The following is a 68,959-nucleotide window of genomic DNA, read 5'->3' as shown; positions in this document are numbered from 1 at the left end:
TGTTGTGGGACTATGAGGTTGGAGGCGGTGGATGGGAGATCCCCTGAGGTGGTGAGGTTATGGATGATCTGGGAGATGACGGTTTGGTGGTGGGGGGTGGGGTCATGGTCAAGGGGGCAGTAGGAGGATGTGTACATGGATGACGTCGCCGTTTTCTGCTCGGATCCGCTGTCCGTGCACAGACTCATGTGCATTTGTGACCAGTTCGAACGGGCCTCGGGGGCCAAGGTAAACCGAGGCAAGAGCGAAGCCATGCTCTTCGGGAACTGGGCCGACCAACCCTCTATCCCCTTCACCGTCAGGACCGACCACCTGAAGGTGCTGGGTATTTGGTTCGGGGGGGCTGGGGCGTGCGCCAAGACCTGGGAGGAGCGGATCAGGAAGGTGAGACAGAAACTGGGCAGATGGGAGCAACGGTCGCTCTCCAACGCGGGTAAGAACCTGGTCATCAGGTGTGAGGTACTCTCAGTATTGTTATACGTGGCACAGGTCTGGCCTATCCCCAGAACCTGTGCCGCGGCAGTCACCCGGGCCATCTTCCACTTCGTGTGGAGATCAAAGATGGACCGGGTCCGAAGAGATGTAATGTACAAAGACCGGTGCAATGGGGGAAAAAACACACCCAATGCAACCCTCACCCTGATGGCCACCTTTGTGTGTGGCTGCATCAAGCTGTGCGTGGATCCCCGGTACGCAAACACCAAGTGTCATTACGTACTGAGGTTCTACCTGTCCCCGGTGTTGCGAAGGATGGGCCTGGCCTCGCTGCCGCGGAACGCTCCGAGTAGTTGGACCGTTCCGTATCACCTGTCCTTTGTGGAGAAGTTTATGAAGAAAAACACCTTTGACCACAAGTCCAACAGGAAGTGGTCAGCACGTAGTGTCCTTGAGACCCTTCGGGAAAAGGAGAGGGCGGATCCTGTCGAGCGGTTCCCTGAGCAGACTGTCAAAGCCATTTGGCAGAATGCCTCATCGCCAGAACTTTCCAACAAGCACCAAGACATGGCTTGGCTGGTGGTGAGAAGGGCTCTGCCTGTGAGATCCTTTATGCACGCCCGGACTCTCAGCCGCACCGCACGCTGCCCTCGAAGCGGCTGCGGGGGGGACGAGACTGTCACACACCTCCTTCTGGAATGTGCCTACGCAGAGGAAGTCTGGAGAGGAATGCAGTGGTGTCTGTCGAGGTTCGTCCCGAGCAGCGCCGTGATGCGGGACTCCGTGCTCTACGGTCTGTTCCCCGGGACGCACACCGAGACGAACATCAACTGTGCCTGGAGGATCATCAACTCGGTGAAGGACGCTCTCTGGGTGGTCCGAAACCTGTTGATCTTCCAGCTGAAGGAGTTGACCCCGACTGAGTGTTGCACACTGGCACATTCCATGGTCCAGGACTACGTGTTGAGGGACGCGCTGAAGCTTGGGGCAGCTGCCGCCAAGGCGCAGTGGGGAAAGACCACCGTCTAACATCTGCCTGCCTAATGAAGAACAGGGGGCCCACGCAGTCATTTGGGCTCCGCTGGCGTCTGAGCTCAATGTAATCGCACCAACCTGTGAATATGAATGATCACCCTGTTTCGATACGTAAAGAAATGGAATGTTTACAGAATGATGACATGTCCAATTGTATAGATTAAATATATATGAATAAAGTATATTTTTGAAATAAATAAAAAAAAAAATGCCAACCGGGTCAGGTCTGCTCTAGGGTCGGTGATTCACCCTGACCAAACCTGGGCTGTGCCGGGCAGGAAGATCGCTGAGAGTCTCGCGCTCCTCAGGGATACGATCGCCTACGTGCAGGACAGGGGTTTGGACATCTGCCTGATCAGCCTGGACCAGGAGAAAGCCTTTGACAGGATATCCCACACATATATGAGAGATGTTCTCTCCAAAATGGGCTTTGGGGAGGGAATCTGCAATTGGATCAGACTGCTCTACACCAACATTGTCAGTGCAGTCTCAATCAACGGGTGGGAACCAGATAGCTTCCCAGTCAGATCTGGGGTCAGGCAGGGCTGCCCCCTCTCTCCTGCCTTGTTTGTGTGCTGCATAGAGTCATTTGCCCAGTCCATCAGGAAGGATGCGAGCCTCAGAGGGGTGACTATTCCTGGCAGAGGGTGCCTGCAGGTTAAGGCCTCCCTGTGCATGGATGACGTCGCCATTTTCTGCTCGGATCCGCTGTCCGTGCGCAGACTCATATGCATTTGTGACCAGTTCGAACGGGCCTCGGGGGCCAAGGTAAACCGAGGCAAGAGCGAGGCCATGCTCTTCAGGAACTGGGCCGACCAATCCTCGATCCCCTTCACCGTCAGGACCGACCACCTGAAGGTGCTGGGTATTTGGTTCGGAGGGGCTGGGGCGTGCGCCAAGTCTTGGGAGGAACGTATCAGCAAAGTAAGGCAGAAACTGGGCAGATGGAAGCTACGGTCGCTCTCCATCGCGGGAAAAAACCTGGTCATCAGGTGTGAGGCACTGTCATTGCTATTATACGTGGCACAGGTCTGGCCTATTCCCAAAACCTGTGCCGCTGCAGTCACCTGGGCTATCTTCCAGTTTATATGGAGGTCAAAGATGGACCGGGTCCGAAGGGACTCACTGTATAAAGATCCGGGCAACGGGGGAAAAAATACACCCAATGCCACCCTCACCCTGATGGCCACCTTTGTGTGTGGCTGCATCAAGCTGTGCGTGGATCACCAATACGCAAACACCAAGTGTCACTACGTACTGAGGTTCTACCTGTCCCCGGTGTTGCGAAGGATGGGTCTGGCCTCGCTGCCTTGGAACGCTCCGAGTAGTTGGACCGTTCCGTATCACCTGTCCTTCGTGGAGAAGTTTATGAAGGAAAACACCTTTGACCACAAGTCCATCAGGAAGTGGTCAGCACGTAGTGTCCTTGAGACCCTTCAGGAAAAGGAGAGGGCGGATCCTGTCGAGCGGTTCCCTGAGCAGACTGTCAAAGCCATTTGGCAGAATGCCTCATCGCCAGAACTTTCCAACAAGCACCAAGACATGGCTTGGCTGGTGGTGAGAAGGGCTCTGCCTGTGAGATCCTTTATGCAAGCCCGGACTCTCAGCCGCACCACACGCTGCCCTCGAAGCGGCTGCGGGGGGGAGTGAGACTGTCACACACCTCCTTCTGGAATGTGCCTATGCAGAGGAAGTCTGGAGAGGAATGCAGTGGTGTTTGTCGAGGTTCGTCCCGAGCAGCGCCGTGACGCGGGATTCCGTGCTCTACGGTCTGTTCCCCGGGACGCACACCGAGACGAACATCAACTGTGCCTGGAGGATCATCAACTCGGTGAAGGACGCTCTCTGGGTGGTCCGAAACCTGCTGATCTTCCAGTTGAAGGAGTTGACCCCGACTGAGTGTTGCAGACTGGCACATTCCATGGTCCAGGACTAGGTGTTGAGGGACGAGCTGAAGCTTGGGGCAGCTGCCGCCAAGGCGTGGTGGGGAAAGACCACTGTGTAAAGTCTGCCTGCCGAAAGAAGAACAGGGGGCCCATGCAGTCATTTGGGCTCTGCTGACGCCTCAGCTAATTATATCGGCATATGATCAAAAAATGTACAGACCTGTATAAAAATGATAAGTTTTGATCTCTGTATGTAAATGTTTACATACGTATGGCATGACCAATTGTACAGACCATCAAATTATTTATGAATACAGTATATTTTTGGGAAAAAAAATCGCCAACAGGGTCAGGTCTGCTCTGGGGTCGGTGATTCACCCTGACCAAACCTGTGCTGTGTCGGGCAGGAAGATTGCTGAGAGTCTCGCGCTCCTCAGGGATACGATCGCCTATGTGCAGGACAGAGGGTTGGACACCTGCCTGATGAGCCTGGACCAGGAGAAAGCCTTTGACAGGATATCCCACACATTTTTGAGAGATGTTCTCTCCAAAATGGGCCTTGGGGAGGGAATCTGCAATTGGATCAGACTGCTCTACACCAACATTGTCAGTGCAGTCTCAATCAACGGGTGGGAATCAGATAGCTTCCCAGTCAGATCTGGAGTCAGGCAGGGCTGCCCCCTCTCTCCTGCCTTGTTTGTGTGCTGCATAGAGCCATTTGCCCAGTCCATCAGGAAGGATGCGAGCCTCAGAGGGGTGACTATTCCTGGCAGAGGGGGCCTGCAGGTTAAGGCCTCCCTGTACATGGATGACGTCGCCGTTTTCTGCTCGGATCCGCTGTCCATGCGCAGACTCATATGCATTTGTGACCAGTTCGAACAGGCCTCGGGGGCCAAGGTAAACCGAGGCAAGAGCGAGGCCATGCTCTTCGGGAACTGAGCCGACCAATCCTCGATCCCCTTCACCGTCAGGACCGACCACCTGAAGGTGCTGGGTATTTGGTTCGGAGGGGCTGGGGCGTGCGCCAAGTCTTGGGAGGAGCATATCAGCAAAGTGAGGCAGAAACTGGGCAGATGGAAGCTACGGTCGCTCTCCATCGTGGGGAAAAAACCTGGTCATCAGGTGTGAGGCACTGTCATTGCTGTTATACGTGGCACAGGTCTGGCCTATTCCCAAAACCTGTGCCGCTGCAGTCACCCGGGCCATCTTCCAGTTTATATGGAGGTCAAAGATGGACCGGGTCCGAAGGGACTCACTGTACAAAGATCTGGGCAACGGGGGAAAAAATACACCCAATGCCACCCTCACCCTGATGGCCACCTTTGTGTGTGGATGCATCAAGCTGTGCGTGGATCCCCAGTACGCAAATACCAAGTGTCACTACGTACTGAGGTCCTACCTCTCCCCGGTGTTGCGAAGAATGGGTCTGGCCTCGCTGCCGCGGAACACTCTGAGTAGTTGGACCGTTCCGTATCACCTGTCCTTCGTGGAGAAGTTTATGAAGAAAAACACCTTTGACCACAAGTCCATCAGGAAGTGGTCAGCACGTAGTGTCCTTGAGACCCTTCAGGAAAAGGAGAGGACGGATCCTGTCAAGCAGTTCCCTAAGCAGACTGTCAAAGCCATTTGGCAGAATTCCTCATCGCCAGAACTTTCCAACAAGCACCAAGACATGGCTGGTGGTGAGAAGGGCTCTGCCTGTGAGATCCTCTTTGCACGCCCGGACTCTCAGCCGCACCGCACCTGCCCTCGAAGCGGCTGCGGGGGGGACGAGACTGTCACACACCTCCTTCTGGAATGTGCCTACGCAGAAGAAGTCTGGAGAGGAATGCAGTGGTGTTTGTTGAGGTTCGTCCCGAGCAGTGCCGTGATGCAGGACTCCGTGCTCTACGGTCTGTTCCCCGGGATGCACACCGAGACGAACATCAACTGTGCCTGGAGGATCATCAACTCGGTGAAGGACGCTCTCTGGGTGGTCTGAAACCTGCTGATCTTCCAGCTGAAGGAGTTGACCCCGACTGAGTGTTGCAGGCTGGCACATTCCAATGTCCAGGACTAGGTGTTGAGGGACGCGCTGAAGCTTGGGGCAGCTGCCGCCAAGGCGCAGTGGGGAAAGACCACTGTGTAATGTCTGCCTGCCTAAAGAAGAACAGGGGGCCCATGCAGTCATTTGGGCTCTGCTGGCGCCTCAGCTCAATGTAATCGCACCAACCTGTAAATAAGAATGATTACTCTGTCTCGATACGCAAAGAAATGGAATGTGTACATGTGTATGACATGTCCAGTTGTATAGATCAAAGTATTTATGAATAAAGTATATTTTTGAAATAAAAAGAAAATCTGTACTGCCTGCAGGATTTCCCTGGGGCAGGCTACTTCGACGTCACCTTCAGGAGCGTAAAGCAATGTGAACAGCTCCTGAAGGTCTTCAAGGAAAAGAATGGTGAGCCGCTGTTCTCCATCTTGTCGGCGGTCCCGTTTTGTGTGCTTCCTGCACAGAGGAGTCAGGTTGTTACGATCCACATGTACAACCCCTACGTGCCAGCAACTGATGTCCTGACATTCCTGGGAAGATATGTGCAGGTCGAGGATCAAAGCACCGACGTAGTTGACCCTTTCGGGATTTGGACCAGCAAATGACAGGTCAAGGTAACCCTGAAGGTTGATGCCAGCGGGAATATCCTCCACCCACCCTCCAGCTTTGCTATCGGAGGGAGCAGAGGGTACCTGACTTATGCAGGGCAGCCGAAAGTGTGCCGAACCTGTGGGAGGTCAGGCCACATGGTGGCGGACTGCAAGGTCACGATCTGTCGGAACTGCAAGAAGGAGGGCCACCCGACCAAAGAATGCAAGGAGGAAAAGAACTGCAATCTGTGCGGGGAGGCGGGCCACGTGTACAGGGCCTGCCCAAGACGAGGGGCCGCCACCTACGCGCAGATGGCCGGAGGCGGGCCACAAAAGGACGGCAAGGCACCGCAAACTGGCAAGGGAACGGTGTCTGGGGGCACGCAAGAGGAAGGACAGGCCGGAGCAGAGCAGATGACAGCTACCGGAGAGGGACAGCTGCCGAGCGAAGCTCCGACAGGACAGGAGGAGGAGGAGGAGGCGGTGAAGGGAAAGAAGGAGGCAGCGGAATGGACCGTGGTGCAAAACAAGAGGAGGAAAACCCACCCGGCCACCAAGACCTCCCAGAAAAAGGCGAAAAGGCCGCTGCATGTGGAAGACACGGACAGCTCTTCGGAGGGTGAGGACGGGCGTAAGGAGGGTCGTCACCAAAAGAAGAGGCAGAGCGCTGCGAGGAGAAAGCAGAGCAGCAACTGCCAACCAAGGGACGAACCTCCTGAGGAAATGGGAAACAGACAGCGTGGACCCTGGTCGCGGCCCGATGACACCGAAGCAGGCAAATGGGCCGAGTGAGGAGTTGGACAGCTACCTCAGCCCTGCGAAGGTCCAGCAGTTTGCGTACTGCATGGGAATACAGACAGCTACCCCAGAGGGGCAGGACCAGCGACAATCGGACATGGGTAACCTTACAACTTGTTAACAAAATGGGGTTTAAAATTGCAACTATTAATGTGCGCAGTATAAAATCTGCTGCACGATGTGTTTCAACACTGGCCTTCCTGGCCAATGTGAAAGCCGATGTCCTGTTTCCGCAGGCGTGTGGGATACCGCACCTCAGCAGTTACAGGAGATGGTCGAGCTTGTGGGCCCATGGGCCGTCCGTGTGGTCAGGGCGCAACGATAACCGCTCCTCAGGCCTGGGTATTCTGTTACGGGGAGGCAAATTCACCATCTCCAAGGTTAAGGAGGTGGTGGGCACCTCCTTGCTGCTGATGTTACATACAGAAACGCTCCCGTGAGACTAATCAACTTTTACGCCCCAGCGGGTAAGAGTGAACTGTTGGCCGTCCTGCAACAGCTTCCACTGTTGCTGGCTACGTCCAGGCTGGTCATTCTGGCCAGAGACTTCAACTGTATCATTGATGCAGATGGACGATCCGGCGGAGGGGGGACAGTAAACTGGACGCCACATCCAGAGCCCTGATGGACACGGTCAAAGATGCCAAGCTGCACGACGTCTTCAGCACGCCTGCAGACGGAGCGCAGCGTAGATATACCTGGTCACAGGCAGATGGGTCTATCCGCTCAAGGATAGATTACCTGTTTGTGTCCCGAACGCTCTCGGTCAGATCCACTGACGTCAAGCCGGGGTTCTTCTCCGACCACTGCCTCCTGCTGGCCGACTGTCACCTACAGGACGAGGAGCGGGCTGGTAAGGGAACATGGAAACTGAACACCAAGATGTTGACCCCGGGAAACATTGAGGAGCTCAAGAGGGACTACGCAGGTTGGAGAACCGTGAAGCCCCTCTTTGAGTCCCCAGTGGACTGGTGGGAAACAGTAAAAGGGAACATCAAGAGGTTCTTCATCCTCAAAGGTGTTCAGGAGGCGAGAGAGAGGTGGGGAACCTACTCCTGCTGCAGACGTTGGGGGTCGATGTCACGGAGGACCTCCAGGAGGTGAAGGGCCAGCAAGACTCGCTCTTTGCCTCGGAGGCCTCCAAGATAATCTTCCGGTCCAGGGTCCGCTCGGTGGAGCAGGACGAGACGTGCTCACATTTCTTCTTCCAGGAGGTGCACAAAGAGAGCTCCGTGCTCAGCAGCCTGAAGGAAGAAGATGGCTCCATAACGTCATCTAAGGCTGACGTCATGAGGATCAGTAAATCCTTCTGTGCCAGTCTGTATGACTCGAAGCCAACCGACAGCACGGCCTCCCAGTCATTCCTGTCCTAGACGATGGAACACGAAAGGGGCTGGACCAGCCGCTATCTCTGGATGAGCTGACCAAGGCCCTCGAGTCCTTCGAAAAGAATAAAACTCCCGGAAGCGACAGCTTACCGGTCGAGCTCTATTCCGCTCTGTGGGACTTGATTGGCCAGGACCTGCTGGAGGTGTATGTCAGTATGCTTCGGGCAGGTACCATGAGTGAATCCATGAGGAAAGGCATCATCACCCTCATCTACAAGCAGAAGGGGGAGAGGGAGGAAATTAGAAATTGGAGACCAATCACACTGTTAAACACAGACTACAAAATCTTGCCAAAGGTCATCGCCAACCGGGTCAGGTCTGCTCTGGGATCAGTGATTCAGCCTGACCAAACGTGCGCTGTACCGGGCAGGAAGATCGCTGAGAGTCTCGCACTCCTCAGAGATACGATCGCCTACGTGCAGGACAGTGGGGTGGACACCTGCCTCATCAGCCTGGACCAGGAGAAAGCCTTTGACAGGATATCACACAGGTATATGAGGGATGTCCTCTCCAAAATGGGCTTCGGGGAGGGAATCGGTAATTGGGATCAGACTGCTCTACACCAACATTGTCAGTGCAGTCTCAATCAATGGGTGGGAATGAGATAGTCAGGCAGGGCTGCCCTCTCTCTCCAGTCTTGTTTGTGTGCTGCATAGAGCCATTTGCCGAATCCATCAGGAAGGATGCGAGCCTGAGAGGGGTGACTATTCCTGGCAGCGGGGGCCTGCAGGTTAAGGCCTCCCTGTACATGGATGACGTTGCCGTTTTCTGCTCGGATCCGCTGTCCGTGCACAGAATCATGTGCATCTGTGACCAGTTCGAACGGGCCTCGGGGGCCAGGGAAAACCGAGGCAAGAGTGAAGCCATGATCTTCGGGAACTGGGCTGTCCAATCGTCTATCCCATTCATCATCAGGACTGACCACCTGAAGGTGCTGGGTATTTGGTTCGCGGGTGCTGGGGCATGCGCCAAGACCTGGGAGGAGCGGATCAGGAAGGTGAGACAGAAACTAGGCAGATGGGAGCAACGGTCGCTCTCCATCGCGGGAAAAAACCTGGTCATCAGATGTGAGGTACTCTCAGTATTGTTATACGTGGCACAGGTCTGGCATATCCCCAGAACCTGTGCTGCTGCAGTCACCCGGTCCATCTTCCACTTCATGTGGAGATCAAAGATGGACCGGGTCCGCAGAGACATAATGTACAAAGACCGGTGAAATGGGGGAAAAAACACGCCCAACGCCACCCTCACCCTGATGGCCACCTTTGTGTGTGGCTGCATCAAGCTGTGTGTGGATCCCCAGTACACAAACACCAAGTGTCACTACGAACTGAGGTTCCTGCTGTCCCCGGTGTTGTGAAGGATGGGCCTGGCCGTCCCGTATCACCTGTCCTTCGTGGAGAAATTTATGAAGAAAAACACCTTTGACCACAAGTCCATCAGGAAGTGGTCAGCACGTAGTGTCCTTGAGACCCTTCGGGAAAAGGAGAGGACGGATCCTGTCGAGCGGTTCCCTGAGCAGACTGTCAAGCCATTTGGCAGAATGCCTCATCGTCAGAACTTTCCAATAAGCACCAAGACATGGCTTGGCTGGTGGTGAGAAGGGCTCTGCCTGTGAGATCCTTTATGCACGCACCGCACCTGCCCTCGAAGCGGCTGCGGGAGGGAGTGAGACTGTCACACACCTCCTTCTGGAATGTGCCTACGCAGAGGAAGTCTGGAGAGGAATGCAGTGGTGTTTGTTGAGGTTCGTCCCGAGCAGCGCCGTGACGTGGGACTCCGTGCTCTACGGTCTGTTCCCCGGGATGCACACCGAGACGATCATCAACTGTGCCTGGAGGATCATCAACTCGGTGAAGGACGCTCTCTGGGTGGTCCGAAACCTGTTGATCTTCCAGCTGAAGGAGTTGACCCCAACTGAATGTTGCAGACTGGCACATTCCATGGTCCAGGACTACGTGTTGAGGGACGCGCTGAAGCTTGGGGCAGCTGCTGTCAAGGCGCGGTGGGGAAAAGCCACCGTGTAACATCTGCCTGCCTAAGAAGAACAGGGGGCCCACGCAGTCTTTTGGGCTCTGCTGCCGCCTCAGCTAAATATGTGGATATATGATTGATAAATGTACAGACCTGTATATAAAAATGATAAATTCTGATCTCTATATGTAAATGTTTACGTATGTATGGTATGACCACCTGTATCTGCACATCTTTGGACTGTGGGAGAAAACCAGAACACCCAGAGGGAACCCACACAGACACGGGGAGAACGTGCAAACTCCACACAGACAGTCGCCTGAGGCGGGAATTGAACCCGGGTCTCTGGCGCTGTGAGGCAGCAGTGCTAACCACTGTGCCACCGTGCCACCCACAAATCATGGTTCAAGATCCTCTGATGATGCAGGCTCTCAGTTCAGTCCCGTCCTGGGAGACCCACCTTCTGGATCATGGCATCTCCCTGTGCCAGGCGATTTTCTTTCCCCACTGCACCTTGGCAGCAGCTGCCCTGAGCTATAGTGCGTCCCTCAGCACGTAGTCCTGGACCTTGGAATGTGCCAGTCTGTAACACTCGGTCAGGGTCATCTCCTTGTTCTGGACCAACAGGTTTCAGGCAGATCAAGGATTGTCTTTCACCGAGCAATATTTTGTCTTTAAATAGAAACCCCATTGGGTCATATTTAATCTCATGGCCCTCACTATGTTCTTCCTTTTCACTTCTGCTTCCCTTTCCAGTCTCTGTGTTTGACTCTGAGACTTTAATGTTGCAGATTGCCTCTCCCTGCTGTTCCCTTATACTGACAGGAGCCAGTTCCAGGCTCTGTTCAGCTGATCAGAGACATTGGAGAAAGTTCTCACCTTTTCCCTGGACGATGCCCAGCGGCTCCCCGTTCAACTCCTTGTGTTTGTTTGGGATCTTTCAGCGGGAATGATACCCACCCGAACCCACCGGGAATGACCTCTTCCTGACATTAAAGAGGATCTGGGACTCAGTTCTTACTGTCTGGTATTTTGTTGATTTGATTTTCCTCGTTTTCCAACAGATGTGTAAGGAATAAACATGATCACAGCAACAGCTCGACCCTGGACACTGACTTTTCAGTGAATTTACAAATTGATCGATGATCCTCGGAGCCTTTTCAGACACACGGTACAGGACCGTCCCCGCCTGGCGGGAGACGGTACCGCGGCCCAATATCATTCAGTACCAATTCCATCCAGCAGATGGCGGTGACACACAAACAAATCCTGGGGACGCTGGAAATCAGAAATAAAATCAGAAAATGCTTCAAATCCTCAGCAGGTCAGGCAGCATCTGTGCACAGAGAACCGGAGTTAACGGGCAGTTAAACACTGGGGATATTGCATATCCTGACAGAGATTCTGTGTAAATCTCCGCCCCAATGATACAAGCAGCTCAGTGGAGGATGCTGTGTAAATGCAGCTTTGTCACCCTTCAATGTTTGGATTTCTCCCTCAGGATTTCATGTTCCGGGTGCAGAGTGAGAAATGGAAACACAGAAATCCCAGCTCCAGACTGGGAAACAGGTGAAGAGATGGAGGATGGGACTGAAGCAGGGAATAAATGAAGAAAGGGGAGACACAAGATATTTAATTTACTTTTTATTTTCACCATCTGGCATTTATATTTGTATCTGATTTATTGACAGTTTGTTTGTGATGATTAGATTACTTACAGTGTGGAAACAGGCCCTTCGACCCACCAAGTCCACACCGCCCCGCCGAAGCGCAACCCACCCATACCCCTACATTTACCCCTTACCTAACACTACGGGAATTTAGCATGGCCAATTCACCTAACCTGCACATCTTTGTGACTGTGGGAGGAAACCGGAGCACCCGGAGGAAACCCACGCAGACACGGGGAGAACTTGCAAACTCCACACAGTCAGTCGCCTGACGCTGTGAGGCAGCAGTGCTAACCACTGTGCCACCGTGCCGCCCATGATATTACAAAGTATAATCTCAGAATTCAATAACACATTCAGTAACATCCTGTTGTCAATGGGAGGTTTCTGACCCCAATCCCTGACCCAGACCCTAAACCCGGGGGTCATTGTGAGGTCAGGGAGGCCCCGCCCCTTTAACAGCTGATTCTCAGAAACTGGTTAAAATCCCAAACCTCGAAGAAAGGATAAAGATTCCCAGTGAATTTAATCCCAGTGAAGGTGTGGAGATGGGACTTGGTGTCCGCGTTGTAAAATGAAACTGTCCCAGATTCATAACTGAGATAAACTCCCACCTTCCTGGGGATCTGACCGACACAAAGAGAGGATTGAGGAGAGGGGTTTATATAAAACTGATCCCCAACCCGCCCCATGATCCAGAATCCATTCTCTGGGATCAGACTGACCCATCTCTTCCTCTCCACAGACTCGGAGGCTACTCCCAGACTCCAGCCCTGATTCCCCCCCACCCCCACCTCCCAGTAATGTCTCCCCGATGTGAATCCCTCTGATCCCAGGGCACAGAGACAGTCTGTAAATCTCTTCTCGGTGTCAGGGAGACTCCTCCGGGTCCGGGTCTGGGTCCATCTCAAACTCTTCAGATCCTCAGAGACCTCGAGCCGGGGATTCGCTGTTTCCACATCCAGGGTCACAAAGACTGGGAGAGAAACACAGAGAGTTAGAGACAGTTCCTGGGTATGAATTGTGTGGTGGGGGTGGTGTGAGTGGGGGGGGGGGGGAAGGGGGGTGTGGGTGAGTGGGGGGGGGGGGGAAGGGGGGTGTGGGTGAGTGGGGGGGAAGGGGGTGTGGGTGAGTGGGGGGGAAGGGGGTGTGGGTGAGTGGGGGGGGAAGGGGGTGTGGGTGAGTGGGGGGGGAAGGGGGTGTGGGTGAGTGGGGGGGGAAGGGGGGTGTGGGTGAGTGGGGGGGAAGGGGGGTGTGGGTGAGTGGGGGGGAAGGGGGGTGTGGGTGAGTGGGGGGGAAGGGGGGTGTGGGTGAGTGGGGGGGGAGTGGGGTGTGGGGGGGAAGGGGGGTATGGGTGAGTGGGGGGGAAGGGGGCTGTGGGTGAGTGGGGGGGAAGGGGGTGTGGGTGAGTGGGGGGGGAAGGGGGGTGTGGGTGAGTGGGGGGGGAAGGGGGGTGTGGGTGAGTGTGGGGGGAAGGGGGTGTGGGTGAGTGTGGGGGGAAGGGGTGTGGGTGAGTGGGGGGGGAAGGGGGGTGTGGGTGAGTGGGGGGGGAAGGGGGGTGTGGGTGAGTGGGGGGGGAAGGGGGGTGTGGGTGAGTGGGGGGGGAAGGGGGGTGTGGGTGAGTGGGGGGGGAAGGGGGGTGTGGGTGAGTGGGGGGGAGTGGGGTGTGGGGGGGAAGTGGGGTGTGGGGGGGAAGGGGGGTATGGGTGAGTGGGGGGGGAAGGGGGATGTGGGTGAGTGGGGGGGAAGGGGGGTGTGGGTGAGTGGGGGGGAAGGGGGGTGTGGGTGAGTGGGGGGGGAGTGGGGTGTGGGGGGGAAGTGGGGTGTGGGGGGGAAGGGGGGTATGGGTGAGTGGGGGGGAAGGGGGGTGTGGGTGAGTGGGGGGGAAGGGGGTGTGGGTGAGTGGGGGGGAAGGGGGTGTGGGTGAGTGGGGGGGGGAAGGGGGTGTGGGTGAGTGGGGGGGGAAGGGGGTGTGGGTGAGTGGGGGGGGGAAGGGGGGTGTGGGTGAGTGGGGGGGAAGGGGGGTGTGGGTGAGTGGGGGGGAAGGGGGGTGTGGGTGAGTGGGGGGGAAGGGGGGTGTGGGTGAGTGGGGGGGGAGTGGGGTGTGGGGGGGAAGTGGGGTGTGGGGGGGAAGGGGGTATGGGTGAGTGGGGGGGAAGGGGGCTGTGGGTGAGTGGGGGGGAAGGGGGTGTGGGTGAGTGGGGGGGGAAGGGGGTGTGGGTGAGTGGGGGGGGAAGGGGGTGTGGGTGAGTGGGGGGGGAAGGGGGTGTGGGTGAGTGGGGGGGAAGGGGAGTGTGGGTGAGTGGGGAGGGAAAGGGGGGTGTGGGTGAGTGGGGAGGGAAGGGGGGGTGTGGGTGAGTGGGGAGGGAAGGGTGGGTGTGGGTGAGTGGGGAGGGAAGGGTGGGTGTGGGTGAGTGGGGGGAAGTGGGGTGTGGGTGAGTGGGGGGGGAAGTGGGGTGTGGGTGAGTGGGGGGAAGGGGGGTGTGGGTGAGTAGGGGGGAAGGGGACGTGGGTGAGTAGGGGGGAGTGTGTGTGTGTGTGGGAGAGGGGTGTGTGGGGGGGTGAGGGGTGTGTGGGGGGGTGAGGGGTGTGTGGGGGGGTGAGGGGTGTGTGGGGGGGTGAGGGGTGTGTGGGGGTGAGGGGTGTGTGGGGGTGAGGGGTGTGAGGGGTGTGTGTGAGGGGTGTGAGGGGTGTGTGTGTGGGGGGGAGGGGAGTGTGTGTGTGGGGGGAGGGGAGTGTGTGTGTGGGGGGAGGGGTGTGTGTGTGGGGGTGAGGGGGGTCTGTGTGGGGGTGAGGGGTGTGTGTGTGTGGGGGGAGGGGGGTCTGTGTGGGGGGGAGGGGTGTGTGTGTGTGGGGGGAGGGGTGTGTGTGTGGGGGGAGGGGTGTGTGTGGGGGGGGAGGGGTGTGTGTGTGTGTGTGGGGGGAGGGGTGTGTGTCTGTGTGGGGGAGGGTGTGTGTCTGTGGGGGGAGGGTGTATGTCTGTGGGTGGGGAGGGTGTGTGTGTGGGGGAGGGTGTGTGTTTGTGGGGGGGGAGGGTATGTGTGTGTGGGGGAGGGTGTGTGTGTGTGTGGGGGGGGAGGAGGTATGTGTGTGTGGGGGAGGGTGTGTGTGTGGGGGGGGAGGGTGTGTGTGTGTGTGGGGGAGGGTGTGTGGGGGGGAGGAGTGGGGGTGTGTGGGGGGGGAGTGGGGGTGTGTGGGGGTGGAGGAGTGGGGGTGTGTGGGGGTGGAGGAGTGGGGGTGTGTGGGGGTGGGAGGAGATGGTGTGTGTGTGAGGGGAGGAGACGGGTGTGTGTGGGTGGAGGAGAGGGTGTGTGGGGGGGAGAGTGTGTGTGGGGGGGTAGAGGGTGCGTGCGTGTTGGGGGGCGAGGGAGTGTGTGTGGGTGGGGGGGAGAGGGAGTGTGTGTGGGTGGGGGGGAGAGGGAGTGTGTGTGTGGGGGGGGAGAGGGAGTGTGTGGTGGGGAGGGAGTGTGTGTGGGGGGGAGAGGGAGTGTGTGTGTGGGGGGGGGAGAGGGAGTGTGTGTGTGGGGGGGAGAGGGAGTGTGTGTGTGGGGAGGAGAGGGAGTGTGTGTGTGGGGGGGAGAGGGAGTGTGTGTGTGGGGAGGAGAGGGAGTGTGTGTGTGGGGGGGAGAGGGAGTGTGTGTGTGGGGGGGGAGAGGGAGTGTGTGTGTGTGGTGGGGAGGGTGTGTGTGTGGGGGGGGAGGGTGTGTGTGTGTGTGTGGGGGGGGGAGGGTGTGTGTGTTTGGCGGGGGGGAGAGGGTATGTGTGGCGGGGGGGGAGAGGGTGTGTGTGGGGGGGAGGAGAGGGTGTGTGTGTGGGGGGGGAGGAGAGGGTGTGTGTGGGGGGGGGAGGAGAGGGTGTGTGTGTGTGGGGGGGGAGGAGAGGGTGTGTGTGTGTGGGGGGGGAGGAGAGGGTGTGTGTGTGTGGGGGGGAGGAGAGGGTGTGTGTGTGTGTGGGGGGGGGAGGAGAGGGTGTGTGTGTGGGGGGGGGAGGAGAGGGTGTGTGTAGGGGAGGAGAGGGTGTGTGTGGGGGAGGAGAGGGTATGTGTGGGGGGAGGAGAGGGGGTATGTGTGGGTGGAGGAGAGGGTGTGTGTGGGGGGGGAGAGGGTGTGTGGGGGGGGGAGAGGTAGTGTGTGTGTGGGGGGGAGAGGGTGTGTGTGTGTGGGGGGGTAGAGGGTGTGTGTGGGGGGGGTAGAGGGTGTGTGTGGGGGGGAGAGAGGGTGTGTGTGGGGGGGAGGGTGTGTGTGTGGGGGGGAGGGTGTGTGTGTGGGGGGAGAGAGTGTGTGTGTGTGGGGGGAGAGAGAGTGTGTGTGTGTGGGGGGGGAGAGGGAGTGTGTGTGTGGGGGGGGGGAGAGGGAGTGTGTGTGTGTGGGGGGGGGAGAGGGAGTGTGTGTGTGTGTGGGGGGGAGAGGGAGTGTGTGTGTGGGGGGGGAGAGGGTGTGTGTGTGTGGGGGGGGAGAGGGAGTGTGTGTGGGGGGGGAGAGGGAGTGTGTGTGTCGGGGGGGAGGGAGTGTGTGTGTGGGGGGGGAGGGAGTGTGTGTGTCGGGGGGAGAGGGTGTGTGTGCGTGGGGGGGGAGAGAGGGAGTGTGTGCGTGGGGGGGAGAGCGAGTGTGTGTGTTGGGGGGGAGAGGGAGTGTGTGTGTCGAGGGGAGAGGGTGTGTGTGTGGGGGGGGAGGAGAGGGTGTGTGTGTGGGGGGGGAGGAGAGGGTGTGTGTGGGGGAGGAGAGAGTATGTGTGGGGGGAGGAGAGGGGGTATGTGTGGGTGGAGGAGAGGGTGTGTGTGTGGGGGGAGAGGGTGTGTGGGGGGGGAGAGGGTGTGTGGGGGGCGAGAGGGTGTGTGAGGGGTAGAGGGTTGCGAGGGTGTGTGGGGGGGAGAGGGTTGCGTGTGTGTTGGGGGGGAGAGGGAGTGTGTGTGGGGGGGAGTGTGTGTTTTTGTTGGGGGGAGTGTGTGTGTGGGGGAGTGTGTGTGTGGGGGCAGGGTGTGTGTGTGTGGGGGGGAGGGTGTGTGTGTGGGGGGGGGGCAAGAGTTTGTCTGCGTGGGATTGGGGGTGTGTGGAGGAGTGGGGGTGTGTCCGGGGGGAGGCGAGGGGTTGTGTGAGGGGGGAGGAGAGGGGGTGTGTGGGGGTGGGAGGAGAGGGTGTGTGTGGGCGGGGGAGAAGAGGGTGTGTGTGGGGGGCGAGAGGGTGTGTGGGGGGCGAGAGGGTGTGTGGGGGGCGAGAGGACGTGTGTGTGTGGGGGGCAGAGGGAGTGTGTGTGGGGGAGAGGGAGTGTGTGTGTGTGGGGGGGAGAGGGTGTGTGTGTGGGGGGGGGAGGGTGTGTGTGGGGGGGAGGGTGTGTGTGGGTTGGGAGGGTGTGTGTGTGGGTTGGGGAGGGTGTGTGTGTGTGTGTGTGTGTGTGTGTGTGGGTGGAAGGGTGTGTGTGTGTGAGGGGGGGAGGGTGTGTGTGTGTGGGGGTGGAAGGGTGGGTGTGTGTGTGGCGGGGAGGGTGTGTATGTGGGGGGGAGGGTGTGTGTGTGTGGGGGGGAGGTTGTGTGTGTGTGTGTGGGGGGGGGTTGGAAGGGTGTGTGTGTGTGTGTGTGGCGGGGAGGGGGTGTGTGTGTGGCGGGGAGGGTGTGTGTGTGTGGCGGGGAGGGTGTGTGTGTGTGTGTGTGTGGGGGGGGCGGAGGGTGTGTGTGTGTGGCGGGGAGGGTGTGTGTGTTTGGCGGGGGGGGAGAGGGTGTGTGTGGCGGGGGGGGGAGAGGGTGTGTGTGTGTGTGGGGGGGAGGAGAGGGTGTGTGTGTGGGGGGGGAGGAGAGGGTGTGTGTGGGGGAGGAGAGGGTGTGTGTGGGGGGAGGAGAGGGGGTATGTGTGGGTGGAGGAGAGGGTGTGTGGTGGGGGGGAGAGGGTGTGTGGGGGGTAGAGGGTTGCGAGGGCGTGTGGGGGGGAGAGGGTTGCGTGTGTGTTGGGGGGGAGAGGGAGTGTGTGTGGGGGGGAGAGGGAGTGTGTGTGGGGGGGAGAGGGAGTGTGTGTGTGGGGGGGAGAGGGAGTGTGTGTGTGGGGGGGAGAGGGAGTGTGTGTGTGTGGGGGAGAGAGGGAGTGTGTGTGTGTGTGGGGGAGAGAGGGAGTGTGTGTGTGTGGGGGGGAGAGGGAGAGTGTCTGTGTGGGGGGGAGAGGGAGTGTGTGTATCGGGGGGTGAGTGTGTGTGTCGGGGGGAGAGGGTGTGTGTGTGTGGGGGGGGAGAGGTAGTGTGTGTGTGGGGGGGGGAGAGGGAGTGTGTGTGTGGGGCGGAGGGAGTGTGTGTGTCGGGGGAGAGGGTGTGTGTGTGTGGGGGGGGGTAGAGGGTGTGTGTGGGGGCGGGAGAGGGTGTGTGTGGGGAGGAGAGAGGGTGTGTGTGTGGGGGAGGGTGTGTGTGTGTGGGGGGGAGGGAGAGTGTGTGTGTGGGGGGAGAGGGAGTGTGTGTGAGGGGGGGGGAGAGGGAGTGTGTGTGTGGGGCGGAGGGAGTGTGTGTGTCGGGGGGAGAGGGTGTGTGTGTGTGGGGGGTATAGGGTGTGTGTGGGGGGTAGAGGGTGTGTGTGGGGGCGGGAGAGGGTGTGTGTGGGGGGGAGAGAGGGTGTCTGTGGGGGGGAGGGTGTGTGTGTGTGGGGTGGAGGGTGTGTGTGTGTGGGGGGGAGGGAGAGTGTGTGTGTGGGGGGGGAGGGAGAGTGTGTGTGTGGGGGGAGAGGGAGTGTGTGTGTGGGGGGGGGAGAGGGAGTGTGTGTGTGGGGCGGAGGGAGTGTGTGTGTCGGGGGAGAGGGTGTGTGTGTGTGTGGGGGGTAGAGGGTGTGTGGGGGGGTAGAGGGTGTGTGTGGGGGCGGGAGAGGGTGTGTGTGGGGAGGAGAGAGGGTGTGTGTGTGGGGGAGGGTGTGTGTGTGTGGGGGGGAGAGGGAGTGTGTGTGTGGGGGGGAGAGGGAGTGTGTGTGTGGGGGGGAGAGGGAGTGTGTGTGTCGGGGGGGAGAGGGAGTGTGTGTGTGGGGGGAGAGGAAGTGTGTGTCGGGGGGGAGGGAGTGTGTGTGTGGGGGGGGAGGGAGTGTGTGTGTCGGGGGGAGAGGGTGTGTGTGCGTGGGGGGGGGAGAGAGGGAGTGTGTGCGTGGGGGGGAGAGCGAGTGTGTGTGTTGGGGGGGGAGGGAGTGTGTGTGTCGGGGGGAGAGGGTGTGTGTGCGTGGGGGGGGGAGAGAGGGAGTGTGTGCGTGGGGGGGAGAGCGAGTGTGTGTGTTGTGGGGGGAGGGAGTGTGTGTGTCGAGGGGAGAGGGTGTGTGTGTGGGGGGGGAGAGCGAGTGTGTGTGTTGTGGGGGGAGGGAGTGTGTGTGTCGAGGGGAGAGGGTGTGTGTGTGGGGGGGGAGGAGAGGGTGTGTGTGGGGGAGGAGAGAGTATGTGTGGGGGGAGGAGAGGGGGTGTGTGTGGGGGGGGAGGAGAGGGTGTGTGTGGGGGAGGAGAGAGTATGTGTGGGGGGAGGAGAGGGGGTGTGTGTGGGGGGGGGAGAGGGTGTGTGGGGGGGGAGAGGGTGTGTGCGGGGCGAGAGGGTGTGTGAGGGGTAGAGGGTTGCGAGGGTGTGTGGGGGGGAGAGGGTTGCGTGTGTGTTGGGGGGGAGAGGGAGTGTGTGTGGGGGGGAGTGTGTGTGTTTGTTGGGGGGAGTGTGTGTGTGGGGGAGTGTGTGTGTGGGGGCAGGGTCCGTGTGTGTGGGGGGGGAGGGTGTGTGTGGGGGGGGGGGCAAGAGTTTGTCTGCGTGGGATTGGGGGTGTGTGGAGGAGTGGGGGTGTGTGCGGGGGGAGGCGAGGGGTTGTGTGCGGGGGGAGGCGAGGGGTTGTGTGAGGGGGGAGGCAAGGGTGTGTGTGGGGGTGGGAGGAGAGGGTGTGTGTGGGCGGGGGAGAAGAGGGTGTGTGTGGGGGGCGAGAGGGTGTGTGGGGGGCGAGAGGGTGTGTGGGGGGCGAGAGGACGTGTGTGTGTGGGGGGCAGAGGGAGTGTGTGTGGGGGAGAGGGAGTGTGTGTGTGTGGGGGAGAGAGGGTGTGTGTGTGTGGGGGGGAGGGTGTGTGTGGGTTGGGAGGGTGTGTGTGTGGGTTGGGGAGGGTGTGTGTGTGTGTGTGTGTGTGTGTGTGTGGAAGGGTGTGTGTGTGTGAGGGGGGGAGGGTGTGTGTGTGTGTGGGGGTGGGTGTGTGTGTGGCGGGGAGGTTGTGTGTGTGGCGGGGAGAGTGTGTATGTGGGGGGGAGGGTGTGTGTGTGTGTGGGGGGGAGGGTGTGTGTGTGGGGGGGGGGTTGGAAGGGTGTGTGTGTGTGTGTGTGTGGCGGGGAGGGTGTGTGTGTGTGGCGGGGAGGGTGTGTGTGTGTGGCGGGGAGGGTGTGTGTGTGTGTGTGTGTGGGGGGGGCGGAGGGTGTGTGTGTGTGTGGCGGGGAGGGTGTGTGTGTTTGGCGGGGGGGGAGAGGGTGTGTGTGGCGGGGGGGGAGAGGGTGTGTGTGTGTGTGGGGGGGAGGAGAGGGTGTGTGTGTGGGGGGGGAGGAGAGGGTGTGTGTGGGGGAGGAGAGGGTGTGTGTGGGGGGAGGAGAGGGGGTATGTGTGGGTGGAGGAGAGGGTGTGTGGGGGGGGGGAGAGGTTGTGTGGGGGGTAGAGGGTTGCGAGAGCGTGTGGGGGGGAGAGGGTTGCGTGTGTGTTGGGGGGGAGAGGGAGTGTGTGTGGGGGGGAGAGGGAGTGTGTGTGTGGGGGGGAGAGGGAGTGTGTGTGTGGGGGGGAGAGGGAGTGTGTCTGTGTGGGGGGGAGAGGGAGAGTGTCTGTGTGGGGGGAGAGGGAGTGTGTGTATCGGGGGGTGAGTGTGTGTGTCGGGGGGAGAGGGTGTGTTTGTGTGGGGGGGGAGAGGTAGTGTGTGTGTGGGGGGGGGGGGAGAGGGAGTGTGTGTGTGGGGCGGAGGGAGTGTGTGTGTCGGGGGAGAGGGTGTGTGTGTGTGGGGGGGGTTAGAGGGTGTGTGTGGGGGCGGGAGAGGGTGTGTGTGGGGAGGAGAGAGGGTGTGTGTGTGGGGGAGGGTGTGTGTGTGTGGGGGGGAGGGAGAGTGTGTGTGTGGGGGGAGAGGGAGTGTGTGTGAGGGGGGGGGAGAGGGAGTGTGTGTGTGGGGCGGAGGGAGTGTGTGTGTCGGGGGGAGAGGGTGTGTGTGTGTGTGGGGGGTAGAGGGTGTGTGTGGGGGCGGGAGAGGGTGTGTGTGGGGGGGAGAGAGGGTGTTTGTGGGGGGGAGGGTGTGTGTGTGTGGGGGGGAGGGTGTGTGTGTGTGGGGGGGAGGGAGAGTGTGTGTGTGGGGGGGGAGGGAGAGTGTGTGTGTGGGGGGAGAGGGAGTGTGTGTGTGGGGCGGAGGGAGTGTGTGTGTCGGGGGAGAGGGTGTGTGTGTGTGGGGGGGTAGAGGGTGTGTGTGGGGGCGGGAGAGGGTGTGTGTGGGGAGGAGAGTGTGTGTGTGTGGGGGGGAGGGAGAGTGTGTGTGTGGGGCGGAGGGAGTGTGTGTGTCGGGGGAGAGGGTGTGTGTGTGTGGGGGGGTAGAGGGTGTGTGTGGGGGCGGGAGAGGGTGTGTGTGGGGAGGAGAGTGTGTGTGTGTGGGGGGGAGGGAGAGTGTGTGTGTGTGGGGGGGAGGGAGAGTGTGTGTGTGTGGGGGGGAGGGAGAGTGTGTGTGTGTGGGGGGGAGGGAGAGTGTGTGTGTGTGGGGGGGAGGGAGAGTGTGTGTGTGGGGGGAGAGGGTGTGTGTGTGGGGGGAGAGGGAGTGTGTGTGAGGGGGGGGAGAGGGAGTGTGTGTGTGGGGCGGAGGGAGTGTGTGTGTCGGGGGAGAGGGTGTGTGTGTGTGTGGGGGGTAGAGGGTGTGTGTGGGGGCGGGAGAGGGTGTGTGTGGGGGGGAGAGAGGGTGTCTGTGGGGGGGAGGGTGTGTGTGTGTGGGGGGGGAGGGTGTGTGTGTGTGGGGGGGAGGGAGAGTGTGTGTGTGTGTGTGGGGGGAGGGAGAGTGTGTGTGTGTGGGGGAGGGTGTGTGGGGGGGGAGGAATGGGGGTGTGTGGGGGGGAGGAGTGGGGGTGTGTGGGGGGGAGGAGTGGGGGTGTGTGGGGGGGAGGAGTGGGGATGTGTGGGGGGGGAGGAGAGGGGGTGTGTGGTGGGGGGAGGAGATGGTGTGTGTGTGGGCGGGGGAGGAGAGGGTGTGTGTGGGGGGAGGAGAACGTGTGTGTGTGTGAGGGGAGGAGAGGGGTGTGTGTGGGTGGAGGAGAGGGTGTGTGTGGGGGCGAGAGGGTGTGTGTAGGGGCGAGAGGGTGTGTGGGGGGCGAGAGGGTGTGTGGGGTGAGAGGGTGTGTGGGGGGGAGAGGGTGTGTGTGTGTGTGTGTGTGTGGGGGGGGGAGAGAGGGTCCGTGTGTGTGGGGGGGAGAGGGTCCGTGTGTGTGGGGGGGAGAGGGTGTGAGTGGGGGGGAGAGAGGCTGTGTGTGGGGGGGAGGGTGTGTGTGTGGGGGGGAGAGAGAGTGTGTGTGTGGGGGGAGAGGGAGTGTGTGTGTGTGGGGGGAGAGGGAGTGTGTGTGTGTGGGGGGAGAGGGAGTGTGTGTGTGGGGGGCGAGAGGGAGTGTGTGTGTGGGGGGCGAGAGGGAGTGTGTGTGGGGTGGAGAGGAAGTGTGTGTGGGGGGGAGAGGGAGTGTGTGTGGGGGGGGAGAGGGAGTGTGTGTGGGGGGGGTGAGGGAGTGTGTGTGGGGGGGGGAGAGGGAGTGTGTGTGTCAGGGGGAGAGGGAGTGTGTGTGTCAGGGGGAGAGGGTGTGTGTGCGTGGGGGGGGAGAGGGAGTGTGTGCGTGGGGAGGAGAGCGAGTGTGTGTTGGGGGGAGAGAGGGTGTGTGTTGGGGGGAGAGAGGGTGTGTGTGGGGGGGAGAGAGGGTGTGTGTGGGGGGGAGAGAGGGTGTGTGTGGGGGGGAGAGAGGGTGTGTGTGGGGGGGAGAGAGGGTGTGTGTGGGGGGGAGGGTGTGTGTGTGGGGGGGGAGGGTGTGTGTGTGTGTGGGTTGGAGGGTGTGTGTGTGTGTGTGGGGGGGGAGTGGGTGTGTGTGTGGGGGGGGAGTGGGTGTGTGTGTGGGGGGGAGTGGGTGTGTATGTGGGGGGGGAGTGTGTGTGTGTGTGGGGGGGGGAGCGTGTGTGTGTGTGTGTGTGGGGGGGGAGCATGTGTGTGTGTGGGGGGGGGGGGAGAGTGTGTGTCTGTGTGGGGGAGGGTGTGTGTCTGTGTGGGGGAGGGTGTGTGTGTGTGGGGGGGGAGGGGGTATGTGTGTGTGGGGGAGGGTGTGTGTGTGGGGGGGGAGGGTGTGTGTGTGTGTGGGGGAGGGTGTGTGGGGGGGAGGAGTGGGGGTGTGTGGGGGGGAGGAGTGGGGGTGTGTGGGGGTGGAGGAGTGGGGGTGTGTGGGGGTGGGAGGAGATGGTGTGTGTGTGAGGGGAGGAGACAGGTGTGTGTGGGTGGAGGAGAGGGTGTGTGGGGGGGAGAGTGTGTGTGGGGGGGTAGAGGGTGCGTGCGTGTTGGGGGGAGAGGGAGTGTGTGTGGGTGGGGGGGAGAGGGAGTGTGTGTGGGTGGGGGGGAGAGGGAGTGTGTGTGTGGGGGGGGAGAGGGAGTGTGTGGTGGGGAGGGAGTGTGTGTGGGGGGGAGAGGGAGTGTGTGTGTGGGGGGGGGAGAGGGAGTGTGTGTGTGGGGGGGAGAGGGAGTGTGTGTGTGGGGAGGAGAGGGAGTGTGTGTGTGGGGAGGAGAGGGAGTGTGTGTGTGGGGGGGAGAGGGAGTGTGTGTGTGGGGAGGAGAGGGAGTGTGTGTGTGGGGGGGAGAGGGAGTGTGTGTGTGGGGGGGGAGAGGGAGTGTGTGTGTGTGGTGGGGAGGGTGTGTGTGTGGGGGGGGAGGGTGTGTGTGTGTGTGTGTGTGGGGGGGAGGGTGTGTGTGTTTGGCGGGGGGGAGAGGGTATATGTGGCGGGGGGGAGAGGGTGTGTGTGTGGGGGGGAGGAGAGGGTGTGTGTGTGGGGGGGGAGGAGAGGGTGTGTGTGGGGGGGGGAGGAGAGGGTGTGTGTGTGTGGGGGGGGGGAGAGGGTGTGTGTGTGTGGGGGGGGGGAGAGGGTGTGTGTGTGTGGGGGGGGAGGAGAGGGTGTGTGTGTGGGGGGGGAGGAGAGGGTGTGTGTGTGTGTGTGGGGGGGGGAGGAGAGGGTGTGTGTGTGGGGGGGGAGGAGAGGGTGTGTGTGGGGGAGGAGAGGGTATGTGTGGGGGGAGGAGAGGGGGTATGTGTGGGTGGAGGAGAGGGTGTGTGTGGGGGGGGAGAGGGTGTGTGGGGGGGGAGAGGTAGTGTGTGTGTGGGGGGGAGAGGGTGTGTGTGTGTGTGGGGGGGTAGAGGGTGTGTGTGGGGGGGGTAGAGGGTGTGTGTGGGGGGGAGAGAGGGTGTGTGTGGGGGGGAGGGTGTGTGTGTGGGGGGGAGGGTGTGTGTGTGGGGGGGAGGGTGTGTGTGTGGGGGGAGAGAGAGTGTGTGTGTGGGGGGAGAGAGAGTGTGTGTGTGTGTGGGGGGAGAGGGAGTGTGTGTGTGGGGGGGGGAGAGGGAGTGTGTGTGTGTGTGGGGGGGAGAGGGAGTGTGTGTGTGGGGGGGGAGCGGGTGTGTGTGTGTGGGGGGGGAGAGGGAGTGTGTGTGGGGGGGGAGAGGGAGTGTGTGTGTCGGGGGGGAGAGGGAGTGTGTGTGTGGGGGGAGAGGAAGTGTGTGTCGGGGGGGAGGGAGTGTGTGTGTGGGGGGGGAGGGAGTGTGTGTGTCGGGGGGAGAGGGTGTGTGTGCGTGGGGGGGGGAGAGAGGGAGTGTGTGCGTGGGGGGGAGAGCGAGTGTGTGTGTTGGGGGGGAGAGGGAGTGTGTGTGTCGAGGGGAGAGGGTGTGTGTGTGGGGGGGGAGGAGAGGGTGTGTGTGTGGGGGGGGAGGAGAGGGTGTGTGTGGGGGAGGAGAGAGTATGTGTGGGGGGAAGAGAGGGGGTATGTGTGGGTGGAGGAGAGGGTGTGTGTGTGGGGGGAGAGGGTGTGTGGGGGGGGAGAGGGTGTGTGGGGGGAGAGAGGGTGTGTGAGGGGTAGAGGGTTGCGAGGGTGTGTGGGGGGGAGAGGGTTGCGTGTGTGTTGGGGGGAGAGGGAGTGTGTGTGGGGGGGAGTGTGTGTTTTTGTTGGGGGGAGTGTGTGTGTGGGGGAGTGTGTGTGTGGGGGCAGGGTGTGTGTGTGTGGGGGGGAGGGTGTGTGTGTGGGGGGGGGGCAAGAGTTTGTCTGCGTGGGATTGGGGGTGTGTGGAGGAGTGGGGGTGTGTCCGGGGGGAGGCGAGGGGTTGTGTGAGGGGGGAGGAGAGGGGGTGTGTGGGGGTGGGAGGAGAGGGTGTGTGTGGGCGGGGGAGAGGGTGTGTGGGGGGCGAGAGGGTGTGTGGGGGGCGAGAGGACGTGTGTGTGTGGGGGGCAGAGGGAGTGTGTGTGGGGGAGAGGGAGTGTGTGTGTGTGGGGGGGGAGAGGGTGTGTGTGTGTGGGGGGGAGGGTGTGTGTGGGGGGGAGGGTGTGTGTGGGTTGGGAGGGTGTGTGTGTGGGTTGGGGAGGGTGTGTGTGTGTGTGTGTGTGTGTGTGTGTGGGTGGAAGGGTGTGTGTGTGTGAGGGGGGGAGGGTGTGTGTGTGTGGGGGTGGAAGGGTGGGTGTGTGTGTGGCGGGGAGGGTGTGTGTGTGGCGGGGAGGGTGTGTATGTGGGGGGGAGGGTGTGTGTGTGTGGGGGGGAGGGTGTGTGTGTGTGGGGGGGAGGTTGTGTGTGTGTGTGTGGGGGGGGTTGGAAGGGTGTGTGTGTGTGTGTGTGTGGCGGGGAGGGGGTGTGTGTGTGGCGGGGAGGGTGTGTGTGTGTGGCGGGGAGGGTGTGTGTGTGTGGCGGGGAGGGTGTGTGTGTGTGTGTCTGTGGGGGGGGGCGGAGGGTGTGTGTGTGTGGCGGGGAGGGTGTGTGTGTTTGGCGGGGGGGGGAGAGGGTGTGTGTGGCGGGGGGGGGAGAGGGTGTGTGTGTGTGTGGGGGGGAGGAGAGGGTGTGTGTGTGGGGGGGGAGGAGAGGGTGTGTGTGGGGGAGGAGAGGGTGTGTGTGGGGGGAGGAGAGGGGGTATGTGTGGGTGGAGGAGAGGGTGTGTGGTGGGGGGGAGAGGGTGTGTGGGGGGTAGAGGGTTGCGAGGGCGTGTGGGGGGGAGAGGGTTGCGTGTGTGTTGGGGGGGAGAGGGAGTGTGTGTGGGGGGGAGAGGGAGTGTGTGTGTGGGGGGGAGAGGGAGTGTGTGTGTGGGGGGGAGAGGGAGTGTGTGTGTGGGGGGGAGAGGGAGTGTGTGTGTGTGTGTGGGGGAGAGAGGGAGTGTGTGTGTGTGTGTGGGGGAGAGAGGGAGTGTGTGTGTGTGGGGGGGAGAGGGAGAGTGTCTGTGTTGGGGGGAGAGGGAGTGTGTGTATCGGGGGGTGAGTGTGTGTGTCGGGGGGAGAGGGTGTGTGTGTGTGGGGGGGGAGAGGTAGTGTGTGTGTGGGGGGGGGAGAGGGAGTGTGTGTGTGGGGCGGAGGGAGTGTGTGTGTCGGGGGAGAGGGTGTGTGTGTGTGTGGGGGGGGTAGAGGGTGTGTGTGGGGGCGGGAGAGGGTGTGTGTGGGGAGGAGAGAGGGTGTGTGTGTGGGGGAGGGTGTGTGTGTGTGGGGGGGAGGGAGAGTGTGTGTGTGGGGGGAGAGGGAGTGTGTGTGAGGGGGGGAGAGGGAGTGTGTGTGTGGGGCGGAGGGAGTGTGTGTGTCGGGGGGAGAGGGTGTGTGTGTGTGGGGGGTAGAGGGTGTGTGTGGGGGGTAGAGGGTGTGTGTGGGGGCGGGAGAGGGTGTGTGTGGGGGGGAGAGAGGGTGTCTGTGGGGGGGAGGATGTGTGTGTGTGGGGTGGAGGGTGTGTGTGTGTGGGGGAGAGGGAGAGTGTGTGTGTGGGGGGAGGAGGGAGAGTGTGTGTGTGGGGGGAGAGGGAGTGTGTGTGTGGGGGGGGGGAGAGGGAGTGTGTGTGTGGGGCGGAGGGAGTGTGTGTGTCGGGGGAGAGGGTGTGTGTGTGTGTGGGGGGTAGAGGGTGTGTGGGGGGGTGGAGGGTGTGTGTGGGGGCGGGAGAGGGTGTGTGTGGGGAGGAGAGAGGGTGTGTGTGTGGGGGAGGGTGTGTGTGTGTGGGGGGGAGAGGGAGTGTGTGTGTGGGGGGGAGAGGGAGTGTGTGTGTGGGGGGGAGAGGGAGTGTGTGTGTCGGGGGGGAGAGGGAGTGTGTGTGTGGGGGGAGAGGAAGTGTGTGTCGGGGGGGAGGGAGTGTGTGTGTGTGTGGGGGGAGGGAGTGTGTGTGTCGGGGGGAGAGGGTGTGTGTGCGTGGGGGGGGGAGAGAGGGAGTGTGTGCGTGGGGGGGAGAGCGAGTGTGTGTGTTGTGGGGGGAGGGAGTGTGTGTGTCGAGGGGAGAGGGTGTGTGTGTGGGGGGGGAGAGCGAGTGTGTGTGTTGTGGGGGGAGGGAGTGTGTGTGTCGAGGGGAGAGGGTGTGTGTGTGGGGGGGGAGGAGAGGGTGTGTGTGGGGGAGGAGAGAGTATGTGTGGGGGGAGGAGAGGGGGTGTGTGTGGGGGGGGAGGAGAGGGTGTGTGTGGGGGAGGAGAGAGTATGTGTGGGGGGAGGAGAGGGGGTGTGTGTGTGGGGGGGAGAGGGTGTGTGGGGGGGGAGAGGGTGTGTGCGGGGCGAGAGGGTGTGTGAGGGGTAGAGGGTTGCGAGGGTGTGTGGGGGGGAGAGGGTTGCGTGTGTGTTGGGGGGGAGAGGGAGTGTGTGTGGGGGGGAGTGTGTGTGTTTGTTGGGGGGAGTGTGTGTGTGGGGGAGTGTGTGTGTGGGGGCAGGGTCCGTGTGTGTGGGGGGGGAGGGTGTGTGTGTGGGGGGGGGGCAAGAGTTTGTCTGCGTGGGATTGGGGGTGTGTGGAGGAGTGGGGGTGTGTGCGGGGGGAGGCGAGGGGTTGTGTGAGGGGGGAGGCAAGGGTGTGTGTGGGGGTGGGAGGAGAGGGTGTGTGTGGGCGGGGGAGAAGAGGGTGTGTGTGGGGGGCGAGAGGGTGTGTGGGGGGCGAGAGGGTGTGTGGGGGGCGAGAGGACGTGTGTGTGTGGGGGGCAGAGGGAGTGTGTGTGGGGGAGAGGGAGTGTGTGTGTGTGGGGGAGAGAGGGTGTGTGTGTGTGGGAGGGGAGGGTGTGTGTGGGTTGGGAGGGTGTGTGTGTGGGTTGGGGAGGGTGTGTGTGTGTGTGTGTGTGTGTGTGTGAGGGGGGGAGGGTGTGTGTGTGTGTGGGGGTGGGTGTGTGTGTGGCGGGGAGGTTGTGTGTGTGGCGGGGAGAGTGTGTATGTGGGGGGGAGGGTGTGTGTGTGTGTGGGGGGGAGGGTGTGTGTGTGTGTGGGGGGGTGGGTTGGAAGGGTGTGTGTGTGTGTGTGTGTGTGTGGCGGGGAGGGTGTGTGTGTGTGGCGGGGAGGGTGTGTGTGTGTGTGTGTGTGTGGGGGGGGGGCGGAGGGTGTGTGTGTGTGTGGCGGGGAGGGTGTGTGTGTTTGGCGGGGGGGGAGAGGGTGTGTGTGGCGGGGGGGAGAGGGTGTGTGTGTGTGTGTGGGGGGGAGGAGAGGGTGTGTGTGTGGGGGGGGAGGAGAGGGTGTGTGTGGGGGAGGAGAGGGTGTGTGTGGGGGGAGGAGAGGGGGTATGTGTGGGTGGAGGAGAGGGTGTGTGGGGGGGGGGGAGAGGGTGTGTGGGGGGTAGAGGGTTGCGAGGGCGTGTGGGGGGGAGAGGGTTGCGTGTGTGTTGGGGGGGAGAGGGAGTGTGTGTGGGGGGGAGAGGGAGTGTGTGTGTGGGGGGGAGAGGGAGTGTGTGTGTGGGGGGGAGAGGGAGTGTGTCTGTGTGGGGGGGAGAGGGAGAGTGTCTGTGTGGGGGGAGAGGGAGTGTGTGTATCGGGGGGTGAGTGTGTGTGTCGGGGGGAGAGGGTGTGTGTGTGTGGGGGGGGAGAGGTAGTGTGTGTGTGGGGGGGGGGAGAGGGAGTGTGTGTGTGGGGCGGAGGGAGTGTGTGTGTCGGGGGAGAGGGTGTGTGTGTGTGGGGGGGGTTAGAGGGTGTGTGTGGGGGCGGGAGAGGGTGTGTGTGGGGAGGAGAGAGGGTGTGTGTGTGGGGGAGGGTGTGTGTGTGTGGGGGGGAGGGAGAGTGTGTGTGTGGGGGGAGAGGGAGTGTGTGTGAGGGGGGGGAGAGGGAGTGTGTGTGTGGGGCGGAGGGAGTGTGTGTGTCGGGGGGAGAGGGTGTGTGTGTGTGTGGGGGGGAGAGAGGGAGTGTGTGCGTGGGGGGGAGAGGGTGTGTGTGTGTGTGGGGGGTAGAGGCTGTGTGTGGGGGCGGGAGAGGGTGTGTGTGGGGGGGAGAGAAGGTGTTTGTGGGGGGGAGGGTGTGTGTGTGTGGGGGGGAGGGTGTGTGTGTGTGGGGGGGGAGGGAGAGTGTGTGTGTGGGGGGGGAGGGAGAGTGTGTGTGTGGGGGGAGAGGGAGTGTGTGTGTGGGGGGGGGAGAGGGAGTGTGTGTGTGGGGCGGAGGGAGTGTGTGTGTCGGGGGAGAGGGTGTGTGTGTGTGGGGGGGTAGAGGGTGTGTGTGGGGGCGGGAGAGGGTGTGTGTGGGGAGGAGAGTGTGTGTGTGTGGGGGAGGGAGAGTGTGTGTGTGTGGGGGGGAGGGAGTGTGTGTGTGTGGGGGGGAGGGAGAGTGTGTGTGTGGGGGGAGAGGGTGTGTGTGTGGGGGGAGAGGGAGTGTGTGTGAGGGGGGGGAGAGGGAGTGTGTGTGTGGGGCGGAGGGAGTGTGTGTGTCGGGGGAGAGGGAGTGTGTGTGTGTGGGGGGAGAGGGTGTGTGTGTGGGGGGAGAGGGAGTGTGTGTGAGGGGGGGGAGAGGGAGTGTGTGTGTGGGGGGGGGAGAGGGAGTGTGTGTGTGGGGCGGAGGGAGTGTGTGTGTGGGGGGAGAGGGAGTGTGTGTGTGTGGGGGGTAGAGGGTGTGTGTGGGGGCGGGAGAGGGTGTGTGTGGGGGGGAGAGAGGGTGTCTGTGGGGGGGAGGGTGTGTGTGTGTGGGGGGGGGAGGGTGTGTGTGTGTGGGGGGGAGGGAGAGTGTGTGTGTGTGTGTGGGGGGGGAGGGAGAGTGTGTGTGTGTGGGGGAGGGTGTGTGGGGGGGGAGGAATGGGGGTGTGTGGGGGGGGGAGTGGGGGTGTGTGGGGGGGAGGAGTGGGGGTGTGTGGGGGGGAGGAGTGGGGGTGTGTGGGGGGGAGGAGTGGGGGTGTGTGGGGGGGAGGAGTGGGGGTGTGTGGGGGGGAGGAGAGGGGGTGTGTGGTGGGGGGAGTAGATGGTGTGTGTGTGGGCGGGGGAGGAGAGGGTGTGTGTGGGGGGAGGAGAACGTGTGTGTGTGAGGGGAGGAGAGGGGTGTGTGTGGGTGGAGGAGAGGGTGTGTGTGGGGGCGAGAGGGTGTGTGTAGGGGCGAGAGGGTGTGTGGGGGGCGAGAGGGTATGTGGGGTTGAGAGGGTGTGTGGGGGGGAGAGGGTGTGTGTGTGTGTGTGTGTGGGGGGGGGAGAGAGGGTCCGTGTGTGTGGGGGGGAGAGGGTCCGTGTGTGTGGGGGGGAGAGGGTGTGAGTGGGGGGGAGAGAGGCTGTGTGTGGGGGGGAGGGTGTGTGTGTGGGGGGAGGAGAGAGAGTGTGTGTGTGGGGGGAGAGGGAGTGTGTGTGTGTGGGGGGAGAGGGAGTGTGTGTGTGTGTGGGGGGAGAGGGAGTGTGTGTGTGGGGGGCGAGAGGGAGTGTGTGTGTGGGGGGCGAGAGGGAGTGTGTGTGGGGTGGAGAGGAAGTGTGTGTGGGGGGGAGAGGGAGTGTGTGTGGGGGGGGAGAGGGAGTGTGTGTGGGGGGGGTGAGGGAGTGTGTGTGGGGGGGGAGAGGGAGTGTGTGTGTCAGGGGGAGAGGGAGTGTGTGTGTCAGGGGGTGAGGGTGTGTGTGCGTGGGGGGGGAGAGGGAGTGTGTGCGTGGGGAGGAGAGCGAGTGTGTGTTGGGGGGAGAGAGGGTGTGTGTTGGGGGGAGAGAGGGTGTGTGTGGGGGGGAGAGAGGGTGTGTGTGGGGGGGAGAGAGGGTGTGTGTGGGGGGGAGGGTGTGTGTGTGGGGGGGGGAGAGGGAGTGTGTGTGTCAGGGGGAGAGGGAGTGTGTGTGTCAGGGGGTGAGGGTGTGTGTGCGTGGGGGGGGAGAGGGAGTGTGTGCGTGGGGAGGAGAGCGAGTGTGTGTTGGGGGGAGAGAGGGTGTGTGTTGGGGGGAGAGAGGGTGTGTGTGGGGGGGAGAGAGGGTGTGTGTGGGGGGGAGAGAGGGTGTGTGTGGGGGGGAGAGAGGGTGTGTGTGGGGGGGAGAGAGGGTGTGTGTGGGGGGGAGGGTGTGTGTGTGGGGGGGGAGGGTGTGTGTGTGTGTGGGTTGGAGGGTGTGTGTGTGTGTGTGGGGGGGGAGTGGGTGTGTGTGTGGGGGGGGGAGTGGGTGTGTGTGTGGGGGGGAGTGGGTGTGTATGTGGGGGGGGAGTGTGTGTGTGTGTGGGGGGGGAGCGTGTGTGTGTGTGTGTGTGGGGGGGGGAGCATGTGTGTGTGTGTGGGGGGGGGGAGAGTGTGTGTCTGTGTGGGGGAGGGTGTGTGTCTGTGTGGGGGAGGGTGTGTGTCTGTGGGGGGAGGGTGTGTGTCTGTGGGGGGAGGGTGTATGTCTGTGGGTGGGGAGGGTGTGTGTTTGTGGGGGGGAGGGTGTGTGTGTGGGGGGGAGGGTGTGTGTGTGGGGGGGAGGGTGTGTGTGTGGGGGGGAGGGTGTGTGTGTGTGGGGGAGGGTGTGTGTGGGGGGGAGGGTGTGTGTGTGGGGGGGAGAGAGGGAGTGTGTGTGTGGGGGGGAGAGAGGGAGTGTGTGTGTGGGGGGTGAGGGAGTGTGTGTGTGTGGGGGGGGAGGGAGTGTGTCTGTGTGGGGGGAGAGGGAGTGTGTCTGTGTGGGGGGAGAGGGAGTGTGTGTGTCCGCGGGGTGGAGTGTGTGTGTCGGGGGGAGAGGGTGTGTGTGTGGGGGGGGAGAGGTAGTGTGTGTGGGGGGGAGAGGGAGTGTGTGTGTGGGGCGGAGGGAGTGTGTGTGTCGGGGGGAGAGGGTGTGTGTGTGTGTGGAGGGGGTAGAGGGTGTGTGTGGGGGGGGGGAGAGGGTGTGTGTGGGGGGGAGAGAGTGTGTGTGTGGGTGGGAGGGTGTGTGTGTGGGTGGGAGGGTGTGTGTGTGGGGGGGGAGAGAGAGTGTGTGTGTGTGGGGGGAGAGAGAGTGTGTGTGTGTGTGGGGGGAGAGAGAGTGTGTGTGTGTGTGGGGGGAGAGGGAGTGTGTGTGTGGGGGGGCAGAGGGAGTGTGTGTCGGGGGGAGAGGGAGTGTGTGTGTCGGGGGGAGAGGGAGTGTGTGTGTGGGGGGGAGAGGGAGTGTGTGTGTGAGGGGGAGAGGGAGTGTGTGTGTGGGGGGTAGGGATTGTGTGTGTCGGGGGAGAGGGTGTGTGTGTGTGGGGGGGAGGGGGAGGGGGAGAGGGTGTGTGTGGGGGGGAGAGAGGGTGTGTGTGGGTTGGAGGGTGTGTGTGGGGGGGAGTGTGTGTGTATGTTGGGGGGGGGAGTGTGTGTATGTGGGGGTGGAGTGTGTGTATGTGGGGGGGGTGTGTGTGTATGTCGGGGGGGGGAGTGTGTGTGTGTGTGGGGGGGGCGGGGAGTGTGTGTGTCTGTGTTGGGGAGGGTGTGTGTCTGTGTGGGGGAGGGTGTGTGTCTGTGGAGGGAGGGTGTATGTCTGTGGGTGGGGAGGGTGTGTGTGTGGGTGGGGAGGGTGTGTGTGTGGGGGGGGAGGGTGTGTGTGTGGGGGGGGAGGGAGTGTGTTTGTGGGGGGGAGGGTGTGTGTGTGGGGGGGGAGGGTGTGTGTGTGTGTGTGGGGGTGGGTGTGTGTGTGTGGGGGAGGATGTGTGTTTGGAGGCAGGGTGTGTGTGGGGGGGAGGGTGTGTGTGTATGTGTGTGGGGGAGGGTGTGTGGGGCGGGAGGAGTGGGGGTGTGTGGGGGGGGAGGGAGTGTGTTTGTGGGGGGGAGGGTGTGTGTGTGGGGGGGAGGGTGTGTGTGTGTGGGGGAAGGTGTGTGTGTGTGGGGGAGGTTGTGTGTGTGGGGGCAGGGTGTGTGTGGGGGGGAGGGTGTGTGTGTATGTGTGTGGGGGAGGGTGTGTGGGGGGGGGAGGAGTGGGGGTGTGTGGGGGGGGAAGAGTGGGGGTGTGTGGGGAGGGAGGAGAGGTTGTGTGTGGTGGGGGGAGGAGATGGTGTGTGTGTGGGCGGGGGAGCAGAGGGTGTGTGTGGGGGGTGAGGGTGTGTGTGTGTGAGGGGGGGAGGGTGTGTGGGGGGGAGAGGGTGTGTGTGGGGGAGAGGGAGAGGTTGTGTGGGGGGGAGAGGGTGTGTGGGGGGGAGAGGGAGTGTGTGTGGGGGGGAGAGGGAGTGTGTGTGGGGGGGAGGGGGAGTGTGTGTGTGGGGGGTGAGGGTGTGTGTGGGGCGGGAGGGTGTGTGTGTGTGGGGGGTGGTGGAAGGGTGTGTGTGTGTGGGGGGAGGGTGTGTGTGTGTGTGTCTGTGGGGGCGAAGGGTGTGTGTGTGTGTGTGTGTGTGGGGGGGGAGGGTGTGTGTGTGGGGGGGAGGGTTTGTGTGTGTGGGGGGAAGGGTTTGTGTGTGTGGTGGGGAGGGTGTGTGTGTGGGAGCGGGAGGGTGTGTGTGTGTGGGAGGGGGAGGGTGTATGTGTGTGGTGGGGGGAGGGTGTTTGTGTGTGGGGGGGAGGGTGTGTGTGTGTGGGGAGGAGGGTGTGTGTGTGTGTGTGTGTGGGGAGGAGGGTGTGTGTGTGTGTGGGGAGGAGGGTGTGTGTGTGGTGGGGAGGGTGTGTGTGTGTGGGGGGGGGAGGGTGTGTGTGTGGGGGGGAGGGTGTGTGTGTGTGTGGGGGGGAGGGTGTGTGTGTGTGGGGGGGGGAGGGTGTGTGTGTGTGTGTGGGGTGGGAGGGTGTGTGTGTGTGGGAGGGGGAGGGTGTGTGTGTGTGGGAGGGGGAGGGTGTGTGGGAGGGGGAGGGTGTGTGTGTGTGGGAGGGGGAGGGTGTGTGTGTGTGTGGGAGGGGGAGGGTGTGTGTGTGGCGGGGGAGGGTGTGTGTGTGGCGGGGAGGGTGTGTGTGTGGGGGGGGAGGGGGGTGTGTGTGTGGGGGGGGAGGGTGTGTGTGTGGGAGGTGGAGGGTGTGTGTGGGGGAGGGGGATGGTGTGTGTGTGTGGGGGAGGGGGAGGGTGTGTGTGTGGGGGATGGGGAGGGTGTGTGTGTGTGGGGGAGGGGGAGGGTGTGTGTGTGGGGGAGGGGGAGGGTGTGTGTGTGTGTGGGAGGGGGAGGGTGTGTGGGAGGGGGAGGGTGTGTGTGTGTGTGGGAGGGGGAGGGTGTGTGTTGGGAGGGGGAGGGTGTGTGTTGGGAGGGGGAGGGTGTGTGTTGGGAGGAGGAGGGTGTGTGTTGAGAGGGGGAGGGTGTGTGTTGAGAGGGGGAGGGTGTGTGTGTGTGGGGGGGGAGTGTGTGTATGTGTGTGGGAGGGAGGGTGTGTGTGTGTGTGTGAGGGGGGAGGAGGGGGGAACGTGGGAGGGGGAGGGAGGAGGGGGGAACTTGGGATGGGGAGGGGGAGGAGGGGGGAACGTGGGAGGGGGAGGAGGGGGGAATGTGGGAGGGGAGGGGGGAGGAGGAGGGAACATGGGGTGGAGGGTTGAACGTGGGGGGGGAGAGGGGGGGAGGGGGTAATGTGGGGGGGGAGGGGGGAGGGGGGAACGTGGGAGGGGGGAATGTGGGAGGGGGAGGAGGGGGGAACGTGGGATGGGGACATGGGGGAAGGAGGGGGGAACGTGGGATGGGGAGGGGGAGGGGGTGGAGAGGGCGAACATGGGAGGGGGAGGGGGGAGGAGGGGGGAACGTGGGAGGGGGAGGGGGGAACATGGGAGGGGGAGGGGCAGAGGAGGGGAGAACGTGGGGGTGGAGAGGAGGGGGGAACATGGTAGGGGGTGAGTGGGGAGGAGGGGGAGAAGCGGGGGGAGGCGGGAGAAGGGGGAAGAGGGGTAAAGAAGTGGGGGAAAGAGGGGGGAAAGAGGGATAATTGTGGGAAGGGGAGGACGGGGGAAAGAGGGTAGAGGGGTGAAAGGAATGGAGTAAAAGTGGGGAAGGCGTAAAAGGGGGGGAAGGGGGAAAGGGAGGGGGAATGGGGAAAGGAAGAGGGGGAAAGAGAGGGGAAAGGGGGGAAAGGGAGGGGAAAGGAAGAGGGGGAAAGGGAGGGGAAAGGAAGAGGGGGAAAAGGAGGGAAAGGAAGAGGGGAAAGGGGAAAAGAAAGGGAGAATGGAAGGGGGTAAAAGGGGGGGAAAGGCAGGGGGGAGGGGGAAAGGAAGAGGGGGAGGAGGGGAAAGGAACGGGGAAAGGGGGGAAGGAAGGGCGTAAAAGGGGGGGAATGGGGAAAGGGAGGGGGGAGGGGAAAGGAAGAGGGGGAGATGGGGGAGGAGGGGAGAACGCAGGAGGGGGAGAGGAGGGAGAAGGGGGAAACGTGGGGGCGGGGGGAACGTGGGAGGGGGGGAATGTGGGAGGGGGATGGGGAGAGGGGGGAATGTGGGTGGGGGGGAATGTGGGAGGGGGATGGGGAGAGGGGGGAATGTGGGAGGGGGAGGGGAAGAGGGGGGAACGTGGGAGGGGGAGGGGGAGAGGGGGGAACGTGGGAGGGGGAGGGGGAGAGGGGGGAACGTGGGAGGGGGGGGGGGAGAGGGAGGAACGTGGGAGGGGGAGGGGGAGAGGGGGGAACGTGGGAGGGGAAGGGGGAGAGGGGAGGAGGGGGGAGGGGGAGGAGGAGGGAACGTGGGAGGGGGAGAAGGGGATACGTGGGAGGGGGAGAGGAGGGGGGAACATGGGAGGGGGAAGGGGGAGGAGGAGGGAACGTGGGAGGGGAGGGGGAAACGTGGGAGGGAGGGGATGTGGGAGGGGGGAACATTGGAGGGGAGGGGGGAATGTGGGGGGAGGGGGGAACGTGGGGGGGAGGGGGGAACGTGGGGAGGAGGGGGGAACGTGGGGGGGAGGGGAGGGGGGAATGTGGGGGGGAGGGGAGGGGGGAACGTGGGGGGGAGGGGAGGGGGGAACGTTGGGGGGGGAGGGGGGAAGGGAGAATGTGGGAGGGGGAGGGAGGAAGGGGGAATGTGGGAGGGGGAGGGAGGATGGGGGAATGTGGGAGGGGGAGGGAGGAAGGGGGAATGTGGGAGGGGGAGGGAGGAAGGGGGAATGTGGGAGGGGGAGGGAGGAGGGGGAATGGGGGAGGGGGAGGAGGGGGGAACGTGGGAGGAGGATGGGGGAGGAGGTGGGAACGTGGGAGGGGGCTGGGGGGAGGATGGGGGGAGGAGGGGGGAACGTGGGAGGGAGGAGGAGGGGGGAGCGTGGGAGGGGAGGGGGAGAGGAGGGGGGAACGTGGGAGGGGGGAATGTGGGAGGGGGAGGTGGGGGGAACGTGGGAGGGGGAGGAGGGGGGAACGTGGCAGGGGGAGGAGGGGAGAACGTGGGAGGGGGAGGGGGAGGAGTAGGGAACATGGGAGGAGGGCGGATGGGGGAACGTGGGAGGGGGGAGGAGGGGGGAACGTGGGAGGGGGAGGGGAGGGGGAGGGGAGAACGTGGGAGGGGGAGGGGAGGGGGAGGGGAGAACGTGGGAGGGGGAGGAGGGGGGAGCGTGGGAGGGGGAGGGGAAGAGGAGGGGGGAACGTGGGAGGGGGGAGCGGAGTGGAGGGGGAGAAGCGGGGGGAGCGGAGAGGAGGGGGAGAAGCGGGGGGAGGGGGGAGAAGTGGGAAGAGGGGGGAAGGGGGTGGGGAAAGAGGGGGGAAGGGGATGGGGAAAGAGGGGGAAAGGGGGTGGAGGAAAGAGGGGGAAAAGGGGGGTAATTGGGGGAAGGGGAGGAAGGGGGAAGGGGGTGGAGGGGTGAAAGGGAGGGGGGAAAGAGGGGGAAAAGGAAGGGGACGGAGGGGGAAAGCTGGTGGACAGGTGAAAGGAAGGGGGAAAGAGGGGGGAAAGGGATGGAGGGGGGAAAGGAAGGGGATGGAGGGGGGAAATGGGGGAAGGGGGAAAGGAAGGTGGGGAAGGGGGGACGGGAAGGGGAAAGGAAGAGGGGGAAAGGAGGGGGGAAGAAAGGAGGGGGGACGAAAGGGGGGAAGAGGGAGGGGGAAGGGGAGGAAAGGGGTAAAGAAGGGGAAGAAGGGGATAAAGAGGGGGAGAGGAAGGGAGGGCAGAGTGGGGGAAGAGGGGGAAGGGGGAAAGAGGGGGGGAAGGGGGAAAGAGGGGGGGAAGGGGGAAGGGGGGAAAAGAGTGGACGGGGAAAGGGGTGAGGAAGAGGGGGAGGACGGGGAGGAAGGGGGGAGGAGGGGACGGGGGAAGGGGGAGGAGGGGAGGAGGGGGAGAAGGGGGGAGGAAGAAGGGGGAAAGGGGGGAGGAAGAAGAGGGGAAAGGGGGAGGAAGAAGGGGAGGAAGCAGGGGGGAACGGGGAGGAAGGAGGGTGGGGGAGGAGGGAGGGGGAAGGGGGAGGAAGAGGGGGAGGGAGGGGGGAGGGAGGGGGGAGGAAGAGGGGGAGGGAGGGGGGAGGAAGAGGGGGAAGAAGGGGGGAAAGGTGGGAGGAAGAAGGGGGGAAGGGGGGAGGAAGAAGGGGGAAAGGGGGGAGGAAGGGGGAGGGAGGAAGAGGGGGAGGAAGGGGGAGGGGAGTGGGGGGAGGAGGGAAGGAGGAAGGGGTAGGAAGAGGGAGAAGTAGGGGGGAGGAAGAAGGGGCGAAAGTGGGGAGGAAGAAGGGGGGAAAGGGGGGAAGAAGAAGGTGGGAAAGGGGGGAGGTAGAAGGGAGAAGGTGGGGGGAAGAAGGGAGGAAGAAGGGGGGGAAGGGGGAGAAGGGGGGGAGGAGGAAGTGGGAAAGGGGGAGGAAGAAGGGGGAGGAGGGAGGGTGGAAAGCAGGGAGGAAGAGGGAGAAGAAGGGGGGAAGGGGGGCAGAAGAAGGGGGAAAGGGGGAGGAAGAGGGGGGAGGGGGGAAGAATGGGGGGAGGAAGAAGAGGGGAAAGAAGGGAGGAAGAAGGGGGAAGGGGGGAGGAAGAAGGGGGGAAGGGGGAGGAAGAAGGGGGGAACGGGGGGAGGAAGAAGGGGGGAAGGGGGAGGAAGAAGGGGGGAGGGGGAGGAAGAAGGGGGGAAGGGAGGAATAGGGGAGGGGGAAGGGGGAGGAAGGGGTGAGGGGCAAAAAGGGGGGAGGGAGGAAGGGGGTAAAGAGGGGCGAGGAAGGGGGGGCAAGAGGGGAGATGGAAAGAGGGGGGTGGGGGAAGAGGGAGGTGAAGGGGGGAGAAGTGAGGGGGTTTGGGCAGGTGAAGGGGAGGGGGGGAGGGGAGACGGGGCGGGAAGTGGGGGGAAGGAGACTAAAGAAATTGTGGGTTTGGTTAAGAAAAAGATGGAAGCATGTGTCAGGGATAGACAGGATAGATCGATAGAATCCTTAGAAGAGTGTAAAGGCAGTCGGAGTATACTTAAGAGGGAAATCAGGAGGGCAAAACAGGGACATGAGATAGCTTCGGCAAATAGAATTAAGGAGAATCCAAAGGGTTTTTACAAATATATTAAGGAAAAAGGGTAACTAGGGAGAGAATAGGGCCTCTCAAAGATCAACAAGGCGGCTTTTGTGTGGAGCCACAGAAAATGGAGGAGATACTAAATGAATATTTTGTATCAGTATTTTCTGTCGAAAAGGATATGGATGATAATGAATGTAGGGAAATAGATGGTGATATCTTGCAAAATGTCCAGATTACAGAGGAGGAAGTGCTGGATGTCTTGAAACTGTTGAAGGTGGAGATATCCCTAGGACCTGATCAGGTGTACATGAGAACTCTGTGGGAAACTAGAGAAGTGATTGCTGGGCCTCTTGCTGAGATATTTGTATCATCGATAGTCACAGGTGAGGTGCCGGAAGACTGGAGGTTGGCAAACGTGGTGCCACTGTTTAAGAAGGGCGGTAAAGACAAGCCAGGGAACTATAGACTGGTGAGCCTGACCTCGGTGGTGGGCAAGTTGTAGGAGGGAATCCTGAGGGGCAGGTTGTACATGTATTTGGAACGGCAAGGACTGATTGGGGATAGTCAACATGGCTTTGTGTGTGGGAAATCATGTCTCTCAAACTTGATTGAGTTCTTTGAAGAAGTAACAAAGAAGATTGATGAGGACAGAGCGGTAGATGTGAGCTATGTGGACTTCAGTAAGGCATTCAACAAGGTTCCCCATGAGAGACTGATTAGCAAGGTTAGACCTCATGGAATACAGGGAGAACTAGCCATTTGTTTTTCAGACTGGAGGCCTGTGACCACTGGAGTGCCACAAGGATCAGTGCTGGACCCTCTACTTTTTGTCATTTACATAAATGTTTTGGATGCGAGCATAAGAGGTACAGTTTGCAGATGACACCAAAATTGGAGGTGTAGTGGACAGGGTTACCTCAGATTACAAGAAGATCTGGACCAGATGGGCCAATGGGCTGAGAAGTGGCAGATGGAGTTTAATTCAGATAAATGTGAGGCGCTGCATTTTGCGAAAGCAAATCTGAGCAGGACTTATACACTTAATGGTAAGGTCCTAGGGTGTGTTGCTGAACAAAGAGACCTTGGAGTGCAGGTTCATAGCTCCTTGAAAGTGGAGTTGCAGGTAGATAGGATAGTGAAGAAGGCAATTCTGGTCTCCTTCCTATCGGAAAGATGTTGTGAAACTTGAAAGAGTTCAGAAAAGATTTACAAGGATGTTGCCAGGGTTGGAGGATTTGAGCTATAGGGAGAGGCTGAACAGACTGGGGCTGTTTTCCCTGGAGCGTCGGAGGCTGAGGGGTGACTTTATAGAGGTTACAAAATTATGACGGGCGTGGATAGGGTAAATAGACAAAGTCTTTTCCCTGGGGGCCAGGGAGTCCAGAACTAGAGGGCATAGGTTTAGGGTGAGAGGGGAAAGATATAAAAGAGACCAAACGGGCAACTTTTTCACGCAGAGGGTGGTACATGTATGGAATGAGCTGCCAGAGGATGTGGCGGAGGCTGGTACAATTGCAACATTTAAGAGGCATTTTGATGGGTTTATGAATAGGAAGGGTTTGGAGGGATATGGGCTGGGTGCTGGCAGGTGGGACTAAATTGGATTGGGATATCTGGTCGGCGTGGATGGGTTGGACCGAAGGGTCTGTTTCCATTCTGTACATCTCTATGATTCTGACTCTAATTAGCAAATCTTCCCACCAGGATATTGGTTCCTTTCCAGTTTAGGTGAAATCCATCCTTTTTGAATAGGCCTTCTCTGTCCCAGAAAGATTCAAATGAATCAAGAAACTGAATCCAGGAACATTACATCACCTCTTCCGCAATTCATTTATCTCCTTTATCCTTTCACTCTCTCCCTCATTCAAGCTTGGCACTGGGAGTAAACCAGAGACTGCTACTTTTGAGGTTTAATTTATTAATCTTCTACCTGATTGTTTATGTTCACTCTGTAAATCCTCAAGCTTTTTATAACTGTGTCATTCCCACCAAGGTGTACAATAATTTCCATTTCTGACTCTCCGCTTTAACAACACGCTTTAAAACATTTTGAGACGTCCTTAATCCTGGCACCAAAAAGCAACACACAATCCTGGATAAACGCTCACTGCCACAGAGTGTCCTTCTGGGCCCTTGACAGCACAGTCCCTGACAACAATTATTTTTAAAAATGTTGTCAAACTCCAAATAAGATTTGATCTTCGTGTCCAAGATGTGAGTGCCTTTCCTACGTTTCTGTGAGAGACTATCATTTTCAACAGTATACAAAACTGAATATCTGGTTGAGAGGGGAACATCCTCAGGAAATGTCGGAACTACTTTCATACCTTTCCTGACAGTCACCCATCTATCTGACTGATCCTGCTGTATCATCACTTCTCTAAATCTACTGGCCATCCATCTCACTGTCTCTTGTTTGCCCTCATTATTAGTCAAAATGTGGGATCTGGTCTTTGCTGAAAGCTGTATAAACTACCTCAACTGCACTGCCGTCATTGATGCGCCTTATCACCATCTCAAATATCTCAGTTAACTTTGTTCGGCATAAACTCCCTCTGACAAACCCATGCTGACTAATCCCAAAACAATCCTGGCCTCTCCAGGTGGAGATTAATTCTCTCCTTCCACATTTTCTCCAGTAGTTTCCCTCCCACTGATGGGAGGCTCACTGCTCTGTCATTCCCTGGTTTATCCCCACCACCTTCTTGAAAAGTGGAACCATGTTAGTGTCATCCAGGCCTCTGCATCTCCCTGTGATCACAGAGGATTTAAAAGTTTGGGTCAGAGCCTATCTCCCAAAGCCACCTGGGTTCCGTCTCATCTGGAACTTGGGGAATTTGTTCACTGCGAAAACCTCCAATATTTCTTTTATCCCTGTGTCAATCTGCTCAAGAACCTCACAGTCCCAACTCCCCAAATGTGGGAAATCATGTCTCACAAACTTGATTGAGTTTTTTTAAGAAGTAGCAAAGAGGATTAATGAGGGCAGAGCAGTAGATGTGATCTATATGGGCTTCAGTAAGGTGTTCTTCATGGGAGACTGGTTAGCAAGGTTAGATCTCATGGAATACAGGGAGAACTAGCCATTTGGATACAGAACTGGCTCAAAGGTAGAAGACAGAGGGTGGTGGTGGAGGGATGTTTTCCAGACTGGAGGCCTGTGACCAGTGGAATGTCACAAGGATTGGTGCTGGGTCCTCTACTTTTTGTTATTTATGTAAATGATTTGGATGCAAGCATAAGAGGTATAGTTACTAAGTTGGCAGCTGACACCAAATTTGGAGGTGTAGTGGACAGCTAAGGGTAAATGGACAAAGTAATTTCCCTGAGGTGGGGGTGTCCAGAACTAGAGGACATAGGTTTAGGATGAGAGGGGAAAGATATGAAAGAAACCTAAGGGGCAATTTTTTCACGCAGAAGGTGGTATGTGTATGGAATGAGCTGCCAGAGGAAGTGGTGGAGGCTGGTACAATTACAACATTTAAAAGGCATTTGGATGGGTATATGAATAGGAGGGATACGGGTGGGATGCTGGCAGGTGGGATTAGATTGGGTTGGAATATCTGGTCGGCATGGACGAGTTGGACCGAAGGGTCTGTTTCCATGCTGTACATCTCTATCACACTATGACTCTAAATTCTAACTTACATCGTCCTTCTCCCAAGTGAAGACAGAAGCAAGATAGTAAATTAACACCCTGTCTCTGTCCTCCAGCTCCATACCTGGATTGCTCCTTGATCCCTACATTTTCCTGGTTATTCTCTTCCCCTTAATATACTGATGAAATATCTTGGAATTCTCCCTCATTTTAGCCACTAGTGTTTTCTCATGCACCTACTTTGCTCTCTCAATTACTTTCTGAAATTCCCAGCTGCTCTTTCAGTACTCCATGTGGGCCTTGTAATTCCCTGCTCTTACACTCCAACCACATTGAAAGGGCCACCTTTCCAATAGCCCTTCCTGATTACATGCTGCCCCTGAGTGCTAGTTTTCTGCATTTCATGTGCAAATACTCTCAAGTGCCATTGTGGTGCACCTTTCTGCAGTTTTTCTCCATTTAAATAATTCTTTGTTCTTTTGTTTTCTCTTCAAAATAAATAACTTTCCCAAATTAATCCTCCATTTGCCAACTTTATGCCAGTTACTTGAACCATCAATGTCTCTGTGAATTGTTTGTATCCACGTGTTTTACAATTGTCTGCAAATTTGGTGACAGTGCATTAACTTCTTTCCTCCAAATCATTAATATTTATTGTAAACAGTTGTAGTCACAGCACTGATCCCTGTGGAACCCCACTGGCCACAGACCACCAAGCTGAAAAAGCACTCCTTATCCCCACCTGCTGTTTCCTGCCCATAAGCCAATTCTTTCTCCATCAAATAATCCTGCCTACAATAGCATGGCCTTTTAATCTTTCTTGAAGTATCTTGTTGAATGCTTCTAGAAGTCCAAATAAAACTCTACTGCCTCCCTTCCATTCCATTCCATTCCCTCTAGTTGAGATCTCCTCAAAAGCTTTCATAACTGAGACAGATATTAATTTCCTTTCATAAAACCACGCTGACTGTGCTTGATGAGATTATGTTTTTCTGAATATTCTACTATTACCTCCACAATAACTGACTGCAATATTTTTCCAATAATAGATCATGGGATAATCTGCCTATAGTTACCTGCTTTTTACCTCCTTCCCTTATTAAATAGACGTGTCATATTAGCAGTTTTCCAATCCTCTGGTACTTTTCCAGAATTAAACAATTTAAGGAGAATTACAACAAATGCTTTCACTATCTCTGTTGTGACCTGTTTTAGAATCCTCAGATGTAGGCCATCAGGGCCAAGCAACCTCTCTGTCTTTAGCCCCATTAGTTTGTCTCACACTATTTCAACATTATACTCTGCCCAACTTCCTTACTTTATCACGCTCTTAGATCCTTTCCTCTTACTCAGATATATTTTTGCTGAGAGCTGAGGTGAACCTCCTTAAATGTCTACCCCTGCTTGTTTACTGTCATTCCTCCTCATCTATTTACCCAGTTCACTTCAGATAACTCTACCCTCGTTTCATTGTAATTGTGTTCTGACCAGTCCCTTGTAAAGTTTTAGCAAAAGCTTCCTACTTCTACATTGCATTCCCTTTGAAGTAAAGGCCAACATACCCACTGAACTCAGATGCTGGTTCTTTGTGATTCATGGATAAGGATTCCCAGATCCCTCAGTTCCATAGCTCCCTGTAGCCTTTCTACATTTAAATAGTAGCCAGCTCCTCTATTCTTCCTGCCAATGTCCTTAATCTCAAGTTCCTTTGCATTATATGTCATCTGCCAAAAGTATTGTCCACTAACTCAACCTAACCATAATCCTCTGCAGACTCCTTATGTCATCCTCACCACTTGCTTTCCCAACTTTTTTTGTTTCACCTATAAACTTGGCATTCACCTTCCACAACCAGGCCATTTATGTATTTCATAAATAATTGTGGACCCAGCACTGAACCGTGTGGCTCACCACTAGCTATGAGCTATCCCAATTCTCAGTCTTTTATTAGTTAGACAATCATCTCTCCAGTTGAATGTGTCTTATCAAATGTCTCCTGAAAATCCAAATATATTACATCACTATATTTTCTCCCATCTATCCTGCTTAATACCTTCTCAAAGATTTTGAGTGAAGTTGTCAGACATGATTTCGCCTTCACAAAAGGGTTGGTTTTGCTGGGAACAACCAACACAGAACAGGACTTGGGGTTGTGGGGGTGGGTAATGTACCATGCGAAATTGTTCAACTCAGTGGAACTGCAAGGTACCAAGGCAGAAGATGAGCTTGTGATGAGTTTCATTGGAGCACTGCAGCAGGCCTGAGATGGAAATTTCAGCATGGAAACATGGGGGGGGGGGGGGGCTGTGTTGAATTGGCAGGCACCTGGAAGTTCAAGGTCATCTTTATGGTCAGAGAGTAGGTGTTCAGCAATGTGGGCTCTGCTCTGGGTATACTGTGAATAGTTCTGTTTTATCAGGAGAAATATACGCTGGTGTTGGAGGCAGTCCAAAGAAGGTTCACTAGGGTTATTCCAGGGATTGACAGACTATATCACGAGGAGTGGTTGAGGAGAGTGGGACGATACTGGAAATTATAAATGAAAACAGAAGTTGCTGGAAATGCTCAGCTGTCCTGGCAGCATCTGTGGAGAGAAATCTGAGTGAACATTTTGGGTCGAGTGACCCTTCCTCAGAGCAATTCAACTGGGAAGAATAAGATTTCCACTTGATGAAGTTTGTAAAGTATGGATGGGTTTGACAGGGAGCCAGGTTTATCTATGATAATGGGGCAGTGTCAGCTGACCCGTAGGAGATGTTACATCACAAGACTGTTCAACCTGATGATGTCAGTAAATCCCTGAGGTGTACAGGGCACTGCTACAACTGGTCATTGTGATGTCATCACCATGAACATTGAGGGGATTGGCCTGTGATCATGTGATTACCACATCAAAAGTGTGTGCAGTATCTTGGTCGGACAACTTCCCAAAGCTAATGTAATCAATGTTATCGATTATGAAATGAATAAAGTATCAACTCTTTGTTTGTAATTAAATCAGAGTTTGTGCATCAGCCTGACCAATGGACCTGTCCCCTGTATTTGCTTAAATAGAACCATTGAAACTAAGAACGGAGCCTCAAGTGGTCTGTGAGAAAATCAAAGAGTGATCAAACTCTGATCAACCTCCGCCTTCTTCAGCCACTGGAGACAGAGAGACTGAGCTGGGAGCTTCATTTCCAGACGTTTCGTCACCCTACTAGGTAACATCTTCAGTGGGCCTCATGTAAAGCAGTGTACATGATTCCTGCTTTCTATTTATGATTAGATTATTTACAGTGTGGAAACAGGCCCTTCGGCCCAACAAGTCCACACCGCCCCGCCGAAGCGCAACCCACCCATACCCCTAACCTAACACTACGGGCAATTTAGCATGGCCAATTCACCTGACCTGCACATCTTTGGACTGTGGGAGGAAACCGGAGCACCCGGAGGAAACCCACGCAGATACGGGGAGAACGTGCAAACTCCACACAGTCAGTCGCCTGAGGCGGGAATTGAACCTGGGTCTCTGGCACTATGAGGCAGCAGTGCGTGCCACCATGCCGCCCACGTTTGGGTTAGTTTGGGTTGGTGATGTCATTTCTTGTGCTGATGTAATTTCCTGTTCTTTTTCTCAGGGGTGGGAGATGGGGTCTAACTCGATGTCTTTGTTGATGGAGTTCCAGTTGGAATGCCATGCTTCCAGGAATTCTCCTGCATTTCTCTGCTTGGCTTGTCCTAAGATGGATTTAATGTCCCATTCGAAGTGGTGTCCTTCCTTATCTGTATGTACGGATACTAGTGAGAGAGGGTCATGTCGTTTTGTGGCTAGTTGATGTTCATGTATCCTGGGAGCTAGTTTTCTGCCTGTTTGTCCAATGTAGTGTTTGTTACAATCCTTGCATGGTATTTTTGCTTAGTTTTAGTTTTGCTTGTTGTCTATATAAGGATTTTCAAGTTCATTAGCTGCTGTTTTAGTGTGTTGGTGGGTTTGTGGGCTACCATGTTGTCGAGGGGTCTGAGTAGTCTGGCAGTCGATTCCGAGATGTCTTCGATGTAGGGGTAAGTGGCTAGGGTTTCTGGATGTGTTTTGTCTGCTTGGGTTTGTTGCTGAGAAATTGGCGGACTGTGTTCATTGGGTATCCATTCTTTTTGAATACACGATATCGGTGATTTTCCTCTGCTCTGCCGTAGTTCCTCTGTGCTGCAGTGTGGGTTGGCTCATTGAAGTGACATTCTGATGCAGATAAGGTAGGACATCACTTTGACTGGAACAACACATCAAGTTAGACCCCATCTACTACTCCCTGAGAAAAAGAACAGGAAATGACATCACCACAGGAAATGACATCACCAACCCAAACAAACCCAAACATATAAATAGAAAGCAGGAATTGCCTGAGGCCCACAATCTACATGTTACCTGGTAGGTTGATGAAACGTCTGGAAATGAACCTCCCAGCTCAGCATGCAAACCTACATCCAGAAGCTCAACCTGAGCTACAAATCTTCTCAAAACTCGTACAGAGCAGTGTCTGAGAGTTCCTGTCTTGGTGAAGGTTTGGGATTGAACCGTCACAGCTGACCAGCTGAACATGATATTTCACATTTGGGAGACTTCTGCATCACTGTCTTGGCAAGCATTTATTGTACAACCCTAATTATCCTGGAAGCTGCTCATTAACCCATTGTCATCCATGTAGGGGAGGGTCACCCACTGGGCAGTTAGGAGAGGATTTCCAGCATTTTGGCCCAATTCAGCATGGTGTATGGCATACAGGACAATTTGCAAGTGATGGTGTTCCTGTCTGTCTGCTATCCTTACCCTTCCAGTCAGTTCAGGTTGCATAATTGGAAGTTGCTCTCTGAGGAGGCTTGGTGAGTTTTCTCACACTTTTTTTTAATTGTACACATTTCTGCAACTGTGTGTCAGTGGTGCAGGGAGTGAATGTTAGAGGTATTAGACAGAGTCCATTCAAGCAGCATGTTTTGTCCTGGATTGTGTTGAGCTTCTTCAGTACAATTGGGGCTGCAGTCATCCAGGCAAGTGGAGAGACCTCTATTATATGCCAAATCTCTGCCTTATAGATGGAGGACTAGTAACTGAGGAGTCAGTAGGTGAGTTGCTGGCTGCAGACTTTTCACTCTCTGACCTGCTCTTGTAGCTATAGTGTGTGTTTGGCAGGTGAGTTCAGTTTCCGGTCAATGGTAACCTCCAGGATGTTGCAAGTGGAGGATGCAGTGATGAATGGAATTGTTATTGAACATCAAGTGTTGATGGTTACATTCTCTCTTGTTGGAAACGGTCATTGCCTGGCACTCGTGTGGCACGAATGTTACTTGTCACTTGTCAGCTCAAAGCTGAACAGCTGGACAGAGTCATGGCCTCATTGTATTTGAACATGGATTGTTTCAGGATCTGAGTGGTTGGAAACAGTGCTGTTATTGTGCAATCATTAGTGAATATCTCATCACCTCCACCGTGACCTTATGACGGAGGGAAGTCCATTCATGAAGCAGCTGAAGATGCTTAGGCCGAGCCATTACTCTGACAACCTCCTACAGAAATGTCCGGGAGCTGAGATGGTTGATCTTGAACAATCACAACCATCTTCCCTTGTGTTCAGTATGACTCAAAAAAGTAGAGAGATTTCCACTAATTCCTATTAACTACAGTTTTGCTCAATACACACTTTGATATTTGCATGAACAAAAATACAAGTTATACAATATAAATCAGGCCAAAAGAGGAACTTATCTGACCTTTACCAGGGTGAGTGGCTTCCTGCATTTCTTTCCATACAAGAAAAAGGAAGAGGCTGCAGACTGTTTCAGTGGAGATGGTACCATCTGTTAGTGAGAGCACATAATTGTCATCACTGATCCTGTAAATGTTAAACATTCATTGATTAGAAATTTAGCATAAACACTTTCCTGAGTAATTTCACCAACTTGCACTGAGTTTCAGTAAAGTGTATGTCCTACCTTCTCTTCCGTGATACTTCCTCCTGAAATAAACAAAACACAATCTGAGTTGACAGAGACTGACTGTCTACATCCAGAAAGCAGCAATTACACTCACATTGTTACAAGCTGCTGAGAACTGCCAATTCTGATTGTTGCAGGCATCGAATAGAAAGAGGATGTGACACCAAGGATATTGAAGACCAGAAGAATAAATACAAAATTTGAACAATTACAAAGGATTGAAAGAAACATTAATATATTTTAATGGATAAAAATCTGACTTTGATATTTAAAATTACAATAAAGAAAGGGATTGATTCCATAGATTCAGTAAAGATATTTTCACTTCTAAGGAATCTAAACATGTGAGTCTGTGAACATCATCCTGTTATAAATAATTCCAATAAATCCAATAAATAAATACGAAAGTAATCTAATCTTATCTAATCTAAAACCTGTCAAAAACCAGACGTGAGGCCTTCAGATTCAGGAGACCCACTCAAATATAAGGAATCCAAGCATGACCTTCGCAGAGCCATTAAGCCAGCCAAGGACCAACACCGATCTAAACCAGAGACCCAGACAGACACCCGGTGACTATGGCAAGGACTGATTGACATCACAGGTTCTAAAAAGAGTCCGTGCAAGATAGCAGATGATGACATATCCCTCCCAGATCATCTCAACACCTTATACGCTCGCTCTGAGCAAAATTTCGGTGGAGAGAAGTCCAGATGAGCCTATCCAAACAGCCACTGCATCAGAGGTCAGGTAAGCTTTCCTTCCTGTGAATCCACTGAAAGCAATAGGACCAGACGGAGTGCCAGGCCCTGCACTCAAAGCATGCACAGATCAACTGGCAGAGGTCTTCTCGGACATCTTCAACCTCTCCCTGTCGCAGGCCACTGTCCCTGCCTGTTTCAAGAGGGCCAACATCATCCCTGTATCTAAGAAGGCTCATGCAGCAAATCTCAATGACTACCACCCCGTGGCCCTAACTTTGTTGGTCATGTCATTAATCAACTCCACCCTCCCCACTACTCTTGACCCACTCCAATTTGCCTATTGGACCAATAGATCCACGTCAGATGCCATATCAGTGCCTTTCACTCCTCCCTCGAACATCTTGACACCAAGAAAAGCTACATAAGAATCCTACTCATTGACTACAGTTCAGCCTTCAACACTATTATCCCCTCGAGACCGATTACTAAACTTAGTGATCTCGGCCTAAGCCCCACTGTCTGCAAGTATATCCTCAGTTTCCTGACCCACAGGTCATAATCAGTGAAGATTGGGAACAATATTTCATCCTCACTAACACTCAACACTGGAGTCCCCCCAGTGGTGGGTACTCAGCCCCCTACTGTACTCACTGTATATCCATGACTGTGTCACCAAATACCAGACTAATGCCATTTACAAGTTCGATGATGACACCATTACAGTCAGTTGACTCTCAGATTGTGACGAAACAGACTACAGATGGGAGGTGGAAGACCTAGAAAAATGATGCACTGAGAACAACCTAGCTCTCAATGCCGGAAAACCAAGGAACTTATTATTGACTTTCGGTGGGATGTTATTCATGCCTCCCCTGCACATTAACAGCACAGAGGTGGAACGAGTGGAGAGTGTCAAGCTCCTGGGGGTGATCATCCACAACAAACTTTCTTGGACTCTTCAAGTGGACGCACTGGTTACAAAGGCCCAACAACATCTCTTCTTCCTCAGGCAGCTGAGGAAATTTGTCATGAAGACGAATACCCTTGCCAATTTTTGTAGGTGTGCCATGGAGAGCATTCTGTCTGGATGTATCACTACCTGGTATGGCAACTGTACCATTCAAGATTGGAGACAGTTACAGAGAGTGGTGAACTTGGCCCTGACAATCACAAAGGCCAACCTCCCATCTATGGAATCCATCTACCAGGCCCGCTGTCAAGGAAAGGCCGCCAGCATTCTCAAAGATCCAACCCACCCTGACAATGTTTTCCTACAACCTCTACCATTGGGGAGAAGGTACAGAATCCTGAACACACGCACAGCCGGTTTTGCAACACTTTCTACCTTTCTGTTGTTAGAATACTGAATGGGCTCACAAACACTTAACATTCGCCTGTACCTGTATTTTTGTTTTTGTTGCTGTTTGCCTATTATTTACTGTCTTTGTGACTTAACTCTGTGATCTGCCTGTATTGCTCGCAACACAAAGCTTTTCACTGTGCCCTGGTGCACGTGACAATAAATTCATTTCAATTCAATTCCATGGGGAATTCAGGAGAAATGTCTTGATCAAGAAAGTGATGAGAATGTGGAACCCACAGTCACACAGTGTGATTGAGACAAATATATTGACTAGGAAAGTGGAGAACCTAATGTTGGAGAAAGCAGCAGAGGGAGATAGTGACGGAGGATGGGTGTCTCTTTCACTGAACTAAACTGAAACATAATCCCTCACCTTCAGAAATATCACTCCGTCTGTTTGTTCCAATTGTTTTTCCAAGTTTGAGCGTTTCTGCTGAAGAGAATTTAAATTCTTTTGAATTTCACAAAGATTTTGCTCCATTGCTTTGAGAATGTTTTCCTCTTGTTCCCTGAGATCTCGGAGTAAACTCTGCTCTTTCTCAGTCAGCATCTGGTGCATTTTAGTGAACTCGGATTTGATGTGAGTCTGCAGGCTGCTGGATTCCTCCTGTCAGGGGAAATATAAAAACAATATGTTTCTGCAAAAAAAAAAATGAACAAATCAAATGTTGAAGCCGAACCCGGGGAGATTTTACCTGAATTTGGGAAATCTTCTGTTTCTGCTCCCGTTCCATTTCTAGAGCTGCTGATTTTTTCTCTGTGAGAGAATCCAAGGAAGATTTCACCCGCTCCTGGGATTGGGAGAGAAAATCAGAAAATAAAAGTGTTAGACCATGAAAATGTGATGAAATAATCAGGGGATGGAATCTGTTTCCTTTTACCTTGTAGATTCCAACAGCTTCTTTAACTGGGATGAAGTTGTGAGATTTGTGTTCCCGGGAATCTCTACAAATCACACAGACCAATTTCTTGTCAGTTTCACAAAACAGCTTCAGTTCTTCCTGATGTTCCTCACAGTGATGTTTACTTTCCTTCTCTTGTGGATTCACATTTAATGTTCGAGCTTTCTCGGCCAGATTCGCTAAGGCCCGGTTTCCTCTGAGGGATCTGTCCGGAAACTCCTGTCTACATTCCGGGCAGGAGTTTCTCTCCTGCTTTTCCCAGCTCTGGGTGATACAGGAGCGGCAGAAGTTGTGTCCACACTCCAGTGAAACCGGATCGGTGAAGAAATCCAGACAAATGGGACAGATTACCTCCTCAGTCAAACTCAGGACCTGCTGTCTGAAAGCCATGTTCACCCTCAGCACTTCCTGATGCAAACCCCTTTCAGTTTCGTGTCCCTGCGCTGCTGAACACATTCAGCTCAGGCAGCACCGAGATGGTGATAGTTCATACAGGGCTTCCTTTCTGTATCCACCGGCACCGTCCATCGCAGAGTCTCGGACTAATTCGCCGTCGGCTGGATGTCACCGGAGCATTCCGTTTTCAGGAAATGAGTAACAGACCCCAACCCCCCAACACTGAGCGGAAAATATTCTCCCTACATTCTCTCCCACTGATCTCTGTTGGTACATAACTCACTGAAAGAAAATTATGATGTATTTTTGGTGGTGGTTTCTCAGCCTTTAAATATAAATTGTGTATTATTCAGCTCCTGGCCCTCCCATCAAGTGCTTGGTCGTGGCAAAACCATGGGAATCCCTGAAGCTGAGAGGTGAGAGGGAAGGTCGGATGGGAGTGGTGTGGGTGGGTGGAGAGAGGATGGGAGGGGGTGGGGATGTTGTCCTGGGAGTGACTGGAAGCCTGCTGCTCTCCTTCATATCCTTCAGTCCCAAAGCAGCCCCAGGCACGGATGGCCAAGTTGTGTTGGTCTTTGTGGGAAACACAAGCTGAAACATATTGTCCAGCGCCTCCTCACCTCTCCCTTACAATCCACCAGGATTCTCTCAATCCTCACTTTGGGAGTCACTGCACAGAACTGAAGGGCCTCATCCCTGGTCCCATTCTGGGAAATCTCCCCTTGCACCATCCCTTCGGCCTTGACATCCTTCCGAAAGGGCAGGCCCAGAATTGGCTGCAGCCTGGGCGGGAGACCAGTGGGAATCCTGTTGATGCTGTTTCCACTATTTCTCTGGGCTCGCTGCTGGATCCCACTAAATACCGCAGACAGTCCAGGGAGTCTGCACCAGGGATATTCAACCCCAAGGGTTTCCAAGAAACTGGACACTCGGCAGCAATTCTCCCTCAGAGTGTATCTCCCTCTCCCAGAGACGGGGCAGGGGGAGGGCCTGACAGGACATGAGTCTCCATGAGAGTGTCCTTCTCTTCAATCGGCTGGTGGGATGTGGGACTCACTGCCACATGGAGTCATTGGGGGGATTGTCTGGGCGGCCCAGACCCAAGTGAGAGGTGTTTTCCCAATAGGGGCTCCCATTGGTGTTGGAGTCAGATCAGGCCCTTCACAGAACGGGGAATGCAGGCGGGTTTGAAACAGTAAGGGATTTAGGGGAAATTGTATCCCTGGCTCCCAAATTGATCCGAATATAGAAGGATGTATCTCCTTCCATGATGTGGTGGATGCTGTCTGGGCTATTGGTTGTGACAATGACTTCTTCCATTTCTGAAAGGAATGACCTGATGATGCTGATCCTGTCTCATTGTTGTCATGTCCTCAAGTGTCCTTTGTTCATGATCTCAGTCTCTGTTGGAGGCTCTGGTGTTGGGAAGGATGTTGGGAAGCTTGAAAAAGTTCAGAAAAGATTTGGAGGCCAGTGGTCCATCTGATTTAATTCTTTGTTGGTCTTTTCTGTAGTGGGAGGGTTGAGAGATGTCTGACACATTAGCCAGAATAAGATGTGCAGCTCAGGTGCATTGGCCTTGCTAAATTGCCTGTGGTGTTAGGTGCATTTGTCAGGGGTAAACATAGGGTAGGGGAATGGGTCTGGGTGGGTTACTCTTCGGAGGGTAGGTGTTAACTTGTTGGGCTGAAAGGCCCATTTCCATGCTGTCGGGAATCTGTAATCTAATCTGATCCTTGGCCTGGGCTCACGGATTACACTTTCAGTGGCATCAACACTACCTTCCCCTTTGATAACTGGTTACTTTTCAAACTGCTGGGAGGTAGACATTGGTGTTTATTAATGATCAATGCTCAAATGTCTGTGTTTTTGATTTGTATAATTGGTTTTGGATCATGGAATGGGAATGTGGCGGGAGTGGTTCTTATAGAGCAGTGAGCCTGAAGTCGGTGGTGGGCAAGTTGTTGGAGGGAATCCTGAGGGACAGGGTGTACATGTGTTTGGAAAGGCAAGGACTGATTAGGGATGGTCAACATGGCTTTGTGCATGGGAAATCATGTCTCACAAACTTGATTGAGTTTTTTGAAGAAGTGTTAAAGAGGATTGATGAGGGCAGAGCAGTAGATGTGATCTATATGGACTTCAGTTAGGCATTCGACAAGGTTCCCCATGGGAGACTGATTAGCAAGGTTAGATCTCACAGAATACAGGGAGAACTAGCCAGTTGGATACAGAACTGACTCAAAGGTAGAAGACAGAGGATAGTGGTGGAGGGTTGTTTTTGAGCCTGGAGGCCTGTGACCAGTGGAGTGCCACAAGGATCGGTGCTGGGTCCACTACTTTTCAACATTTATATAAATGATTTGGATGTGAGCACAAGAGGTACAGTTGGTAAGTTTGCAGATGACACCAAAATTAAAGGTGTAGTGGACAGTGACGAATGTTACCTCAGAGTACAATGGGAACTTGATCAGATCAGCCAATGGACTGAGAAGTGGCAGGTGGAGTTCAATTCAGATAAATGTGAGGTGCTGCACTTTGGGAAAGCAGATCTTCTCAGGACTTATACACTAAATGGTAAGGTCCGAGGGAGTGTTGCTGAACAAAGAGACCTTGGCATGCAGGTTCAGAGCTCCTTGAAAGTGGAGTCACAGGTAGATAGGATAGTGAAGAAGGCGTTTGGTATGCTTTTCCTTTATTAGTCAGAGTATTGAGTACAGGAGTTGGGAGGTCATGTTGCGGCTGTACAGGACATTGTTTAGGCCACTGTTGGAATATTGTGTGCAATTCTGGTCTCCCTATCGGAAAGACGTTGTGAAACTTGAAAGGGTTCAGAAACGATTTACAAGGATGTTGCTAGTGTTGGAGGGTTTGAGCTATGGGGAGAGGCTGAACAGTCTGCGGCTGTTTTCCCTGGAGCATCAGAGGTTAAGGGGTGAAACTAATACAATTCTAACAGGACTGGACAGGATAAACTAGGGTAGGAATAGGTCCAGTCAAGGATAGTAGTGGGAAGTTGCGTGTGGAGGCGGAAGAGATTGGGGAGACACTGAATGAATACTTTTCTTCAGTATTTACTCAGGAACAGGGCATTGTCGTCGATGTGAATACTGAGTCACAATTAAGTAGAATGGATGGCTTTGAGGTATGTAGAGAAGAGGTGTTGGATATCCTGGAAAAGGTGAAAATAGATAAGTCCCGTGGGCCTGATGGCATTTATCCTAGGATTCTCTGGGAAGCAAGGGAGGAGATTGCAGAGCCATTGGCCTTGATTTTTATGTCCTCTTTGTCTACAGGAGTAGTGCCAGAAGACTGGAGGATAGCAAATGTGGTTCCCTTGTTCAAAAAGGGGAGTAGGGATAACCCTAGTAACTATAGGCCGGTGAGTCTCACTTCTGTTGTGGGCAAAGTCTTAGAGAGAATTGTAAGGGATAGGATTTATGCACATCTGGATAGGAATAATGTGATCAAGGATAGTCAGCATGGTTTTGTGAAGGGCAGGTCGTGCCTCACAAACCTTATTGAATTCTTTGAAAAGGTGACGAAGGAGGTTGATGAGGGGAAAGTGGTAGATGTGGTATATATGGATTTTAGTAAGGCGTTTGATAAGGTTCCCCATGGTAGGCTACTGCAGAAAATACGGAGATATGGCATTGAGGGTGAGTTGGAGGTTTGGATTAGGAATTGGCTGGATGGAAGAAGACAGAGGGTAGTAGTTGATGGCAAAGTTTCTTCATGGAGTGCCGTCACTAGCGGTGTTCCGCAAGGATCTGTTTTGGGACCATTGCTGTTTGTCATTTTTATAAATGACCTGGAAGAGGGGTGAGAAGGTTGGGTGAGCAAGTTTGCGGATGATACGAAAGTCGGAGGAGTTGTTGACAGTGAGGAAGGATGTGGCAGGTTACAGCAGGATATAGAGAAGCTGCAGAGCTGGGCAGAAAGGTGGCAAATGGAATTCAATGTAGCTAAGCGTGAGGTGATTCACTTTGGGAAGAATAACAAAAAGATGGGGTACTGGGCTAATGGTCGGATACTTGGTAGTGTGCATGAGCAGAGGGATCTTGGTGTCCATGTACACAGATCTCTGAAAGTTGCCACCCAGGTAAATAGTGCGGTGAGGAAGGCATATGGCGTACTGGCTTTTATTGGTAGAGGAATTGAGTTCCGGAGTCCTGAGGTCATGATGCAGTTGTATAAGACTCTGGTGCGGCCGCATCTGGAATATTGTGTGCAGTTTTGGTCGCCATACTATAGGAAGGATGTGGAGGCACTGGAACGGGTGCAGAGGAGGTTTACCAGGATGTTGCCTGGTATGGAAGGAAGATCATATGGGGAAAGACTGAGACACTTGGGGCTGTTTTCATTAGAGAAAAGAAGGTTTAGGGGTGACTTGATTGAGGTGTACAAGATGATTAGGGGGTTAGATAGGGTTGACAGTGTGAACCTTTTCCCGCGTATGGAGTCGGGTATTACAAGGGGGCATAGCTTTAAATTAAGGGGGGGGTAGATATAGGACTGAAGTTAGGGGTAGGTTCTTCACTCAGCGAGTCGTAAGTTCATGGAATGCCCTGCCACTAGCAGTGGTGGACTCTCCCTCTTTATGGGCATTTAAGCGGGCATTGGATAGGTATATGGAGGATAGTGGGTTAGTATAGGTTAGGTGGGCTTGGATCGGCGCAACATCGAGGGCCAAAGGGCCTGTACTGCGCTGTATTCTTCTATGTTCTATGTTCTATGTTCTAAATACAGGAAGGATGATGATCAAGAATGCAGCACCTGAGTCACAGTCAGTGTGCAGAGAAGGTTTACCAGGGTGCTGCCTGGTGTGGGGGATTGTAGATTGTGAATGGCACAGATGGAATAGAAAATATGAGCTTTTTTCCACAGTGGAGGGGTCCTTTCCAAGAAGCAAAAACACTTTGATCGTTTATGATAAATGTTAAGTCCTGCTACCTGACGAAGGAACAGCACTCTGAAAGCTTGTACTTCCAAATAAACCTGTTGGACTAGAACAAACAAGACAACAGCAAAACAGACAGAATTTAGGTAATTCTCACACTCAAAGACTTCAGTTTCCAGTCTGGTCACCCTGTCCCTTCTTGTCTGTGTTTATGCTTGATGGTACATTTTTATTATTTTCTCAGGGTTTTGGGAACAAAATTTCTCTTTTTTTCACTCAAGGAAACCTTATCATTTGGCTCCATCAGTTTGATGTCATTCATTACATTTGAATTGAAGTGTGTAGTGTGAACCAAAAGAGGAAATGAAGATCTAGGTTTGTGTGAAGATTTGTAGCTCGGATGCCAGTTCCTGTAGTTGTGGGTATGTTCACCGAGCTGGGAAGTTGATTTGCAGATGTTTCCTCCCCCGTCCAGGGGACATCTTCAGGGTTTGGGATTCTCCAGTGAGGCGCTGTGGTACTGTCTCTTCTGGAATGTATTTGGTTCCGTTCCTGCTGGTTCCAGTTGCTGGTTCGGGTTGTTCGTTGTGGTGGCCGGTATATTGGGTCACGGTCAGTGTGTTTGTTCATGGAGTCCGTGGATGAGTGCCATGCTTCTAGAGATTCTTTGGCTGTCCTCTGTTTAGCTTGTCCTCTGATTGTTGTAATGTTCCAATCAAATTTGTAATCCTTGTCATCTGTGTGTGTGGCTATCAGGGACAGCTGGTTGTGGTGTTTAGTGGCGAGTTGGTGTTCGTGAATGAGGATTGCCAGTTGTCTCTCTGTTTGCCCTGTACAGTGTTCCACGCAGTCTCTGCATTATTACAAAGTTGCATGCAAAGACTGCATGAAGCATTATATCGGAGAAACAGATGGTTATGTCTGAGCCAGGGTGTCCCTGGAGAGGGAGCATGTGGTGTCTACCAACTCCCTCGAGCTGTTCAGGGAAAGATGTGCACCGCACAGAGTGGAGTGCTTTATTTCCCCCTCCAACTCTATTTAGATTTAATCCCTACCCTTCCCTCCACTTTTTAGATCACTCAGCATTGCTCTTTGAGGCGAAGGGCACTGCTTGTCACTGGCCACCCTGGCGTTTTCCTTTCTTCCTGATGGTGGAAATAGAATAAAGATTTGTACACCTGTTGTCTGTCACTGTGTCTCACACCCGCACACACACAACATGGGGGCTGGGGAAAACATATAAAACCAGGAAATTTAAGGTCTCCTCAGAAACAAAATATACCCACAACTACAGGAGGAAATTAAATGAAGAAGGATTGAAAAGCGAGGACCTGATATATGAATATAAGAACATAAGAAATGGGGGACCTAATAGGCCATTCAGCACCTCAGGTCTGCCCTGCCATTCAACAGGATCATGGATAATCTGCCCCAGAGCTCAGCTGCATTTGATGGCAGCTCATCATAGCCATTAACTCCCAGATAGTTCATCATCTATCAACCTCCACTTTAAATCCTGTCAGTGACGGCACCCCCACAACTCTCAATGCTACAGGATGCCTCTTGTTCCAAATGCATTTTGTTAAACTAATGTTCACATTATTTCACTTCTTTCTTACTTTCATTTCTAAAATCTAGTTTTCTCTTTCCCATTTCCTGTCTCTTCAGTTCTATTTCAGAGCTTCCTATATCCATCTCCTTTGCCTTAACTTTCTCTGCTCTTTCTTTCTCATTTTCTGCTCCACCTTATCTTTTTTTCTGCCTTCTCTAGTTTCTTCATTCTCTCCTTATGCTCCAGCTGCCTTCACTGGAACTGCATCTGCCCTGATTTCACTGCTTCACTCCCTGGAGAATCCGCTTCTTACATTTCCTCCAAACCCAGCTGCTTGTGCCTTCTTAGCTCTGCCAGCGAACCCTGCCTCTAGGTTGCCCACCAAATCAAACAACATCGTCTTTGAAATAAATCGCGGAGTAAATGTCGATCAATGATTTTGGAAGAAGTTGTCGAAGGCCATCTGTTACAAATAATGTTTTCCATGGACCATCATCGCCACCTGGTGGTTGTTATTGAGCTACCACTTTTTTATTTTATTTCCCTGCACTGCCTATTTCCGCCACCTGGTGGTAGTATTGCTCCACTTACCATTCCCCTCCAAATCCCCTCGTTCCGATAAAGCTGGAAAGTGAAGAGATGGTCCCTTAACTTTGGTTTAGGAATATTGCAGCCTTGCAGATTCAACGTCTCATTTAGAATTTTGAAATCGTACTCTATGTCCCTCTATTTTTTCGGGCAGACCTTTTTTTTTGTCTGATTGCTTCTGCGGTTTCCATTTGAACCTCTTTGTCGATGCATGACAATGAACGTACTATAATAAAGCAAAATACTGCAGATGCTGGTGATTTAAAGTACAAGGTGCTGGAGAAACACAGCAGGTACAGTCGAGTCAGTGAACAGAGAAACAGAATTAACATTTCAGTCCAATGTGTGTCTTGTTCAGAACTCCACGCTCAGTTTCTGTTTCTCTCTGCACTGACCCTACCAGACCCTGCTGTGTATCCCCAGCATTCTCTATTTGTGTTTATTCAAATTCTGTCTCATTTTCCCGTTTACAATCATTGTTTTTCACATCCTTTAATCTCTGTCATAGAGGCGCACACTAACTCAAACATTCCAGCCAACGTTCCCAAACTAAACAAGTCCTAGGAGCCTGTGTCTGCTCCATAACCCTCTGACCGTTTTTATTCACCTCCCTGTCCAAATGCCTTTTAAATGTTGTCATTGTATCACTTTGTCTGGCAGCTCGTTCCACACACGACCCTCACTCTGTGTGAAAATGTTTCACCGCAGGTCCCTCTGTAATCTTTCCCTCTCACCTTAAACCTCTCTCTCGTTGTGAACTCCTCTACCTTAAGAGATAAAAAGCTTTGCTATTCGCCCCTTCCATGTCCCTCATGATTTATAAATCTCGATAAAGGTCACCCTTCAGTCTCCAACACCCCAGTGAAAACACCTGTCCAGCCTCTCCTTGTAACTCAAACCCTCCAGTCTGTGTGATATCCTTGTAGATTGTTTCTGAACCCTCTCCAGTTTAATAATATCCATCCTACAGCAGGGTGACGAGAATCTAACACATTGCTCCAGAAGTGTCCTCACCAACATCCTGTACAACCTCCTGAAACAGTCATGAAGAACATTTCAATCCGTTGTCATCTGGTGATATTTTCCTCCCAAGACCCTCCATGAAGACACGGCGCCCCCTCAGTCCTGGGATTGTAACCCTTCACCTTGGGCAAGCTCAGAGACCTCTCCATTTCAGACTCAGGGGCGTGGGCTCCAGCAGCTTCCTTTCAGCCTCATCGCCCAAGTCTTGTTTCCAGCAGATTCCTGTTTCCCGCCCGGTCTTGGCTCACAGCCTTTCTCCCCTCTCTGTGTGTGAGTCCGTGTGTGTGTGAGTCTGTGTGTATGTGTGTGTGTGTGTCTGTGTGTCTGTGTGTGCCTGTCTGTGTGTGAGTGTGTGTTTGTGAGTGTGTGTGTGTCTGTTTAAGTGTGTTTGTGTCTGTGTGTGTGAGGGAGAGGTTTCCGGCTTGGTTTTGGCTCACAGCCTTTCTCCCCTCTGTGTGTGTCTGTGTGTGTGTGTGTGTGTGTGTCTGTCTGTCTGTGTGTGTGCGTGTGTGCATGTGTCTGTGTGTGTATGTGTCTGTGTGTGTGTGTGTGTGTGGGTGTGTGTGTGCGTGAGAGAGGGAGAGAAATAGCCCAGAGGCAGCTGCGGCTCCAGATGCCCCACTTCCCAAACCCACTCGACCCTCCATCATCATGCTGCCGCCCCCCCGCGGGGGCGGTCGGTTCACACAATCCCCACCCGGCCCCTCCATCCCTTAAATAAATGGGGAAGAGGAGGATCAGAGTGCAGGAAGATCCCAGTCTCTTTCAACCCGCCCCCGGAGAAAGGGGGAGGTGGGGGTGGGTGGGGGAGAGAGAGAGCGACAATCTGCCTGAACCGGTTTAGTGAAGGATGAACGGTGACCGGTGCTGTCCAATTCCTGACCCTCCCTCTGTCCCCCCGCATTACTCCCCGGTTACCGACCATCCGCGAGCGCCCCCTCTCGGCCCCGCCCAAATGGGAGGGGGGAGGGAGTGGGGGGGGGGGGGGGGTGCTTTCCAACATTGGGCCACTTTAACAGGAATCACTTTCCATTCCAGACCGAGACTTTGCATTGAAGTTCTAACAGGCACCGTGATGGATTGGGACCTGTGTCCATCCGGGAATTATTCCTCTAGTGAGGTTCCCACTGCACCGCCATCTCCCCATTACAGGGGCACAGGAACAGGAATAGGCCATTCGGCCCCTTGGGTATGTTCTACCATTCAATGAGATCATGGCTGAGCTTGTCCCAGGTCTATGTTCCTTTTGGCAAATCCGGTAAAACGTTTGAACAAAAAGAAAAGCATCTATTTCAGATTTAAAATGAACAATTTACCCTACAGGAGGAGATCACGTGGCTTTAGGTGTGGGGACGGGGAGAGGGATAATACATTGTGATACACAGGATGGAGCAGTTGGGAAGGACAAACTGAACGGACCAGCAGCTGTTTCCTGTCCTGTTCCAGACTCAGATGGACTTCCGTAAAAACCGAAAGAACCCGCGGATGCTGTAAATCGGAACCAAAACAGAAATTGTTGGAAAAAGCTCAGCAGGTCTGACAGCATCCGGGAAATTCTCCAGTCTCCTTCCACAATCCAAAGAGATGCCGCCAGACCTGCTGAGCTTTTCCAGCAATTTCCGATTTCCTCCAGTTTGTCTGATGTCCTTTTGGGTAACAGTGCAGATACTAAACTTCTCTGCCACGATGCAGGCTCAATGTGGCAAAAAGTTCGACCTCAAGAGGACAGCAAGAGGGAAACCTGCAGGAAAAAACTCAGGAGAAAGACAAATACTTTCAGATGGTCCATTGTTTGGATATATCACTCGGATTAGCGGGAGGAGCCTGCACACTGCAGTGGGAATGGTGCGAGAGACAACGGTTGGGTTAATCCCACAATCCAATGGGGGAGGCTGCACTGGAACGGATCCTTCCACCACATTACAAATCCTCCCCTTTATGGTTCTTACTTTTCTCACCTTTCCCCGCCTCTGTCATGCTTCAAATAGCGTTATAGAGTCATAGAGATGTACAGCATGGAAACAGACCCTTCGGTCCAACCCGTCCATGCTGACCAGATATCCCAACCCAATCTAGTCTCACCTGCCAGCATCCGGCCCATATCCCTCCAAGCCGTTCCTATTCATATACCCACCCAGATGCCTCTTAAATATTGCAATTGTACCAGCCTCCATCACACCCTCTGGCAGATCATTCCATACACGTACCACCCTCTGTGTGAAAACGTTGCCCCTTAGGTCACTTTTATATCTTTCCTCTCTCACCCTAAACCCATGCCCTCTAGTTCTGGACTCCTGATCCCAAGGTCACCCCTCAGCCTCCGACGCTCCAGCGAAACAGCCCCCGCCTGTTCAGCATCTCTCTAAATGGGGCGGCACAGTGGCACAGTGGTTAGCACTGCTGCCTCAGTGCCAGAGACGTGGGTTCAATTCCCGCCTCAGTCGACTGACTGTGTGGAGTTTGCACATTTTCCCCGTGTCTGCGTGGGTTTCCTCCAGGTGCTCTGGTTTCCTCCCACTGTCCAAAGATGTGCAGGTCAGGTGAATTGGCCATGCTAACTTCCCCGTAGTGTTAGATAAGGGGTAAATGTAGGGGTATGGGTGCGTTGCGCTTCGGCGGGTCGGTGTGGACTTGTTAGGCCAAAGGGCCTGTTTCCACACTGTAATCTAATCTAATATAAAGCTCAAATCTTCCATTCCTGGCAACATCCTTGTAAATCTTTTATGAAACCTTTCATAGTTTGCAACATCTTTCTGATAGGAAGGCGACTGGAATTGCATGCAATATTTCAACAGTGACCTAACCAATCTCCTGTACAGCCGCAACATGACATCTCAACTCCTGTACTCAATACTCTGACCAATAAAGGAAAGCATACCAAACGCCTTCTTCACTATCCTATCTACCTGCGACTCCACTTTCAAGGAGCTATGAACCTACACTCCAAGATCTCTTTGTTCAGGAACACTCCCCAGTACCTTACCATTAAGTGTATAAGTCCTGCTAAGATTTGCTTTCCCAAAATACAGCACCTTGCTTTTATCTGGATTAAACTCCATCTGCCACTTCTCAGCCCATTGGCCAATCTGGTCAAGATCCTCTTGTCATCTGATTTATTTTTCACTTTTTCACATTTTGGCAATAGGTCACAGGTTTGTAACGTTATCTCTGTTCCCAGATGCTACTTGACCTGCTGAGCAATTGTAAACCCTTTCTGATTTTATTTCAATGTCAGGCATCTGCAGTATTTTAGTTTTGGGCTACTATTGTCCATGAAGGATATTTGGCTGCAGTACCGGTGATGGCCAGCTGGTGGCAATCCTACACCACTAGTACCGTCGACGTTTAGAAATTGCAGCGACGTCTGTGACCTGCAGGACCGCTCGCCGCCAGAGGGTGGTACTATTCCCACGTTTATTCTTCAACGGAATCAGTCCGGAAACGGGACTCCTCAGTGAGACTGGGGAAATGGAGATCTTGTGGACCATTGGTGGTGGTCCTGAAAATGCTGGAGATTGCAGCAGATTGAATGCAACAGGACGGGCAGCATCTGTGGAGAGAGAAGCAGAGTTAATGGTTCGAGTCCAGAACGACTTCTTCAGAACTGAAAGGGGCTGGAAAATGGCGTGATCTTGTGTTGATGGCAGAGGGGGAGGAAGAGAGAGAGAGTAACAGATAGTGAAGGTTCCCAGAGCAAAAGACAAAAGAAGTGATGATGGTGTAAAAGAGATATAGAGATATAATATATATATAAATGTTTGGTGTCAAATGACAAAAATATGTCTGTGCAGCAAGAGTAGAGATTTCTAGAATCCCTAACATATGGAAACAGGCCCTTGGGCCCAACAAGTCCACACCAACTCTCCAAAATCCATTCCCCTAGCGTATCACTTTATTTTTCCCCCTGAATAATAGAACTTGCACATACCTGAATGCAATAGGCAATTTTGCATGGCTAATTCACCTAACCGGTCCATCTTTGGATTGTGGGAGGAAACCCACACAGAAACGAGGAGAATGTGCAAAAGCCACACAGATAGTTGCCCGAGGGTAGAATCAAACCCAGGTCCCTGGTACTGTAAGGCAGCAGTGCTAACCACTGATCCACCGTGTTAACCACTCAGGAGCTAAAGTGGGATGAGACCTTCCCACTGATATTCATCGGGCTCTGAGTGACAAGAATTCGAGAGACCAGCTGTTCCCCTCACAAACTGGTCAGTGGGCACCAGATGCGAATGCCAGTGTGGATACTGGTGCCCACCCTGACCGAGATACAGATGAGGGCAGTGACCAAAGATAGATTTACAGCCAATTTGTGACAGACATTGTGTTTCCTGTGTCGTTATGGATCAGACCAAACCCCCTCAAAGTATACCAGGGAGACAGCCTCGACCCTAAGTGTTCATTTTATTTGAAGGGAAGTGTTAAGCGCCATGATCCAGATGTGATTTGATTGGTCCATTGCTATGCTTTAAGCAAAACACAATTTATTCAGGAATGGGCTGTGAGAGACCATAAGATGGTGGGAAATGACATTTTAGTGGGATTGGGGCCCAGAGTCTAGGATGGACCATGCCAGCCCTTTGGGGTCTGCAGTCCAGCTGCCCGAGTGGATCAAGTGGGTTCACATTCATCAGATGGAGCTTCCCCAACAGGTAACCCCGGGCCAGAGCCTCACTGTGTGAGCAGGACTGGCTCTGGGTAACCCTGGGATCCAATGCTGAGGGACTGCGAGCAAGTGGGAGTGGGAGTGGGAGTGGGAGTGGGAGTGGGAGTGGGAGTGGGAGTGGGAGTGGGAGTGGGAGTGGGAGTGGGCCAGGGACTAGGCTGTGACAGATAACTCTCCAATGGGTAACTCTCCAGCTGTGGGCACTTGGACTTCCCAAATGGAGGCTGGAGATGTTCAAATCGAGGTGTCTATCCCCAGGACAGAGAACAGCAACACAGCCCCGAGAAAGTGACGGTAAACCCAGATGGATCCTTACCACACGGAACATTCCATACGGTTGGAGATGGGAATATTGCTCCTGGGACCAATCCTGCTCTCAGAGCACGGCTTTGGGGATTTTTACAGAACCATGAAGACAGCGGTGATCCTGGGATTCCTGACTGGGAACCTTGTCCAGAGAGAATCAGGAGGAGAATAATAATGCAGGGTCAGTGATTGATGTACCAGTCCCACTGAAACCCCGAGGGTCAGGCCGTGGGGATACAATAGGAATCTGAGGGGGAGGGGGGGGGATGGGGTGGAGTAGGGTAAATTGGTGAGGTATGAGAGGGGAGATTACACTGGGGAGCTGACTAGAAATTGTCAAGTAAAGTGGCTTTAGCATCACAAACACAGTTAGGGAAGATTAAGTGGGGAAAGAGCGCTTATCATTTGTAACCCATCCATAAAGACAGTGATGAACAACAACCCCGTCAGCTTTCTAAGGAAAAGTTAAAATAGATGGGAGCAGGTAGGGGATACCTGGGATCCACACATGTCGCCTCCCCAATCAGAATCCGAGAGTGTTGGCTCCAGTGCTGGAGGGAACCATGTGAGGGAGACGGGGTGTCTGTAAGAGGTGAGGCCTGGGGCAGGCCGCAGCTTCAGTGGGGATAGGATGGGAATGGTGGCTGTGAAATGCATGTTTTCATCACTGTTGGGATGGGAGAGGTGTACCCACTGGGCATTGCATGGCACTGTCCTGGAAAGGAGGAGACATGGGCCCTCGGAGCTGTGTGCTGGGAAAAGGGGGAAATGTCCCATCGGAACATTGAAGCTCACTGGGAAGCTCCCTCCGTTTGATTGAAAGGTAAAGAGGTACCGAAGGCTGTCGGATGCTCTCCCCAGTCACTGGGACCTGAGAACGGGCGGCTTATTATTCCCACCCCCATGACCCTCTCTCCCCCCTGGGCCCCACCAGGTAATGCCAGCAATGAGGACTTTAGGGGATATGGGGACACCCCCACAGTGTCAATATAAAACATAAGCATTGCAGATTCTGGGAATGCAGCAGCTCCATGAGAGATGAGAGTAATTGATGAATATTATGTCCCGTCCAGGAATACAGAGACAGGGATCTGATCTCATCCATTCCCAACGGGATGTTTAGTTTGACCCACCTCGAGGTTTTAGACTGGGTGTACAGGGAATATTCTCATGGACAGGGGAATGCTGGCAGGTGGGGACGAGATTGAGTTGGGATATCTGGTCGGGATGGGTTGGACCGAAGGGTCTGTTTCCACGCTGTACATCTCTGTGACTCTAAAGGGGGGATTTGAGAGGACAGCTCCATGAGTATGTTGTCCATTTCGGATCTCATTGACACCCCCCCCCCCCCCGCCCCCCCCCACCCCCAGTGTCCGAACATTCTGTCGAGCTGTTCCAGGTGGTGAACACTTCCAACCGTTGGCTGTAAATTTCTTGATGATTGAAATGCAAGTGATCTCTGTTTGTTCCCAAAGAAAATACAGCTTCTTTTTCCTTGTTTTATCTTTATTTTTGTTGCTGTTGAAAAGAAGTTAACTTTGTAAATGTTGAAATGTTTTCTACCATGTGAAGCTCTCTCATTGAACAGAGAGAACTGGGGGAGGAGGGTGAGCTGTGAGGAGGATACAGAGATGTTTCAGTGTGATTTGGACACGTTGAGTGAGTGGGAAAACGTACAGCAGATCAGATATGATATGGGTAAATGAGAGGTTATTCACTTTGTAGCACAAACAGAAAGGCAATAGATAGGGAAAAGGGAATGCGCAATGAGACTTGGATGTCCTTGTATACCGTTGCTGAATGTACGTGGGCAGGTGCAGCAGGAGGTGAAGGAAGCAAATGATAAGTTAGCGTTCATAGTGAGAGGATAGTGTACAGGGACAGGGATGAGTTGCTGCAACTGTACAGGGCGTCCGACCTGCCTAGCTCCTTTTCCACCTATCCACTCCACCCTCTCCTCCCTGACCTATCACCTTCATCTCCTCCCCCACTCACCCATTGTACTCTATGCTACTTTCTCCCCATCCCCACCCTCCCCTAGCTTATCTCTCCACACTTCAGGCTCTCTGCCTTTATTCCTGATGAAGGGCTTTTGCCCGAAACGTCGATTTCGCTGCACTTTGGATGCTGCCTAAACTGCTGTGCTCTTCCAGCACCACTGATCCAGAATCTGGTTTCCAGCGTCTGCAGTCATTGTTTTTACCTTGGTGCGACCACGCCTGGAGTATTCTGTGTGGTTTTGGTTTCTTTATCTGAGGAAAGAAGTACTGACTATGAGAGCATTGAAATATGGTTTGCCAGACTGAATCCTGGGATAGCAGGACGGACATGTGAAAAGAAACTGGATCTGTCAGGGCGATATTCCCTGGACTTCAGACAAGGAATCATCTTATAGAAATCTATAAAATTCTAACAGGACTGGACAGGATAAATACAGGAAGGGTGATAATCAAGAATGCAGCACCAGACTCACAGTCAGAGCACAGAGAAGGTTTACCAGGATGCTGCCTGGTGTGGGGAATTGTAGCTATGAAGAAAGTCTGGATAGAATGGGTTTGTTTTCATTGGAACACTGGAGGTTGAGGGGTGAATTGATGGAAGTTTATAAGATTGTAAATGGCACAGATAGAATAGAAAATATTTTTTTTCCCAAGCTGGAGGTGGGACTGACTTGAGAGTACAGTTTCAAGGTGGGGGGTGTGGGTGGGGGGTCACATTTTTCACACAAAGGACAGTGAATGCCAGAGGTGGTGGTGGAAGCAGACACAACAGCAGCATTCGAGAAGCACCTGGATGAATACATAAATAGGAAGGGAATAGAGGGATATGGATCCTGTAAGTGAAGACAGTTTTAGTATGGAAGGGCAAATGTGTCAGCACAGGCTCGGAGGGCCGAAGGGCCTGTTCCTGTGCTGTATTGTTCTTTGGTCTGAAATCAAGAGAAATTTCATCTTCCAGAGGATGCTAAGCCTGGGGCGTTCTCTGCCTCACAAAGTGGTTGAGCCTAAAGCATTGCATGTGTTAATGAAGGCATTAGACAAAGGTCTTGGGGCTAAAGGGGATGTGGGGGAAAGTGAGAACAGGCGACTGAGTTGAAAAAATCACCCATGGTTCAATTGAATGCTGCAGAAATTTTAAAGGGTCAAATGGCCTCCTCCTGTTCCTAATTCCTACGTGTGCATGTCTATGAGAAAATGTAATGTTATGCTGCGTGTTCGGGAAAGATTAACATTCCATTAGACAGAGTTAAAAGATGGTTATGGTGTTTAGGACATACAGCCTGTGTACATTGACTGCCATTGCAGCTGTAGTTACAGGAATCAATCAGAGATAAGATGATGTATAACAGCAATACATTTATGAATGGGAGTTTACAATGAAGGGTCACCTGTGGGCCCCCAGAAACATTCCTTTCATTGCCCTGTCACTACGTGCACTGTGAAGTCCAGCTCCTGGCTGGCAGCACTTGGTCTGGTGCACGGCCCAGCTTTAATGTGGGAATCCTGGGAGCTTCCTACTGTGGGAAGCACCTTCACCAGTGTGAGGGAACATTGTGTGAGTGAGATAACTTGGAATCACTGTTCATGTTTAATGAGGTGAGCTATGGAGAACGGTGTGAAAACCTCACTAATGCACGTGGAATGATACATCCATGGAACTTCCCGAAATAGACATTTATCTGATATTTGATAACATTTGCTTGAAGGATCTACACTCTAGAACACACACTGAACTATATTTCAACAGCTTTTTTTTGCTACAAATCACACAACACCAGGTTATAGCCCAACAGGTTTATTTGGAAGTACAAGCTTTCAGAACGCTGCTCCTTCATCAGACAGCTAGTTGGGCAGGATCATAGGACACAGAATTTATGCTGAAAGATCAAAGTATTTTTGCAGTAGAGCAGAGAGAAGGAAACTGGCTTTGTCAGAAAGATCATAAGAATTAGGAACAGGAACAGGCCATTCAGCCCCTCGAGCCTGATCCACCATTTGATGAGATCAGTTGTGGTCCTTTCTCAGCTTCAACTGCATATCTTGCCTGCTCCTTATAATTCTTTAACCCGTTAATTAGAAATCTATGTCCACCTTAAGTTTACTCAATGTCCCAGCATGCACTGTACTCTGGTAGTGAATTCCACATCCTCATGTCCCTTTGAAAGAAGTCATTTTTCCTGATTTCTGTTTTAAAGCTAGTCTACATTGTCTGAAAAGCTATGACCTCTCATTCCAGGAAGCATCCTCTCTCTATTTTATTTCTCAATCCCCGATATCGTCTTATATACTCACTTAGATCTCCTTTCACTTCTTACCTCCAGAGAGTATAGGCCAAACCTACTCCATGTCATAAGACAATATTCTCATCTCTGGAATCAATCTGGTGAATTTCTTCTGAACTGCCTCCAGGACAATTATATTCCTCCTCAAGTATGCAGACTAAAATTGGACAATTATACTCCTGGTGTGGTCTCATTAATGCCTTGCACAGTTGCTGCAACGTTTACCTATTTTATACTCTACTCCTTTAGGAATAAATGACAGGATTCCATTTGCTTTCCTTATTACCTGCTGTACATACACACGAC

At 55.2% G+C, this 68,959-nt stretch overlaps 1 protein-coding gene across 1 annotated transcript; it reads right to left on the bottom strand.

Annotated features, from left to right (window-relative positions):
- Window positions 1-11,778: 11,778 nt before the first annotated feature.
- Window positions 11,779-51,383, bottom strand: LOC148140017 (nuclear factor 7, brain-like). The gene is made up of 6 exons (XM_087979194.1): window positions 50,917-51,383; window positions 50,731-50,826; window positions 50,409-50,642; window positions 47,966-47,988; window positions 47,744-47,865; window positions 11,779-12,787 (listed from the first exon to the last, which is right to left on the bottom strand). Exons 1-6 carry the CDS (start codon window positions 51,325-51,327, stop codon window positions 12,267-12,269), a joined length of 1,407 nt encoding a protein of 468 aa, XP_087835320.1. The 5' UTR covers window positions 51,328-51,383; the 3' UTR covers window positions 11,779-12,266.
- Window positions 51,384-68,959: the final 17,576 nt, after the last annotated feature.

Source organism: Chiloscyllium plagiosum, unplaced genomic scaffold (genome assembly GCF_037043375.1).
Source record: "Chiloscyllium plagiosum isolate Xiang-an unplaced genomic scaffold, Cpla_swu_hap1 HiC_scaffold_35, whole genome shotgun sequence".
In the NCBI taxonomy this organism is placed as follows: Eukaryota; Metazoa; Chordata; class Chondrichthyes; order Orectolobiformes; family Hemiscylliidae; genus Chiloscyllium; species Chiloscyllium plagiosum.
This window is presented reverse-complemented; position numbering and strand designations above follow the sequence as displayed.

Coding starts and splice junctions, on each gene's coding strand:
- LOC148140017 (XM_087979194.1), bottom strand. CDS start 51,327: ATGGCTTTCAGACAGCAGGTCCTGAGTTTGACTGAGGAGGTAATCTGT. Junction 47,989..50,408: donor ACGGAGTGATATTTCTGAAG/GTGAGGGATTAT, acceptor TGTTTATTTCAG/GAGGAAGTATCACGGAAGAG. Junction 47,866..47,965: donor GAAGTATCACGGAAGAGAAG/GTAGGACATACA, acceptor TAACATTTACAG/GATCAGTGATGACAATTATG.